Genomic DNA, 71,746 nt, shown 5'->3' with positions numbered 1-71,746 from the left:
ACATTATATTGAATTTTATACATATGGAATCAATCATGTTGTCTACCAATAAAGTTTGGCTTCTCTCCAAGCTGTATGTTCCACCCCTGCCCCCAAGACTTCAGGTTCTATGTTGCATAGAAATGGTGACAGTGGACATCCCTGTCATGGTTTCAATTTCACAGGGAAAACATTTATTAACTCACCATTAATTATAATACAAGATATAAGTTTTCTGAGATATACTTTAACCAGATCAAAGATGTTCCTTTCCATTCCTAGTTTGTTGAGAATTTTATCATTCTTCTATGTTCGATTTTATCAAGTTCTTTTTCTTCATCTATCAAAAATTTTTTTTCTCTCTATTCTGTCAATACATGAATTACATTGATTTTTGCAAAACTAAATCAAACTTACATTCCTGGAAGAAATTCATTTGGTCATGATGTTGTGTCTTTTAAAATGTCTTCTCTGGGTTCTATATGCTAAAATTTTCATTAGAAGTTTTTATCTTTTTATGAGAGATACTTCCCTATAACTGGTGTAATTATTATTAAAGCTCCCCACTTCACTCTCAATTAGATAAATTAAATGATCACCCTGATAAATACTACATCTTCCTTCATTTTACTGAAGTTGTAACCTTTCCGAAATGTTCTTCTGGTTCTACCATATACTGTTTAAATTTTTTTTTTTTCAACATTTATTTATTTTTGGGACAGAGAGAAACAGAGCATGAACGGGGGAGGGGCAGAGAGAGAGGGAGACACAGAATCGGAAACAGGCTCCAGGCTCTGAGCCATCAGCCCAGAGCCCGACGCGGGGCTCAAACTCACGGACCGCAAGATCGTGACCTGGCTGAAGTCGGACGCTTAACCGACTGTGCCACCCAGGCGCCCCTACCATATACTGTTTAAAAGAATCTTCAGAATTCTATTCCCTTTTCCTCATTCTGTAGGATTTTTTACATATGGCCAGTTTTCAGGTATAAATAGTAGGATTTGGTGTTTTTTTTCTCATCTTGAACTAAGCTGGTCATCAGTGAGTTGCCCTTGGCCACACGCTTAGTCTACTGCGTGATGAGTATCTCCTTTTCAGACCTGGAATACAAGCTGACATGCACAATGTTCATACCAAATTTCAGTTTTTAGCAGGCATGCACCAAGCCTGGCTCAGTTCTACTGAGGTAGCACATTCCCCCACCTCATTCTCTATTCCTCTGACCTAAGGAGTCACCTGCAAAACTGCAGTTGATAGCATAATAGCATATACTGGTATTAGTGATCTTCCTGTCCCCACCCTTGCCTGTAGTGTTGAACTTGTAAATATTGCACCTCCCAGGATATAATGCAAAATTGCTGGCTTTCTTTCCTCCCACCCCTCCCCCACATATATACACACTTCATGACCAGTTATTTCCTGGGAGGGGCTACCTCCCGATAGATGTAGGATCAGCATCCTCAAAAAGCACTTCCATGGCATATGAGTATCCACCTCATCTTCTACTTGGTACAGACCTTGGATCTCTGTACCTCTAACAAGAAGTACGGCAGCTAGCTTCCTATTGACTTCTGTTGCATGAGATCTTATGCGGATAGGTTTGTATCAATCCAACGTATCTCACTTTAGAATTAACGAAAATGCTCCCTAAATCTAGGTAAGCCATTGACTGGGTCGAAGTTTCTAGTATTCCTTTGAGTTCTTGTCTTTCTCTTTGTTTTCATAAGTATCACTGAAAAAAATTTGGGAGAGGCTCTCATACACTTACAACTAAATGGCATTTAAAGCCAGAAGTCATTTCTCTGTGGCTACCTATTTTTATATGTGTGTCATTAAGGACAGAGGCAAGTTGCCAGAAATCTGTGAAATAGGACCGTATGGTTTTGGTTGGGCAAGAATGGTGTAAAGAAATAGAGTCCAAGGGGCGCCTGGGTGGCTCAGTCGGTTAAGCGGCCGGCTTCGGCTCAGGTCATGATCTCGCGGTCCGTGAGTTCGAGCCCCGCGTCGGGCTCTGTGCTGACAGCTCAGAGCCTGGAAACTGTTTCAGATTCTGTGTCTCCCTCTCTCTGACCCTCCCCTGTTCATGCTCTGTCTCTCTCTGTGTCAAAAATAAATAAACGTTAAAAAAAAAAAAATTAAAAAAAAAAAAAAAAGAAAGAAATAGAGTCCAGGCCTCAGAGAATGCTATTATCTTGTCACTTAAAATAAGCTATTTATATAGGACCTGATTTTCTCTGTACACATCGGAGGTCACTCCACTGATTTCAGCACAAAGAGACCCCTTTTGCTGTCTCTCCTCCCCCAAGCCCCTCTTGACGAGACACTTTTCTAACCATTGGACCACTGCCTTTCCCATCAGCTGAAACTCCTGGAATGCAGACCTCCTGTCAGTACTTTCTCTGCAAAGTGAAAACTTCAGTGTCTGCTGCTTGCTTCTCAAGTCTCCCTTGGTTTATTCTCTTACAAACATTTGATCAGGTGGTTAAGGCTGGAAAAATACAAGAAGAGGAAGGGGTGGTCTGGCAGGACCCATCAGAGGTAGAGGGTGAGCCCTTGGTAAAGATACCTAATCCATAGGGACTGAGGCCCATTCTTAGCAAAAGTCTTTATTCTTCTTACCTTAAAAAAAAAATAATAATAACCCAAAAACCTTTTTTCAAAATTTGTGATTTCATACTTGCAGGGCTGATACAGATTTCTCAAAAACATGGATCATGGTAGTTTTATGATTTTGCTTTGGTAAAAGTTTCCAACAAGAGGGTTTGTTATTGTTGGAGGATCACAGAATTTTTTGAAGATTAATTCACATATCCATTGAATGAATATTTGTATCAATATTTGGATCAACGACATTGTAGCCTGTTCTAGGCATATAAGCTTCTAACAGGGGAAAGTAAAAGGAGGTTAGAGTGGGAGAGAGCCAAAGCATAAGAGACTCTTAAAAACTGAGAACAAACTGAGGGTTGATGGGGGGTGGGAGGGAGGGAGGGTGGGTGATGGGTATTGAGGAGGGCACCTTTTGGGATGAGCACTGGGTGTTGTATGGAAACCAATTTGACAATAAACTTCATATATTGAAAAAAAAAACTAACAGGGGAAAGTAGACATAAAACTGACAATTTTGGAAGTCCTTACGTAATTATAATTGTGGGATGAGTATAGTAGTTATGAATTTAGATAAAAGACCCTTTACTTTCCCTAAGACAAATTAAATATTGCCTGAGAATCTACTTGCCCAGGATGGTGAAGTTCTCGCTGGTGACTCCTGTTACCCTGGAGCTGATGCCGTCCAGGAAAACAGGGCAGGGCCCCATTGCTCAGGCTGGACGGCTCCCACCTTGGCTGACGTTTATCCTGACCCACATGTCCCTCAGTGGCAGGCGATTCTTCTAGAGGTTCTACCCTCTCCATCCAAGCTTGACCACGAAAGGGTCAAGGGTCAGAAGGGTCCATGTTGGCAGACTTAGTTCCTGGACTCCACAGGCCTTTTAGCACTGGTCTACCAGAGGTGTTGCCTCCAGAGAAGACGGTGTCATCTGTTCAGGCTCACAAAATCAGCAACTTTTCCAGCCCCAATCCCTCATGTTTCCAATGCCTACTTTGGCTCCCGCCCACACCCAGGAGGGCCATCGCCTCCACATCCTTCAGGGGATCCTTCTATTTAACACCCCAGAATACTTGTCAGCCCAGGAGAACCTAGTGAGGGCTGAGGTAGAACAGAAGAGCATCCATATCTGCATTTGGGGGCCAGATGAAATTCCCTGAGATGGGAACAAAAGAAATGCTAGGAGTGCCCTTGAGAAGCCTGCAGGGTACTGTCAGAGTTCATGGGTGGCCCTGAGCATGTCTGAGGAATCAGAGGAGGCTGCCTTGAGGAAGTGACATTTAGGCTGAGCCATGAAAGGGAGTTGGAGTTAACTAGGAAAGTTTTAGATTCAGTGGCATGGAAGGGTGTGTGTGTGTGTGTGTGTGTGTGTGTGTGTGTGTGTGAGAGAGAGAGAGAGAGAGAGAGAGAGAGAGAGGGAGAGAGAGGGTTCTGAGAATGTAGCAAGGGTGAGAAATTTGTTAATGACTTAGAAGGACGACATTTTGATTGTGATCATAGCTTGGTGAGTAGGGCCACTTCAACTAAATCTCATATTTAGATACTTCTAAATGACTTTTGGAGACATTCCCAAGGAAACAGGTATTGGTCCTTTCTTCCAGCTGAACTGTGCAAGAGTCAGGGAATTCCAAGATGTCTCCCCAATTTTAGGTTGCCTAGAGTGATCTACAAGGGATAAATCATTAAACACGTTCCAGACTCTTCTTTGTTCTGACTTCAATTTCTCTCAAACTGCTCACCACCACCATACATGTGAGAGCATGTTTGGTGCTGAGATCCCTTGTGTGTGACGATGCTCGCAGGTGGAGCCCCTCCCAGAGGAGGCATGCGTGTCATTCCTCACTCTCTTAGTCACCTGCCTCTCTATCAAACTTCTTTTGGCTGTTGAGTTTTAAAATGTTTTTTTTTAATTGTTCCTTTCTCTTTTGTCTTTTTCCCCCCAAGTTTTTAAAAATAAAAAATGGGCAAAGCCAGCTTTCTTTTTCAGAATCCAAATGAAAACAAAAAAAAAAAAAAAAAGGAAAAATTACAGTATTTAACCTCTCCCAGTTGGAGTTCCCACAAATAATGCAGCCAAGTCTTACATTTTCATCAGCCCTTCGACATATACTCCATCATCTCTAACTTGGTGCCAAGTTTTACCTTCACTCCCAATTTTGCCAGTTCCATTGTCATTTGAAAGGAAAAATCTTTCCCAGTTGCCCAGAAAACTCTAGAGAGGATGACGTGGAATGTGAGAGTCGAATGTGGTTCATGAGGGCCAGACTTAGTCCTCATGTGAAGCTGGTTGCTAACATTTCTATTAGATTGTGCCAATGATTCTCAACTGTTATTTCTGTGAAAAATGGGAAAATTCCTTTCTTCTTCATGCAGGTAGTGCATAAAACAGCAGTCTCATCAGGGGAGCCAGAAGGGAAAATCCAAGGAGGCCAAGAAAGTTTGGAGACCTAAATAATTAATATCACAGCAGGACCATGTTTTTAATTCTTCTTTGCTGCAGGTCCTGGTAATGGTAATGTCCCCTCCTGGAGAGGTGGCCCTCTAAGAGAGAAGCAGTGACTTTTGTTTAGCTTACAGAAGGTGTAATAGGACAGATCTTTACGGAGCCTACTCTGTGCCACGCCCTGGATTTGGAGTTCAGAGGCCAGTACTCAGATGCTTGCCCTGACACTTCCTTGCTGTGTAACCCTGGACAAATCACTTAGTCTCTCTGACTCTCAGTTCATACATCTATAAAACAGGGCTACACCCATAGCTTCACCACACATGATTGGTGGCAGGAGCAAATGAGATAAGAATTCAGAAGCTCTTTGTAAGCGGCACCATAAGAGAGAAAGGTTGGTTATCTTACTCGGTGTGATCCAACAGCAATACCATAGAACCTGTCCTTCCTAGGAGGTCCCGACCAGGGGAATTCCAAGGTCTCACCTAACTGGAGAAGCAGGTCACTTGGCAGATTCCTGTCTGGCATCAGGAAGCCTGTACTAGCCAGCAGGCCAGATCTTAGTGATACTTAAGTCAGGGATCGGGCAAGAGGTACCGTAGGCAGGTGTGTTTGCTCTTGGATTCGGGATGCGGTTTCAAGATGCAGGTAAAGGTGAGGTCACGGGCAGGAAACCAGTTGTGCTGAGCTGTTTACTACTATCTTTGCAAACATGTGCCGTTAGGTTTATATGAATGCTCGCAAGAAAAAATATTAAAAATCAGAGGTCCAGTTATATTAAGAGTAAGAAATAAAATAACTGCATAGAGTATCTTCCAGACCAGGATAGAGATCAGAGGGTTTTTATTGTTATTGTTGTTAACTGAGAATGACATACCCACTAAAAGGGGAAAAAGTGAAGTGAATCACATCTGGACAGAGGCCAACTAAATTTAGACTTTAAAAAAAAAAAAGATAAAATATTAACATACTCTCCTGAAACTAAGGACAAATTCTAAAACCTTACTTGTTTGAATGAAGTAAACAATCGTTGGACTGCTTAATTTCTTGTGTGGCTGGTAAACAGAGGGAGAAGGTGAGAGATGGCAGAATGAGAGGAAGAGGCAAAGAGGGAGAGGAGAGCAGGGCAGGGTAAGGGGCAGGGTTAGGCAGTAGGAGAGCAAGCTGACACAGAGTAGAGGGGAGGGAAAGGCGAACCAACAGAAGGTTCTGGAGTCAGTCTGGAGCCAAAGAAACTGCACTTGCCACTTGACACGTGGACTTCCAGATAACTTATTACTGACTTCTGCCTTCTGGTTATTTGTCCGAGCAATCGCTTCTGCTCTAGAAATAGCTCATCTACCCATTGTAGGAAGAAATGCTGGTTTCCACTGGAACTCTGAGAAGTGTGTGATAGAATGGCTTAACACTTAGGAATTTTCTTTGTGTGATCTTAGTTCTATCTTAAAATCCACTGGCTTACAAAGCATCAGAGACTCTTAAAAACTGAGAACAAACTGAGGGTTGATGGGGGGTGGGAGGGAGGGGAGGGTGGGTGATGGGTATTGAGGAGGGCACCTTTTGGGATGAGCACTGGGTGTTGTATGGAAACCAATTTGACAATAAATTTCATATATTGAAAAAAAAAATCCACTGGCTTACTTTTTTTTCTATGTTCCTGCTGGTGGCCAATAAAAACTCAGTGGCTAAAGAGAAGTGGGAATGCCCACCTCACCGGCTAGCTAGCTATTCTACTGCTTGGTGTCTCAGGGTCTCAACTCTAAATAACATCCCTAGAAGAACTGAATGAGGGACTCTCTGGATCTGGAATGTGACAAGCAAATGTCCCTTCAGGTATTTGCCTCTGGTGTTAGTGACTGGTGAGATTCGACAGCGCCGGGGATGATCACGTGGATGTAAACCAGTGTCTCACGTTTCCCCTTTCGATACCGTCCATTTGCACACCACACACCCCTGATGGGGACACCTCACCTCACAGGTGGCCCTTCTCAATCTCACACTGCTAGAAGAGCTCGTCAGACTCAGAGGGCAGGGTCAGATGTGCAGCACCAAAGCCCCTCCCCTAGGTGTCCACCCCCTTTGACCGTTACTGATGCTATGGTAGCTCCTCAAGAAGGAGCTGGTGTCAGGCAGAACACCACTGTCCATGCAAGCTGTGCTTTGCCAGGGCTACAAGCGCATCGGTTTGGCCCCATCGGCCCAAATTGGGCAAACACTGCGACTGCCTGTCCCATTTGAGGTGACAACAGCTACAGGTCACAGCAGTAACACGGCTGTGATCACACCCTTCACACACATCGCCTCATTTCAGCTTCATCCAGGACTCTCTGTGCTGGGTGTAATGATTATCCCCATGGTGCAGGTTAAAAAATGGACAATTAGAAAGGTTTAGAAAGTTGTCTTTGGCTCCTCAGTGCCAGAGCTAGGATCTGAACCCAGAAACTACACACCTGCATACAATTTGTGTCACCGTCACCTTCAAGAGCCTATTCCCAGTAGTCTCAGGCACAGTCTCTCGATGTAGAACCACCTTGACTTTTACGATGTAAAGAATCCTTTGCCTGATAAAACTCCGATCCTTTCGTGGGTCTCATTTCCTAAGAGATGGGGCTTTGAATGAGTATCTGAGAGGAAAAGACTATTCCGATGTGTGGGAGGTTAGACGGGAGGGAGGGAGGACAGGGCGTGGCCATGAATCTGTGGGTGCTTCCAGCCTGTAATGGGCTTGTTGCAAAAGGTCAAAAGTCACTTGTTCCAGCTGACCAAGGTACTGGGAATGCCCCATTTCCTGGGAAATGAATGGACAATTCAGGGGCCTAGTCAGTCACTGCTACTTCTTAGCTTTTATACCATAAACCTAAAAAAATAATAAAATAAAATAAACAAGGGAAGCTCTTGAAGACTCCCTCGGCAATCTAGTCTGATTGATTTTTATTCAGGGAAGATGCCAAAAAGTCCCCATTTCACAGTTTTTTTGGTAAGAAACTGAAAAGAAGGAAAATTCAAATGTTTTTGCTGTCCTTCATTTGAACGTTTCTAATCCAAAGTAAACAGGGGACCTCTGTCCTTTGTGCTGGACAGTGGCAGACACAGGGCCCTTGTTCGAGGAGCGCGGTATCGGCCCATCACAGGCCGGGCACACACTGAGGCCCTGTGTCTCGAGAGTGAGATGGGGCCCATTCCTGCCCCTGCTGGGGCAGCAGTGCAAACAGTTGGTGTTCAAACTTCATCTCTCCAGACCCACCCATGGTCACCTCTACCGTGAAAAGTGGCCCTTTCTCGGCAACCCTGAAATCCACCACACTGCCCCTCACTGCCTTTCTTTCTGAAAGAAATCAGTTTCTTCATTGTGGAATATTTAAATCAGGAGAAGTACAGAGAAGAATAGACAGAGAATCCCTCACTTTAACCACCCAGACACAAGGGTCAGACGTTTCGGTATCTCTATAGCCTTTATCTGTTTCTCTATGTGTGTTTGGATCATACTGTACATTTGTTAGGAATGTATTGTAAAGAATCCCTCGAAGCATGTCAATTGAATTTAAGAATTAAATGTAAAAGGTGGTGGAATAAGTATAAATGTATATTTCAGTTGCTGTTAACCTGGGGTCCATGCATAAGCTTCAGGGTCTGTAAATGCATATAATAATATGCACAATTTAGGGGCGCCTGGGTGGCGCAGTCGGTTAAGCGTCCGACTTCAGCCAGGTCACGATCTCGCGGTCTGTGAGTTCGAGCCCCGCGTCAGGCTCTGGGCTGATGGCTCGGAGCCTGGAGCCTGTTTCCGATTCTGTGTCTCCCTCTCTCTCTGCCCCTCCCCCGTTCATGCTGTGTCTCTCTCTGTCCCAAAAATAAATAAAACGTTGGAAAAAAAAAATTTTTTTTAAAAATAATATGCACAATTTGGTATATAAATGTAGATAGAAGCAGATAAGGATACAGATACAGATAGAGCTGTATGGGGATGGTAGGGAAGACACTTCATAGTTTTCATTAGATTCTCCAAGGTATATGTGACCCCCAAACCTATGATTTATATTATCTTGGCTTGGGGAAAAATACCTAATACAGGAAACTGCCTACCACACAGCTGGTTGGAGTGTTAATTTGTTAAACTTTTCTGTAGGACACTTTGGGTACCCTCGTGTGTGTGTGTGTGTGTGTGTGTGTGTGTGTGTGTGTGTGTGTGGTTTAAAATACACATAAGAACATATTATGAAGTTAAAATAATGCAAAACAGTGTAAATTAGGGGACAGAGATAGACAAATTAGTAATACGGAGTATAAAGCCTGGGATGGGCAGGACCAAGAACATAACAGATTTGGGGTATGGTGAAGGTATTATTGCAAATCAGTGCAGAAAGAATTGGGAAAGTTAACGAGTTCCAAAAACCTTAAAGTTCTTCACTACCAAATCAAATTGTATGCAGAATGTTAATTAGCATTCTTGTTTGCTTCCTGCCTGCTAATGGGAATGCTTCTAATGTTTTCAAATGAAGGATTTTATGCATGCTGATTTGACACAGGATTTCCTTATGTTAATGAAGTAGCCTATTTCTAGGTAACTAAGAACTTTTCCCACAACTATAGAGATAATTATATTTTATCTTTGATTTTAAAATGTGAAAAAGTGGAGGGTGCACTTGGGTGGTTCAGTCGGTTGGGTGTCCGACTTGGGCTCAGGTCATGATCTCACGGTTTGTGGGTTTGAGCCCCATTTAGGCTCTGTGCTGACAGCTCGGAGCCTGGAGCCTGCTTCAGATTCTGTGTCTCCCTCTCTCTGCCTCTCCCCTGATCGCGCTGTCTCTCTCTCTGTGTCTGTCTGTCTCTCTCAGAAATAAACATTAAAAAAAATTAAAATGTGAAAAAAGGGCACCTGGGTAGCTGAGTAGGTTAAACGTCTGACTCTTGATTTTGGCTCAGGTCATGATCTCACAGTTCGTGAATTTGAGCCCCACCCTGGGCTCTTTGATGACAGCACAGAGCCTTCCTGGGATTCTCTCTCCCTCTCTCTCTGCCCCTCCCCTGCTTGCGCGCACTCTCTCACTCTCTCTCTCAAAATAATAAATACATAAACATTTAGAAATAAATAAAATATGGAAAAAGTGTAATTACACGTGGGATGCATTTATCTAGACTTATGGTGATCATTTTGCAGTATATACAAATATTGAATTATTACGTTGTACAGGTAAGATTAATGTTATATGCTCATTACATCTCAACTTAAAATGTAATTATTTACGTTGATAAAATATTACCTGAATTACCAGAGCAAACTCTACTTAGTCATAGTAAATTGTTTTTTGTTTTTTTTTTAATTTTTTTTTTCAATGTTTTTTATTTATTTTTTGGGACAGAGAGAGACAGAGCATGAATGGGGGAGGGGCAGAGAGAGCGGGAGACACAGAATCGGAAACAGGCTCCAGGCTCTGAGCCATCAGCCCAGAGCCTGACGCGGGGCTCGAACTCACGGACCGCGAGATCGTGACCTGGCTGAAGTCGGACGCTTAACCGACTGGGCCACCCAGGTGCCCCAGTAAATTGTTTTAAATAACATTTTGGATTTGATTTGCTAAATTGTATTTTACTTTTTTTCATCTGTGCTTTTAAGTCAGATTGGTCTTTAGTTTGGGTTCCCCCCCCCCCTTTTTTGTTTATTTTTGCACTTTTGTTAGTTTGGGATATCAGGGTTATTTTAGTTTAAAAGACTGAATTGGGATACTTTTTATCCTCTTTTATGTTCTAGAACTTTTTAAATAGCAAGGACATTAAAGTCCTCGAGGGCTAAAAGAAATATACTTTATAACTGTGGAGAAGGCATCTTTTACAGAGTAACTGTTTAACAACTTTTCCATTTCTTCTCTGATTATTAGTCTTTTCAAATTTCTACTTCTTCTTAAGCCAATTTGGCAATTATATTTTCCTAGAAAAGTTAATAGTTTTAATGAGATTTTTCAAACTCATTGAGTCATACATACTATTTTCTTATAATTTAAAGATCTTTTCTACATATGTTCTATCCTACTTCTCATTCCCAATGCTGTAAAGTTTTCCTCTTTTTGCCATACTTTTACCATTCTTCTCAAAAATGCTCTCGCATTTATTCTCTGATTTTTTGCTTTTCCTAATTCATTAATTTGTGCCTTAATTGTGTGACCTCGTATTTCTGCTTTCCTTAGAGTTCTCTTTTTTTAATTTCTACTTCAGTTAAATTGGTACTTCATTGTCTATTATTTCTTTTTTATTTTATTTTTTTTTATTTATTTATTTTTTAAAGGTCTTTTTTTTTTTTTTTTTCCAACGTTTATTTATTTTTGGGACAGAGAGAGACAGAGCATGAACGGGGGAGGGACAGAGAGAGAGGGAGACACAGAATCGGAAACAGGCTCCAGGCTCTGAGCCATCAGCCCAGAGCCTGACGCGGGGCTCGAACTCACGGACCGCGAGATCGTGACCTGGCTGAAGTCGGACGCTTAACCGACTGCGCCACCCAGGCGCCCCAATTATTTCTTAATAATATAAGAAAATTTGTGGCTACAAATGTTTCTTTGCATAGCTGTGGCTGAATCCCCAAATGTTTTCATTACTTACTTCATTGCATAATTTTAATTTTTCTCTTAGATCCAAGAGTAATTTAGGAAGACAAAATTTTATTTCCAAGTGATAGTACATTTAAGTTGTCCTTTGTTATTAAGTTCTAATTTAATTGTATTGTAGTTAGTGACTGTAGCCTAAACAGTTTTTTTTCTTCTTAGAATTTTTTAAGGTTTCATTTGAGGGTCAGCATACAATCGTTTCTTAAACATCTTCTATGAATATTTGAAAGGAATGTGTTTATATTTGCAGAAGAGAACACCCTGATTTGTATATATGAAATTACTTGTATTAGATAAATTATTCAAATTCATCACAACTTTACTTAATTTTTACCCTTTTGAGGTGTCACAGATAGAAAGAAATGCTCAGATTTCAAAAAACATATCCATTATCTATTGCTACATAACAAACTATTATCTATTGCTACAAACAAACCCCAAATTTGTAGTTTAAAACAATGACATTTGATTATTTTTCATGACTCTGTGAGTTGGCTGGGTTCACTCTTCCAACTGAATTCAACTGGTGGACCAGACGGGGCTAAGTTAAGGAACGGTGGCTTCTTTCTGCACCATGTGGCTTCCCATCCTCTGGGAGACTAGATGGGGCTTCTACCCATGACGGCAGAAAGCAAGGTGTAATGCACAAAAGTGTTTTTAACTATTTGCTTGTACCATCCTTCTTGTTCACTGAAGTCCCACTGAACTAAGCAAGATACATGGCTCAACCCAGATTCAGTATGGAAGGGGACTATACAAAGCCATGGGTGGCAGGAAATATGCTTCACTGGGGGGCATTAACGTGACATTCTGCCACACATGGACTATAATTTGTCTCTTCAGTCCTTCTTATCTCCTTATATTTCTAATAGTTTTGACCAAAATGATCTGGTTTGTAATCTAATTCCTCTTTTTTTTATCCTACAAATTTTAGTTTTCTCATAATTATATTGCCTCATCAGATTTCTTTTGGTCTGCACTTACAGCGCAATTGTTTTAGCTTTTTTTTTTTTTAAGTTTATTTATTTATTTTGAGAGAGAGAAAGGGAGAGTGGGACAGGGGCAGAGAGAGAGGGAGAAGAATCCCAAGCAGGATCCACACTGTCAGCACAGAGCCTGGTGTGCAGCTCGAACCCATCAACCATGAGATCATGACCCTAGCCAAAGTTGGATGCTTAACCGACTAAGCCACCCAAGCACACGTTTTTGCTTTTTGTATCACTGTTGAGTATGTTTCTTAAAAGCTTCTAGTTAGATTTTGTCTTTTAAAAGGTCAGTTAAAATTATTAATGTTTAATGGGAATACAGATACATTTATGCTTGCTTAATACCATCTGATCACATATATGCTTTCTGGCTGTCACATTTCTTGCTAACTCCATCTCCCTCCCTCCGTCTCCCCCTCTCTCCCTCCACTCCCTTTTTCCTCTAGAAATTTGAATGTTACATGTTCGATTTTTGTTCTGTTACTGGTAACTTTTAAAAATGTTTAGTGATTTGATGTATCTATCAAACAAAAGAATTTTACAGCAGCTCTTCGAGGAAAAAGGACAAAGTAAGCACATTTTTGCTTTCCCTTCTCCTATGCCATCCTGTCCTCCAAGTGTCTATAATAACCTGGCCCTTTAGATTTAGATGATTATGATTACTTAACTCTAAATCCTAACCAACGCATATATGTGTTCTTTCAAGAATTATCTCCTATAACTTTATTAAATTTCCAACCATACCGTCAGCTTCACATATCAGACTACCTAACAGTGGCTTTGACATTAAGGGCATTTAATTACACCATACAGAAAGGAGGGTGGAGGGAGGCAGGTCCATGTTGGTTCAGTAGCTCTTAAATGTCAAGGTGCTATGTGGGCCTCTCTCAGATTCTCTTGGCCTTCTCCTCGTGGTCACAAGGTTGATGTCATACTCCAGATATTTCATCCCTAGACAACCATCTTCAAGGGAGGAAGAAAGGTCAGGCCACCTCACTACCCATCTATATCAGGAAGCAATTCTTTCCCCAGAAGCCTGACAGGAGACTTTCCCTGACATTTCATTGGTCAGAACTCAGTCACATACCCAGCCCTCGGCCAAACATCAACAATGAGCAATGAGTTGTCTTGCTTCACCCTCTGGGTCAGGGCATGTTGTGATCACACAAAATTGGGATTCTCTTAGTAGGAAGGGAAGGAAAATGTGCATCCTTCTGGCATCCACAGGAATGCCACAATGTATTCAAAATCAGGCATAAGGTTCATTCATTAAGTTCTATTGTTTCCATCGCTCACTGCCATTTCTTTTACACTATTTCTCTTGCATTGTTGAGTTTATTTGCTTTTCTGGAACACTTTTCTGTAGAGTCTTTTTTTTTTTTTTTTTTTTTCTCAGTTGGGTGGTATCTGAATAGTTTATGTTTTTTAGAGCTGCTTGTCTAAGATATCTTGATAAGAAACAAATTTGTGTCACAGTCCTCTCCCCTCAAAATTCCGTGCATATTGCTCTGTGGTCTTTGGCGTTTATGTAGCAAATGCAAAGATGATTTTTTTTTCTTTCTGAGGTAAGCTGAATTCTTTTGAGTGACTTCACAAAACAGAGAACACTCTACTTGTCCATTGTTGAATCCCTAGTGCCTAACTCAGTGCCTGGAACATAGCAGGCTTGTCATGAATGAATGGATGAAAGAAAACAATTAAGAGCCAGTTGTCTGTGGAGACTCTCAAAAGAGCAGTTTCACCTTCATATTAAAGAGTTCCTTTTCCCTGCATGTAACCACATCAAGCTAGCTCCTTGGCAATGTTCTCTCTGTGCCAGGCATCAAATGTGAGCCCCCAGTGGGACCCTTGTCCTGTGTGCACTCCCATACCTGGGCAATCCTGCATGCTTCAGGACGAAGGAGATTTGCCCCTCCTGACTTTTCTGGGATCAATTTTTGCCCACAGCCCTTGTCACCACCAACTCTGGGAGCATCACTGGGTCCTGGTGGGGGTCCCTCCCTGGAGAGGCGGTTCTTTTCTGTGAGGGGAATTGAAGGTTGTCAAACCCTTCTCTCAAACTGGTTTCATCTGCATTAAGTCTCACAGAAATTCCTTGAAATGTCTGGTATGTGGGTGTAATCCTTCTTCAGTTTTGAAGAATGACAGATTTTCCCCTATCATTATTTTCCTTTGGCTGTTTCAATGGGAGTTTGGAAGAAAGGCAGGATGAGAAGTTCAATGTGAGGGTTTAAACGTCTGTCACAGAGTGGAAGTCTGTCCTTGTACTTTTCATAGGCCCTTTAGACAAAGTCCCCTCCACCTTATAGACCTATGGGATGTATAACCCCTCCTGGCGTCACTGACTCCTCTGATGTAGGGTACAAGAACAGTTTCTCCTCTATCAGCTCTATGCTCCCTTTCTGGGCACGTTATGAAAAGATTTTTAATATCTTGGCTTTGTCTTTTCTCTGTCTCAACTTTTATCTCTCACAATTTCTTTTGTCCTTTTCCTCTGAGCTTAAGGAGAATTTCTTGAGTTTATCAGGCAGATTGAGCCATCACTGAAAATTAAATTACCCAGTCCTCTTTGTACTCTCTTTCTTTGATTTCTCCTTGCTCGGTTCTTTATGCTTCCTTTTCCCTGCCTCCCTGTTGCTTTTCCGGATCATCACTACCCTATTTCCATCAAAATTGTTAGTTTTGCTTGCCTAAGGATTTCTAGGTGTTTAATTTAGGACTTTTCCCTCCAACTCCTGAGAATTCTGGGGCCAGTCTTCTTCTCAGAAAGCTGTGGCTGTTGGGGGAAGGGCAGCAAAGACAGGATCGAGGGCATAGCTCTTCTGCCTCCAAGCGTGCAAGCTGGAATGGTTTGACATCAGCTGAGCTGCATCCTCTGGGTACCTCTACTGCATCCTGGTCAGCTAGGCAGTTCACAAACTATATGAGCAAATGAATGTCTTTAGTTGTAGCAGCCAGCTGGTAACTCTGTCTCAGAGACTCTGACCCATGCCTTAATGTCCTGGAGCTGCTTAGACCACGTGTAGAGCCATCAACCTCCAGACTTCATGACTGGGCATTAGAGCCACGCTGTGATATCCCTTGTGGAGGATGGAGTCAAGCTCAATATATAACTTCAGTGTGCATTCCGGAAGTAGGCTTGAGAGCTGGAGGGTGGAAGACATTAAGCAGAAGGTCAGATCAGTCTCTGGAGAACATTGGCCATGAAAATCACCCAGGTAGCTGAGGATGAAGCAAATGCCTCTCAGGGCTTCACACCCCGCCCATTATGCTGATGAAAAATGTAAAAATGATTCAGCACAAGGTTTCCTATTTTTCTTTTGGCTACAGGTAAGGAGGACACTGATAGCTGAGGCTGCAGAGGGGGCTGATACTTGGACAATACCTTACATTGGACTAGATTCCTGTTCCTAAATCCCTCCGCACAGTCAAATCTCCTGTCTAAACACAGTTCTCCAGAGTTCTTTATAAAACCTTTCTTTCTCTCTCTCTCCCTCTCTCTCATACACAGATGACATTTGACTTTTGCCATCCTATTGGGCCAGGCACCCCTTCCTGTTTTCCCTCAGAGCACCCCATCTGCGGCTGCCACCCGAAACCAACTCTGGTCATTGCTCTCTGAAGCTTGTCTGTAGGAATCGCAGTCCATCCAGTGCTGTGGCCCAGAGCCGTGCTTCCTCCCCAAGAGTGTCCAGGCCATTTACTCCCTAATATCTCGGGTAACTGCCGAGCTCAACGGCGAGCTTAGCTGGCTTGAATCATTCAGGGAAGACTCTGGTGCTTCTGGCCCCATAATCACTTCCCAGATGAATCAGGAAGGAGGGGGAGGCTGATTACAGTGAAGAAGGGGACTCTTTAAACCATACACTCTGTAATAAGTATGTAGAAGGAAGGGGAAAAGTGACAGTGGGATTTTACCAGCTTCTGAGTAGAACATAACATAGTTCTCTTGTTTGCACAGGGAGGAGAGGCTGTCACTGGCTTAGTACAGAAGGGACTGTCCTTGAGCTCAAGGCCAGCTGAAGCAAGGGTGTGCAAAGGCAGCCCAGGTGTATTCCTGGTGGGAAGGCCACGCAGTCACCAGGCCCCACAGGCACACAGAAACCAGGTGGCCTGGCGAGGGAGCTGCAGTGCCTGTAGGTGAAGGAACACACTCACATCTCCACAGAGCTTTAGGGGCCACAGCAAAAAAAACTTCATGCAGCTCAGACAGCAACATATTCCATACGGCTAAAACACAAAAAGAGCACACCACCCTTTAAAAAAAAATGATTTTTTGGCTCTAAACAGCATTCTGTAATCCCCCCCCCCCCTTTCCTCTTATACCACAGGCTGAGAAACTAAATCCATGGCTCCCAATGAGCCTATGAAACTATCCCCATAGGAAGGCACACACACACACATACACACACATGAACAGGCATGAGCAAAGGAACTGATACGGAAGTGATAAAGGTAATGGTAGGAAATTGAGAGAGGAGAAAATATGTCCACTGAGAGAGATTTTCTTTAAACAATAGCTATATTTTTTTGATAAATACTGTGCTACACATGCAAATAAATTCTTGCATCTAGTCTCCACATCAACCCAGTGAGTTCAGTATTATCCTTATTAAAAATGTGGTAACTGAGGCAGCAAAGCATAGAAGCCAACATATCAGCCTTGAACCAGCTCGTTTTGCTTTCAAAATCAGGCTCTCGCAGGCTTTGGAACTCTGGTTATTTTCTAAGTTCTCTGGGTCTCAATTATTTTCAAATAAAAGGAAGATGGACTCTACCTCATAAGGGTTGCTATGAGGATTCAATGAGATGTGGAAGACACCAAAGGCAGAATGTTCACATTTTAGGATATCAGGTTTCCTCCTACTTCTATAAATAAGTGTTCAAAAACTACCTCAACTCAGTTTACCAAGAAATGCTACAGATGTTTTTTTAAGAAAATGTTGATTATCTGTTTGACTTGAATGAGTTGGAAGGTTTATAAAACTGCACATGTGGGCTGGCTCCTGAACATGTTGGTGGAGAATTAATGATTCCAAAGCATTCGATGTACTTTGATTTGAGTCCTCTTTAGTTTACAAGATATCAAATTATCTCTTGATTAAAAAGATTTTACAGACCTGAAGGGGATAAGCTCATTGGTTTGATTCTGCTGCTACTTCCCCCCACCTACGACTTTGTGTGTGGGCAGGAGAAAGAGAAGGGGAGACTGCTCAACCCACTCTTGCCAGCCTGGACAGCTAGCTCTCGGCCACAGTGAACTTGATGTGTGCATTCTAGCAGGAAACGGGGCAATGGGTCCATTCTCCAGTCCTAGCTGGGGGTCCTGGAGAACAGGAGAAGGCCATTGAAAATGGATTTCTTCCCTCCTGTAACCAAGGCAGGCCAGTCTAGGAAGGAGATGGAAAAGCCATCAAAATAGGTTAACACCAGCCTAAAGAGGTGAACACTGAATCAGGGAGTCAGGAACCACTTACTAAAGAGAGAGTCTGTGTGCATTCACCCTGTACAAGCATGGTATGGATACAGGAAAAGGTGCACTCCAGGACTTAGCACACAACCCTCACTGCAGATTATTAAAGGTTGAGAGAACAGCAAGGTATCCTCTGACAAATGTATTGAAAGGAATGGCTTCTCAAAGTAAATTCACACTGTTTTCAAAATCCCTTTCTACACTGGTATTTCCTGCCAAATGTCAAGGCCAATGGCCTGATGCTTCCTTTTCAGAATTAGGCCCCTCAGCTCATATGAAACAAACTTAACAGAAGTCAAACCTGAGAGTCTGAGTTTTAGGCCAAGAAAACATCAAGAGACTCCCCCCATCCCCATCCTCCAAGGAAAGTGGGTGTATCTCCTCCTAGTCTGGTGGGGCCAGGAGAAGAGTGTCCCTCAGCTTGGGGCATCTGGTATAGGATGGGTCACTGCCTCTTGGGAACATACTGTCCCCTATGGACGGTCCTAAGGGAACTTATGGATGGCCCCCAAGAAACCTATGGGTCGTCCATTCTCTACCCAGAATGTCTTCCCTCTGTCCCCTCTCCACTTCCCCAAATTCCAGCACTGGGGGCGAGCTCCAGGCCACAAATCCTGAAAGGGACACCCAGGTGGCTCCAGCCCATACATCCCTCTCTTTGGGCCCACCAGGCTGCATGCTAGCTACCCTGTTCTTGGCCCCGGCTGCCTGTGGCGGGGTCGGGGTGGGGGGTGGCCTGAATGGTAGTAATAATGGTGGATAACCAGGTGCCCCTTCGAGACCCATCTTCATTATTAATCCCAGGCCAGATGTGCGGAAGCTCGCTGATCTCAACAACGCCGCCTGACAACTTGGGGTGGCTGTGCCCTGGCCGGCCTCCCTAGAATCGAGAATTCTCAGCTGGGATAGGGGTGCAGGTTGGAAACCTGGTTTAACAAATTCTTTGCTGGATACTGGGGAGCCCTTTCCTCCGGCCAAGTCTTTGGCAGGCGGCGGGCGAGGCTCTCAGGTCCCGTTCCGGGGCGCGTCTGCAGTCCCAGCGGGGAGAGCCCCCCGCAGCGGCCGTCCGCGCAGGTGCCGGACGCCCGGGCGGCTCCGCTCCCCTGCGCAGAGCCTGGAAGCGACCACCGCGCCCGGACGCTCGAGCCCCGCCGCGGCCGCACTGCGCTGCTAGTCTGAGGGTGGTGTCTGAAGTCGGGCGCTTCCTGCCTTTCCCTCCGCCTGGGTGCCCGGCTAGCGCGGCGGGGTTCCGAGATTCCCCGCTCGCCCCGCCCCGCCCGCCGCCCGCGCCCTGCACTGTGCGCGCGGCGTCCCCGCCCCCAGCCCCAAACCCCCACCCGCTGTGGCCGTAGGGGGGCACCCCTATCGGGGAGGGAGGGTGGTCCGCAGTGGCCCGGTCCCCGAGTGGCGGAGAGGTGACGGTAACCGCCTTCCCATTTCCGCCCGGCCGGCCGCGCGTCAGGGTGAGTGCAGCAGAGAGCGTTCGGTCCTGCCTCCGCCCGCCCGCGCCGGGGGCTGGCCTTGCCTCGCCGGCGCCTTTTTCCCCCGCAGCGCGGCGCCGCTTCGCCACTCGGGCACCGCAGGTAGGGCAGGAGGCTGGAGCGCCTGCTGCCCGCCGCCCGTAAGATGGTCCCCTCGGCTGGACAGCTCGCCTTGCTCGCGCTGGGTACGTACGCTGCCTGCTGCGCGCCCTGAGCCACCTGCCCTCGGCGACACCCCGCTTTCCGCTGGCCCCTCCATTTCTTTTTCCTGGGGGGTTTCTGCGCCCGCCTAGGAGAGTCGAGGGAGGTTCATGCTTTTCAAGGGTTGGAGGCTGGGGGTGGGGGGCAGTGGAAGTCACGAGGGCTTACTAGGGTTTTGGAGGAGCCCATTCCAAAGAGGGGGACCGTCGAGCGCCCAGGCTTTCCCCGGGGAGTGGCCGCCTGGGCCGTGCGTGAGAACGCCGGCCGGGGAAGGGGAAGCGGTGTGCGAACGGGCTTGAACTTTAATCCGCCGCGGCTCGGTGTTCGTACACTTGCCCACACCTACCTGCATACCTGGCTGTCTCCAACCAAGCCCGTCCTCACTGGTGGCGGTAAGCATAGACGCGGAGAAGGTGGCTGGCGTCAGACCCTATGCCTCTTCCCTGTCGTATCCCCTGCCTACCCCTGAGACCCAGTGACGGCCAGAAGGTCACAATCAGCAGAGGAGCCCTCAATCTTCTAACTTCAGGAGCTCTTGAGCTTTGGGGTATGTTTTGGATTTTTGTGCGGATTAATTGTGCTTTTAATTAACTTCCCTGGGAGAAGTGGTTTAAGTGTCAGCCGAGGGCAGGAGTGAAACCCTAGACGGAGCGTTGCCAATTTCCTTTGCGTTTGTTCTTGGAAGGGAACGCGAGTTGGGGGAAGGGAGGGAAAGTTAAACTCGGCAAACCTGGGTCTCATCTGTGGAGCCCGTGAGTTTTTCCGCGGTGAAGTTCACAGGACTGTATGTAAGGGGTAAGGGGTGCAGTGCAGTGCGCTGCCTGGCGGGCTCTCGCCCCTCTCCGTGCCGGGCCTCTCTGCTATTGAGATAGCTGGTTAACAGCCCAGGTGTCCAGGTTTATTGGTGCAGCTTCCGTAAAATGAATTGCTCAGTCGACATCCCCTGAGCTTAACCCTATAAAGCAAGTTGCTCCTACCTGGATAATTTATTGTAGCCTGAGAAAAGCTGTGGAGCCCTTCCCCTCAAAAAATGCCCAGAGCCGCAGCCTCACCCAGTTCCTGTACAGTTTCAGAGGGCTCACGGACCCGCCTGTAATTCTGCCCATGAAACGCTGGTTAAGAACCGCAGCAGGAGGGGAGGCATCGTTTTAGAGGGAAACGGAGCAGTGGTGGAACCCAGGCTCAGAGATGTAGCTTACCCTGAAACTCACCAACAGGTGGCATGATTATGGATGGCTTTTCCTCCCCGTTTACAAAACCTTTTTAATTTTTTGTATTGACGGTTCTGATTTTAGATGGTTTTTAAAGCAACAAAACATTACCGGTACATCAGAAGCCTCCTGTCTGCAGGTGCCTTTGTAGTGTTTTTTGTTTGTTTGCAAATTCTGGTAGTAATAATAGCTTATGCCATTTGAACACTTACTCTGTGCCAGGCACTGTTCTAAGTGCTTTTCATTTAATTAATAAGTGCTATTCATTTAATTTTCCCACCACCTGATGAAGAAGGTATTATCGTCCCTGTTTTACAGAGGAGGAAGGTGAAGTACCCAAAGCCCACAGTGAGTAAGTACTTGGGCCAGGATTGTTAGAGTGTGGGAGAATCAAGTGTTTGAAAGGTCACTTAACTGTGGTTGGTCACTAGAGTCCCATCTCCCAGTTTGGGGACTTTTCCTGAAGGTGAGATTATATGGAATACCCTAGAACTTGCTGTTAAATTGGGTTTTCTGTTGGACTCCTAGGATCTGAAGGTGGTCTTAGGTTATTCAGTGAAAATTAGAGGCAGGAAAAGATGGTGAACTCTCACATTGAGAGTTGCCCTGCCCTTGCCCATGAAGATTGCATGCATTCGTCATGTTATTTTTCCTTTTTGCCTAGGAGTTCAACCTGATCTTTGTTTCTTAAAAAAAGAATGTATAAACTTAAAAAGATTGATCAGTATGTAAAAGCTGGCTCATACAGTTCCAAAATATGAGCAGTTGGAAAGAAAAAAAAAAAAGGAAAAAGAAGGCAGGAATACTTTACACGAGTTTTTTATTTATATTTCTTTTTTCTTAAGCCTTTAGTTCTGATCATTGACTATAACTTCTGCCTCCCACCTCACTTTCCGCTAGATTACTGAATAGCACTCATCAGTGCCACATGCATCTTTAATTTGCACATTTCCTCCAGAGCTGCTTTCCTCTCTAATTTCTCTTAAATTGGTTGAAGGCAGTTCCAGGCAAATCGGCAAATCTAGAAAGCCGAGATCTCTCCCCTCCTCCCCAATCTTCGTGGAGACAGTCTGAAAAGAAACTGGTTGTTTGGAGTCTCAGCTGATGCTCCTGATTACTTGGAACCTGAGCGATGATTGATGTTTTGGCTGGAAGAGTGTGGAGACTGTTGCTTAAATGGCAACATTGGAAATGTGATCTGGGTTCCTGTGGTGGCTGCCTCCATGTCAGATTTCCATCACTGACCAGCCACACCTCATAGGAGCTTGGCACCTTCAGTCCCACATCCTCCTCTGTGAGCAGGGAACAAGATGGTGTGATCCTGGGCAAGTTACTTAGCTTTTCTGTGTCTTGTTTTGCTCATCTGTGAAATTAACAGGATTGTTGGATATATTTAACGTACATAGAATGGTGCCTGTGACGTAGTAAGAATTGAATTAATCTTAGTGCCATCATCACCATTGTTGTTATAACTTTGAACCCCATAGAATTCCAGATGTTACAGCAGATTGTGTCCATTCTGTAGCTGGAAAGTTTGACTGTCTTATCTTCTAGCTCCCCACCTTTCCTAAACCAGAAAATACCACCCAACCTAAAAATCCACTTAATGATTTAGTGAGGGTCATTTGGCAGATGCCAATTCAAGCAAGTTTGGGATATTTTTTTTTTTTTTGGACGTCATGAATTCTTTAATTTTTGATGCAAAACATTTGTATTTCCTCAGTGTTCGGTGGTCAGTTTATTGAAGTCAGCACTAAGTTCCAGTTTTCTTACCTGTAAAGTGGGAATAATAAAACTGCACCCACCTCACAGGCTGTTAGGAGAATCAAATGAGATGGTAAATATAGAAGCTATTTATAAACTATACTTATAAAGGACTGACAAAATGAAATTGATTTTATAATACAGAAATGGATTTTATAATCCAGAAATAACCATTATGTTTATGGCAGTTCCCAGAAGTAGGACTGGTTGTAACCTAAAGAAGGGTCCTAGGACCCCAGGTGTCATTAAGGATGGGTAGAGATGAAGCAGGTCAGTTTCCCTGTGGATTTGGGACTGAGGGACCAGTAGAGGGCATGAAGTAAGACAGCCCTCTTCTCCATTACATGGAAATGATGTCTTTCAGAGTAGACAGTGGAGGTTTGCCCAGGACACATGTTTTCCTTATTGGGCAGCCATAATTAGGGAAAGTTCACTTAGAACATGGGCTGTAAAGGTGTATATGGAAGGCTTAGAGGCTGAGTTTCCCATATTTGCTTTTCCAAAATTTGGTTTCCTAGGATAAAGAGATCTTTCTGTAAATATTCAGTGTCCCCTGCAAAGGGGACCTTTCTTACAGGAGTAAATGATGCTTCCTGTTACTATGGTAACATAGGAAAAATAGCTGACTTTTCCATTAGACCTATCTCTAAGGGCCTTTTGAAAGTGTGTTTGAACAAAGTCCTACTCTGTGGGCTGCCCGCTGAAAGGGATGGGCATTGGGAAGTGGAGGTTGGGTCAGCCAAAATGGGATTAGCGTGGCACACTGAATTGGGTATCTTGTGCCTGGTTTCACACGTAAAACCTCTGTAGGACCTTCCGCAGCGTGCCTCAAATCACAGCCACCTGGAGGGCTTGGTAAACCAGGTTGCCTGGTAGGAGGTAGGAGTTTGCATGTCTGACAAGTGTCCAGGTGTAGCTTAAGCTGCTGGTGGGGAGGAGAGGAGAGGGGCCCTTGGAGAACCACTGCTCTTCAGCCGGTACCTGTTAGGGAAGCTTCTGGCTTACCCAGTTGCGTTTTATCTAAAGTACGTGCTGATGTTTATGAATGCTGCTGTGGATTTACGAGCCATTATTAAAGGTGCTTCTGTGGCCTGTCTTGCTGACCAGAGCAGAGTTAGAACTCTTGCTGAGATCTCTTAATTGTCATAAGTGTCCTTGACCTTTACCTCTGGAAAATGTGACCATCTTCTCTCATTAGACTTAAGCTGACCAATGCTGAGCATCTCCCGCTTTCTTTTTTGGGGGGTTGCCAAAAATTGACCGTTGTTTGGCTGTCATTTCAACTATTTTTAATCACCTCATTTTAAAGTACGAATTTAATTTTATGCTGAAGGCTAATACATTTAAGATTGCATCTAGATGGAGAATTCGAGCACTTTTACAGTGACTTCTGGTTTTGTTTTGCCTTTTTTCCCCCCTTGTGAAATGTCAAATATAAAAAATCTTTCATAGAATCAGGAAAGCCTAAAATCTAGGCTACCAGAACCATCTCTTTGGAGCTCTTCAAGTACAAGGCACATTCTCTTTAGACCAACTCCAAAAATCTGGGTAGTCTTTTGAAACATTATGAATTGGTTGTACTGGGGTGCCTGGGTGGCTTAGTCAATTCTTGGTTTCAGCTCAGGTCATGATCTCACGGTTTGTGAGTTCGAGCCTCACATTGGTGCTGGCAGCCCGGAGCCTGCTTAGGATTCTGTTTCTCTCTCTCTCTCTCTCTCTCTCTCTCTCTCTCTCTCTCACACACACACACACACACAATAAATAAATAAACTGAAAAAAATGAATTGGTTGTATTGAATATGACGTAAATAGTTGTTACCTGGGCTTGGAAAAAGAAGTTTGTTGAAATGGAATTTTATATTTGCTAGTGCCTTTTTCCCCCCTCAAGTCATAGGAAACACAATTTCACGTGGAGTCTCTCCCCTAGTCAAGTGAATTCTATGCTCAGCACTTTTGCTTTTAATTTTTTGTTGTCTGCTTCCTTACCTTGAAAAGCATTCAGTTTCCCCCACTCTAGTGTTTGCATTTCTCAAGTACTTGTAGAGAAATGGTTAGGACTTCCTCAAGAAGGGATGTATGGGTAACTCCTTTGTGTAACAAGCTTGTATAACTTACAGAACACCAGCCAGCTATTGTCTTACGTTTTTTGGTTTTATCTTTGAATGTGTTAACTTTTCTGTCTGGGAACCTCAGCAGCAGCGCTCTGCTCCCTCCATGTCCTGCCTTGGATTAACATTGGTTGGTGCTTGTCCTCTCTAGCAGTTGGGGATTCTTTAGAGGCAGAGATCCTGGGTCTTCATCTCTGCCCTTGGCCCATCTAGAGCACAAGTGGAACCTCAGAGGAGACCACTACGCACTTGAGGACCCTCTGGGGTAGTGTAGACTCTGTTGGCAAACACTTGGCCACATAGTTAACATTTATCCTAAACTATGAAGGGTGGTTGCATATAAATTCTACCAATGCTGATACAGTTAGTCTTCAGAATAATTGTTTTATTGTTATTTTTCAAAAATAGATTAGGATTTAATGTTTTTAATGATTGCAGAAAAACATTTTTCCCCTCTTCTAGACCATTTGCAAATTCTGGAAAGCATAAGAGAAAAAAGTGTTTCAGTGACCTGTGGTTCTAACACCCAAAGATAACCATGATTAACATTTTGTTATACAGCCTATGGATGAATATATAGGTAGATATTCTTTGAAAGCATATCTGAATTTTGATGGATTCACACTGTTTAACTTACTTGTTTTTGCAATTTAACAACCTTCATAATAAACACTTTTTAAGTCATTCATTTTTTAAGTCATTAAACATTCACCCATTACATCATTCCTAGTGGCTGGGAAATAACCTCTTGACTAGATTTAATATAATTTAACCAATTCTGAAACACTTTTGTCCATATACATTTTTCCCATTTCTCACTGTGAAGAATCTGCACACTATTGGGGAATATAAGTTGGTACAACTCTTTTGGAAGGTAGTGTGGCAATAGCTATCAATTTTAGGCGGGCATAACTTGGGTTATCAGTTCCACTTTTTGATATATATCCTATTAAATAGTTGCCTAAATATGCAAATAAAAATGTGAAGGATGGTGATTATTGATTAGTTTATAACAAGTTGCCAGTACCCACTGTTATAACTATTTAAGGAAATTCCTTAAACAAGTTATCTTTATATAACAGTACAATGATTTGCTATGTAGCTATTTGAAAGAATAAAGGTTTCATGATCTATTAAATTTAGAAAGGCATAGAACTGTATATATAGGACAGTGCCTTGGTTTCAACTGGTTAATTTTTTTATAACAAGCCTATATTAATTAAAATGCCTGAAATCAAGGAAGATAAATGATACAACAGACATTTGTATACATAAATGTTTGGCACATCTTTAGAAAAATTCCTAGCAATTGGTCTTTTCTCCCACCAGCAGTGTATGAACACCATTTTCTTGAATCTTCCATAACTCTAGAAGTTAGTTTTAACATTTGCCAAGTTGATTGGAGACCTCAGTCCAGTCTTCATATTTAATATTTGCTGAGATGACTAAATTATTTTTGTTGGCCATGTCATCTTTGCAACTTAATCTTTTCAATTTTTTTCATATTGATTGAGTATCCTTAGAGCTTTATAATAACAATTTATATAAAAAGGATATTAATATTTTGCAGGTGTTTCCCCCATTTATTGTATATCTTTTTTGGTTATGGTATTTTTGACATACCAAAGGTTTTTATGTAGCAGAAACCAAAAAAAATATATCTTTCCCCTTTAAGCTCTCTACCATCGCTTACACAGTTAGGAGAACCTTCCTAAGGCAAGGAAAATCTTGCCTAAGATAAGGCAAATATTTACTTATTTTTTTTTCTCCTAAGTCTCATATATTATGTTCAACTATTCTATCTAGAATCTATTCTTGTATATGGTATGAAGTACAACTCACATTTTTTTTTAATAGTCAACCAGTTAATGGTCTCAATTGCTATTTGTGGAATAATCTATCCTGTCTACTATGGTTTTGATATTCCATTTTTATCCCATGCTAAATTCCTATCAGTACTTGAATCTGTATTTAATTTGGTTCTATTATTTTGTATTTTTGCACTTATTGTGAATTTGTTCATTCATGTATTCTGCAAATGTTTATTAAGCACCTATTCTGTGCCAAGACAGCTTCTAGATGCTAGGGAATCAGCCAAAAATAAGACCTAGAGCTTGTGTTTTAGCGAGTTAGACATTTCCTCCTGCTCTCTATTATAACCGGTTGTTGCTAGTATTTAAAAATATATATTTCTTTTGTAATGGGTTTTGTTAATTCTAATAGTCCTTCAGTTTATTCTCTTTGGTTTGCCGGTACATGATCACGTAATCTTGAATAGCGATAGCTTTTCCTCCTTCCATTCCATATTTTTAGCCCTTACTACTTTTTCTTATAGCTGGCTAGAATTTGAAGAACATTTTTTATTTTTTTTAATTTATTTATTTTTTAAATATTTATTTATTTTTGAGAGGAGAGAGAATGAGTGGGGAAGGGGCAAAGAGAAAGGGAGACATAGAATCGGAAGCAGGCTTCAGGCTCTGAGCTGTCAGCCCAGGGTCCCATGCGGGGCTCGAACTCCAGAACTGTGAGATCATGACCTGAGCCGAAGTGGGACGCTTAACTGACTGAGCCAGTCAGGCAACCCAAAGAACATTTTTTAAAAGGCAATAGATATCCTTTCATTTTTCTTGACTTACTGATAATATTTGTAGCATAAACAGTTAAGGATGACTTTGTGATTATGTATATGTGAGGACATATTATATATACATAGGTGTGAAAATGTATATATAGTAAAACCGTGGATTGTGAGCATAATTTGTCCCAGAAACATGCTTGTAATCCAAAGCACTTGTATATCAAAGCGAATTTCAAGAACCGTTTGGCTCAGTTGTGATCACGTGACATTTACCGTCACGTATTACTCACATTGCAAGACGTCACTCATTTATCAAGTTAAAATATATTGGAAGTGTTTGCTCATCTTGCAGAACACTTGCAGAACAAGTTACTCGCAATCCAAGGTTTTACTGTATGTGTATATATACAAATAAACTTTATCATGTTAATAAAATGAACTTTATAACCTAAGAGATTTGGCATTTAGCTTTGTTTTTTAAAGCAGAGGAGATAATACGAGTTGTGGGTCTTGCTTCTTTCAAATGTTTTGAGGACTTTTATTGACCTGATTATGTTAAAGCCATCCTTCACTTCCCCGGAATGAACCCTCCTTGGCTCTGTGGGATTATTCTCTGTACATACTGCTGGATTTGATCCATTCTGAAGTTTGGGGGCCTTGTTTTCTTTTTTAGTGTTCTGTTTTGTGTTTTGTTTTTTGTTTTTTTATTTAAGAGAGTGTGAGCAAGGGAGAGGGGCAGAGAGGGAGAGAGAAAGAATCTTAAGCAGGCTCCACGCTCAGCAATGAGCCCAACGCAGGCTGTGTCCTATGATTATGACCTGAGATCATGACCTGAGCCGAAATCAAGAGTCAGACGCTCAACCGACTGAGCCACCCAGGTGCCCCTCTTTTTTAGGTTTTGATAATCAGCATTATGTCAGCTTTATAAAATACATTTTAAAACATTCTGTCTGTTATATACTCTTAAGTAGTTGAGATATGGAAGCAAATGGCTCTGTGAAGGCTTGAAAGAAATTGCTAGTGGTCAGTTTAAATTTTCCACCTCTTGAGTCATTTTTGGTAATTATTTTCCTCACCATCTATTCAATTCAGATTTCTAAATTTTTAGCATAGATTTGTAAACAATCTCATTTTAACTTAAAGTTTTCTTTTGCATCTGTGGTCCCAGCTAATGTGACTTTACCAAATATGAAAATAAGTAAGTACCTAGGCCCCCAAAACAAAATACATTTTTAAGTTTTTTTTTCTTAATAATAACTTTGGAGGGGGAGACCCAAAACCTCTTTTATTTATTTATTTATTTATTTATTTATTTATTTATTTATTTATTTATTTATTTTTGAGACAGGGAAAGACAGAGCATGAACAGGGGAGGGGCAGAGAGAGAGGGAGACACAGAATCTGAAACGGGCTCCAGACTCTGAGCTGTCAGCACAGAACCCGATGCGGGGCTCGAACTCACAAACCGCGAGATCGTGACCTGAGCCGAAGTCGGACGCTTAACCGACTGAGCCACCCAGGCGCCCCTTCTTTTTAATCTTAAACCAAATTCAAGCGAAGGCTTCATTTTAATAGTGTTCCCAGGAGCCCAGGGAAATAACCAGTTTATTTGCATAACTGCAGGTGCCAAAGTTGTTATAGTACTGCCATTTCTGATTTGGATGATGCGTGGCATTGTAATTTCTAGCAAAGGCTACTAACTAGCTTCCTGTTGGCTCAAGCTTTAAAAAGTTTCAAAACCTCCAAATACACTACTGTGTCCATGAGATGCCACTAGAGTGTTTGAAGCAAGACAGCCAGTGCTGGTGTGGGAGATTTTTGCCGTTTGCTCATTTGCTTTTTGGTTCTTTTTTGTTTTTACAATCAGAACTTCTCAGTAAAAAAAAAAATATTGGATTCTTACAAAGAGACCATATCTTCAGCTTGAGTTCTTTAGGGCCTTTGATCTGAGTTTGAATGAGGTCAGTAAACAATTCTCCTGGGCACTTAAAGGACAGATGCACCTTTACTGCTGTTTCGTCATCTCTTGCCAGGTCAGAGGCATTCTCTGGGTAATTACTTCCAAGAGGTGCAGGAGATTAACTGGCTAAATGGTACACGTAATGCGGTGACACAAAAGTGGCTGAAGCAGATAAATGAGAGGTTTGCAATTACACACTCTGCTCCCCTCCCTCTGCTGGGCCTTGGGAACCAATACAGCGAACACAAACATAAGATACTTTTCTTGGTTGAAAGAGAAAGCGTAAGACCTATAACTTTGACCATGGCAGTGGCTCTGAGGAGCTGGCATGTGAACTATGGAGGGACATAACCTGTTCATCTTCTATGTCACTGAGCTCAGTTGGAAACTCTGGGCTTGAACACTTCTCACCTTGGAACAGTTTCTGGGTTATTATTTTTGCTTTGGAGGAGCGTATCATCAGGCCTGTTTGCATGCTGTACACATTCCCTGCCAGCAAATTTAAACAATGACAGATGTTTTTTGCACATAGCAGACCTTGGGTGTTATAATTAGGGTTTCAGGGGATGAATCATAGGCCCCTGAACTGGAATGAAAGCAAGCTTGGAGCCTGAGCATTATTTAGAGAGGTGAGGTAAACTCATAGATCACACAGATGGGGAATCTTTCTGGATCTGGACTGTCTCTAAATCTCATCGGCCCCTCCCTTGCCACACAAAGAAAACCCCAAAACGGGCGCCTGGGTGGCTCAGTCGGTTGAGCGTCCAGCTTCGGCTCAGGTCATGTTCTCAGGGCTCCTGGGTTCAAGCCCCACATGGAGCTTTGTGCTGACAGCAGGGAGCCTCCTTCGGATTCTCTGACTCCCCCTCTCTCTGCCCCTCGCCTGCACTCGCTTGCTCTCTCACCCTCTCAAAAAAACAGTAAAAAGAAAACCCCAAAACAAACAGGCTTCTTAGTGTCCACAGAGCACGTCCACCCTCTGGTCACCACCTCCCCACGTGGGTCATTCGGGGTACACACCTTCTCTGCTGGCCTCGGTTAAATCCCCCTCACTCTTTTTCCGAAATGAAGTTCAAATCAGAATCTATAAACAGAAGAATCAAAAAAGCACCCCCCAAATTTGACATCACTTTACTAGGTTTAACTGGCAAGTATTCTACCAGATCTCTTTCTCTGTATGGATACAGATATTTGTAAACTCACTTCTTCCTTCAAACAAAAAAAAGCATTTGGTATTTTTAAATCTGCTTTTCACTTACAGTATGTAGGGAAGATATTTCTGTAGCAAAAATGCCAAAAAAAAAATCTATCAACCTATCCTTTTTATGATGTCTATAACACATTCCATTGTACAACTCTGTCATTGTTTATTTATCCATCCTTTATGGGTAGAGATATAGGTTGTCTCAAGCTCGGATATTCAAACCTGAAATGAAAATTCTTGCAGCTAAATCATTACTAGTATCTTCTAATTATCTTCTATGACCAAATCCCCAGAAATGCACTACTAGGTCAAAAGGTACACACTTTTTCACCTCTTAATATGTTTTGACAATCTGCCCTCCAGAAAAGCTGTACAGATTTATATGTCGACCACCTACGTGTGAATGCCTATTTGTTGGCAAACTTGCCTATGATTAGTATTTTAATTTTCTAGATTCTGTTAATTGTGTTAGAAAAATGGTGTCTCATTGTTTTAATTTGTATTTCTTTGGTTAAAACCAAAGTTTGATAACATTGAATGCTTTTTTTCATGTTTGAGTGTTTGAATTTTCTTGTGAATTAGACCATGTTTCAGGTAGATTATTTTCTTATTGATTTGTAAGCAGTTTTTTAAAAGATCTATTGAAAATATTTCCTTCATTGTCCTGGGTACATTTATATGTGTTGTGTTTGGGTTTACAGAAGTATCATTTTGTTTTTGTTTTTAACTTTTAAGGATTTAAAATCTGTTCATTTTTCCTTTAGGATTTCTACTTGGGATAGGAAGGAATCTGCTGTGACTCTTTGTCTCATTTCCCCTTCTACTTTAAAAAGTTTTATTAATGTTTATTTGTCATTGAGAGACAGAGCATGAGCAGGGGAGGGGCAGAGAGAGGAGGGGACACAGATTCCGAAGCAGGCTCCAGGCTCCCAGCTGTCAGCGGGGCTCGAACTCACAAACCGCAAGATCATGACCTGAGCCGAAGTCGACCGGACCGCTCAACCGACTGAGCCACCCAGGCGCCCCTCCCCTCCTACTTTTATGTTGTTACTTTTGGGATTTAAATTTCAATTCTTGGGGCACGTGGGTGGATCAGTTGATTGAGCGTCAGACTCTTGATTTTGGCTCAGGTCATGATCCCGGGGTCGTGAGATCAAGCCCTGTGTCAGGCTCAGCGATGAGCATGGAACCGGCTTGAGATTGTCTCTCTCTCTCTCCCTCTGTCCCTCTCCCCTGCTCGCTCGCTCGCTCTCACTCTCGCTCTCAAATAACAAATAAATCAATTTCAATTCTTTGGGAATATATTTCGGTGTAACATGTGGGATAGGAATCTAACTTGCCTTTTTGCCAAATACTGATCCAAGTTACTCTATGCCATTTGTTGAATAATTTATTCTCTAATCACTGATTCCAAATCCTACTTTTGTCACTTGAGACAGTTTAGGAGTATTTGAGTCTATTTGTGGAGTTTTCATTCTGTTCCATTAATTTGAGGCTCATCCTATAGTGAAACATTGTTTTGAGTTGGGAATGCGTCGTTTGCCCCAGGAGGTGGCGGCAGAAAATATTGAAAACTGGGAAAGTAGACAGTGTAGTACAGTAGATAGCACTTCACATTCTTGGCTCCCTTTCATGACAAGACTTCTACTTCTGTCCCACCTAGAGCCTGTTGGAGGAAGAAACACTTGTGGTGGTGGAGAGAAGGATTACTTACCATGTTTGAATCCCTGGGGAGAAAGGATGACTGACCTCATTCCTTAGCTTGGCTGAAGACTGATGGGCACTCGGTCTCACTGTTCTGAAAGGCATGGTGAACCTGCTTGTATGTTCTTATTGTTTCTGGAACTTTGTGCTTTGCAGGAACTGGGGGCATGAGGCAGGCCTGCAGTCCTCCATGTGATGTTCTGGTTAACGGAGACTGTGTATTTTCACGTCCCCTTTTCAGAGGGCAGTACTGTGGAGTAAGTATGCCATGGCATTCTCAGAGCCACAGACCGAATCTGGTGTGCCTCCCAGGAATAGAGAATAATTAAAGAATCAAAGAAGAATTTAGCCAAAAAACTCAGGGGCACCGGGGTTGCTCAGTCAGTTAAGCATCCGATATTGGCTCAAGTCATGATCTCGTGTTTTGTGGGTTCTGGCCCCGCATTGGGCTCTGTGCTGATAGCTCAGAGCCTGGAGCCTACTTCGGATTCTGTGTCTTTCTCTCTCTCTCTCTGCCCCTCCCCCGCCAAAATAAATAAACATTAAAAAAATAAAATAAACCCTTGGCTGTATTAGTTAATAGAATGCAAGATTGAAATACCAAAATTAATTTTTAGGATATAGGACTTCAGATAAATTTCTATTCTTTTTTTCCCTTTGGAATGTTTGAGGGTGTGCCCCCAGACTCTTGAGGAATAGGTATGAGTTCCTTCTCTTTGCCATTTAGGGGGGTTTAGTGGCAAAGTTTGAGGAGTACTGTCTCACGTGGATGACTGATTTTCAGATATTTAAAGTAGTAAAAACAGTAACTAAACCTATTATTCTAGCTTCGTTATTCTTCTGCTTGTTTTAGATTTAATTTGCTTTTCTAAGTTTTCCCAAGATGAAAACTTAGACTACTGATTTTAGATTTTTCTTCTTTTCTAATATATTCATTCAGTAATGTAAATTTCCCTCTAAGCACTGCTTTTGCTGCATCCCACAAATTTTGATGAGTTGTGTTTCCATTTTTATTTAGTTCAAAATATTTTTTTAACTCCTCTTGAGATCTCTTCCTTGACCCAGGTGTTTTTTAGATATATTTTGTTTAGTGTCCAGTATTTGGGGGGTTTTCCAGTTATATTCCTCTTACTGACTTCAGGTGTAACTCCATTCCGGTCTAAGAGCAGACACTGTATGATTTCTAGTATTTTAAATGTGTTAAAGTGTCTTTTATAGTCCAGAATATGGTGTATCTTGGTGAAGTTCACGTGAGGTTCTGAAGACCGTGTATTCTGTTGTTGAATGTAGTAGTCTGCGAATGTCCTATCCAGTTGGTTGATGGCGTGTCCTTACTGATTTTCTGCCTGATGAGTCCATCCGTTTCTGATAGGGGGTTATTGAAGTCTCTGAATATAATAGCGGATTCATCCATTTCTCCTTGTAGTTCCATTAATTTTTTCCTTCGGTATTCTGACATTCTGTTAGGCACATACACATTAAGATTAAGCCACTTCATTCTTCAATGATTTAGAAGCTGTTTCAGCATTTCTCAGTGACTTCAGTGCCTGAAGGTCATCACTAGTAAACTCTTTAGCCCCACATGGTACCCGTAGTTGATGCAAAACTTCCCATGTTATCTGTAAATGAGAAGTCAAGTCTTCTGACTTGAATAGCAGAACTCTGCTCTGTTTTAACCTACGGAGAGAAAAAAATATAAAAGTAATTACTCCCAAGTTTCTGACTAGTGCTCTATTAGGGTCAAGAGAGTGGGATCTTCTTTGATAGAGATCATTTCAAGTACATTCTTATTTTGAATCCTATCCTCTGTAGGTTGTAGAAGATTTCCAAATGGACTGGGTATGCCCCGGTGAACCACTTGAAAGTTAGAGATTTACATTTAGGAAAACAACACCAACTCACTATGTAATGTGAGCTTATTGTCTTGTGAAGTGCCTCTTTTCCTTACTGTGGAAGAGAGGGAAAAATAAACAAAACAGACCTTTAAACTAAATGGGACTTTTTGGATTTTCAGATAAAAGGCAGGCCATTTTTCTTTTAACAGTAATAACAGAGGCATTTGGAGTATCTCTGCTATCATCCCGTTTGGAATATATCCAAGGGATCCAACAGTAGTTGTGATCTTTGTGAACCAAGCCTAGTGTAACTTTTGGTTCTTAATTCTCCCAAACTAGCTACTTTATTCATTTAATGCTGTGCTATAGAGCCAAAGGGATGAATAACCAAAATGAGATCTATCAGCTTGAAATGAGGGGTGCTATTTGTTCGCTTTAGGTCATTTGTTTTCTACATAGAATTGTTCACTGCAGCAAACATTTAATGTATATCAGATCATCTGCTGGGTTTGGTGATATTAATGCAAAGAGGGTCATGCCCTAGCCTTTGCCCTCAAGCCCTGAATTCTTGGTAGATTGTGGCAGAAGCAGACATAGTTTTTTACAATATGACGTGAGGTACACAGCAAGCACCTTGCACTCAAGAGGAAGGTTAGGGGTATGACAGGACAAGGCACAATCTGAACAGATAATGGCCATCACTTACATCAACACCTGCTAAGTGGTCATTTCTTTAGAGTCTTACCTGTTGCACAAACTCCTTTAACCCATCTAGCAACCCTTGGACATATGGTGATTATCCCCATTGTACAGATGAGGAAGCTGAAGCATTTACTTGCCCAGTATCCCACAGCAAGCAAGTGGCAGAACAAGAATTTGAACCTGGGACCCTTGACTGCTGGCCTAGTAATCCTGCTGCTCTGTGTCCATCACAGAAGGCTGTGGATGCTGAGATGCCTAGACCTGTGCATGTATGAAAATGCCATTTTGTAGCAGACATTAAGCTAAATGTAATCAGACTTAAACAGCTGCTCTCTTAAGTTTTTTCTGTCATAGTGACAGTAAGTGTCATGCAAGTAATTGCCATGCTGGCTCACAAGAAATATTGCCACTTCCCAATGCTGTGAAATATAAACAAATGTGGTCTGGTCCTTTCTTCTCTCCTTCAGGTCAAGACTTAGCTGTTCGGAAGACAGATAGTCACATGAGGCATGCTACTTAACATGTTGTGTTGTGACCAGGGAACCTCTAAAATGAATTCATTAATGGAGGCTGCTATGCATTTCTACCATACAGTTCAGAAAAAATTTTTACTATTTTATTTTTGAGAGAGAGAGAGAGTGCGTGCATGGAGAGGGAGGGGCAGAGACAGAGGGGGACAGAGGATCTGAAGAGAGCTCTGTACTGACCGCAATGAGCCTGATGCAGGGCTCAAACTCACTAACTGAAAGATCAGGACTTGAGCTGAAGTCGGACTCTCAGCCAACTGAACCACCCAGGCACCGCCCCTCCACCGTACATTTCTTAAAAGGTTTTTGTTATAAAGGGTGATTTCTTCGATTTATGCAGGCAGCCTGTCCTCCCATGCGTGATATCCCTGAAAGTCACAGTGTGTGTGTGCGCTCTAGCCTGTAAGACCTCTGCTGGAGTTCAGGCTTCACCTCCTCCTCACCCTACCTCCGTGTCTCTCCAGTTGACATTTCCCCCAAATAATAGTGGGAGATGGCAAAGTCTTTACTGCTTTTACATTAACACCTTTAGTTCTTCACAGCCCAGCTAAAGATAGAATCTGTGTTAGCACATTTGCTAATAGCTGGCTTACGTTCAGACTGTTCACCCTTAACTTTAGCCGTGACGTGTACCCACAAGAGAACACAGGCACTTATATTGACTTGATAGGACGGTAGATCAGGAAGGAAAGAACACTTAGAATTTCACTTGTATCTGGGAACTTCCTTTATTTGGCCGGCAGCACTTTTTGATGGCCTTTGCACCTCCGAGTAGATAATTTAATATCTGGATCCTCGGGTGATGGAGCAGTGCTGTAGTGTGGACATTTTACAAATGTGTATTAAAAGTGCGGGTTTCCCCTTTAGGTAAAGAGGTAAGACCCTTTGTCAAGTCGTCTGCGGGTACCCCCTCCCTGTGTGCATTAGGCCACTTCACTTTTACAAAAGGCCTACATTAGTACCTCTTTTCACGAACCAAAAAGAAATCAAAGGAGAAATTGTAAAAGTTAAAATAGCTTCTGGCATTTGTTTTGAGCTTTTATAGAGGCAGCATGTGCCCCAAGCAGCAAGAACGGCCATGCCAAGCTTGTTCCCCAAACTATGCTCAGCATCTAGCCGCCATATTTTTGCACTGTGTCTGTGAGCATCTGTGTTTTATCTCTATTTATTTTGTGCATCTGTTAGCAAGATGTGTCCTATAGTATCAGAAAAGCCCATGAGGTTATTTTTGGGGTCTAGGAATGCTCAAAAATGTTTCCATATAAATTAGCGGTGATTGCTTCTTCACTTCACGCCACTGTGGCTTACAGAAGATTTCATGAGAATACCCTTCTTTCAGATAGCGGCAGAAACCTGTGTGTATTGCTAACACAAAACAGCCAGCGGGATGGACTACTTCTGCAATGACACACCTCTTTCTGGAAAAAAAAAAAAAATGTGGCTTTAAAAATCACTGTCTAGGGGCAAGTGGGTGGCTCAGTTGGTTGAGCATTCGACTTCGGCTCAGGTCATGATCTCCTGGTTCGTGGGTTCGAGCCCTGTGTTGGGCTCTGTGCTGACAGCTCAGAGCCTGGAGCCTGCTTCAGATTCAGTGTCTCCCTCTCTCACTGCACCACTGCTTGTACTCTGTCTCTCAAAAATGAATAAATGTTAAAAAAAAAATTAAAAAATTTTTTAAATCACTGTCTTATTTAAAGGACTTTTCTAGAACATTCTCTCCTTTGCTTGTAAGTCCGAATCATTCATATCTCTAGTTTGCTTGGATTGCCTCCGCTGTAGTACCTTCCCAACCCCTCTAGAAAAGTTGACCAGTTGGTAATTCTGTAAAAGCCCATCCTGCTGGCCCATGGGGGAGGAAAAGTTGATGTTTTAGGCAGCCAGGAAACTAAACTATCTCCTGAGATTTAAACACCCAGATAGCACCTCCTCATAAAAATTCCATTGTTCTCCGAGCAGAAGGCCTGCTTGTATTTTCCATGGGGCTTTTCCTCACTGCCCTGTAGGCTCCCTTGATCTATATTTGTGTCACCTCATCTCCAGCAACCCACTATCTAACATTTCTTCCTCTGATTGATGCTCTTCAGTTGTGACATTCATCAGGAGAAAAAGAAAGAAAGGTTTAACCTTTTGGAACGGAGCAGTCCCTTTGGGTCCAAATGCCCTCATCCTTTCAACTTGCACCTCAGACCCCGATGAACCCAAATTGCACGGAGCTAGTGAGTGGTAACAAGGACAAGATGTTGGTGGAATAACCCCACCGTTTTCCAGCAGTAAAGAAAATAAATGCGCTTAATCATTCGTAGATGTGCTTCACCTACTAATCAGGGCACAACCCTCTCCAGCTGTTTTCTCTTCCCCTGTGGGAGGCGCCGCCTACAGTGGGGAGAGGGCTCTGCTCCAGTGGGTGACTGTTCCCGGCCAAGGATGGAGCCGCTGTGTCTGAGAGCGCCAGCTCTTGCAAGCCTGCCCTGCGGACAGTTGATCTGAGCGCTCAGCCTTGAGAAGTGAACCAGGGAGGTTGCAGGGGCGGGGGGATTATCCTAGAAAATAGGATACGATATGTGTCTTCCCTTGAATATGCCTCATTAAATGAGGCAGGTACCTGTGGCCCTTGCAAATGGAGAAGGTTGGACTGCAAGGTAGAAGCCCTTCCTCCGCCTGTGGTCTTCATCCCTGAGGGCACCATGGCCCCCAGGCTGGTCCTGGCTCAGCCAAGAATGCCCTCTGGGGGCCGTGATGTCATCTGACTCCACTGCTGGCCGTGCAGAAGTAGGCAAATGGCCTCACTGTTTGGTCTTAAAGATAAAGTCATTAACTTTGTATAAAAACATGTTTAGGCGCCCAATGAGGTCATTAGAAAGCATTGAAGAAGTCTGGATTGTTCTAAACCACTACCCGTGCACTGTTCTTGGTTTTCCCCCACTTTAGCTTCTTCAGAAAGGGCCTTGTTGTTTTTACCTGGGCTGTTTATCACTTGATAAGCTATTTTAGAGGCTCCAAAGGCAGAAATTTTCTGAAAATCTAGAACTTTGTTTATAGAAAAACCTTTCGCTTTGAGGATGGAGATAAATTGGTATGAATAGCTATTGGTATTTTTAGGTACTGCCTCCCTTATACTGGGGGGAAAGAATCCACTTTCATTTTGTCATACCAGTGAGTGTCTGCAGGTGACCTCTTGCTCCGTTGACAGTAATCGTGTGATGTGCGTCTCATCTAGAGATTTCTGTTCCTACTTCTTGGCATTTTCTTTCACCTTCCCTCTTGCCCTTATTCTCAACTTCTGCAGTGCCTTGCATAATACCTAACATTTAATGGTTGACTGATACACTTTTATTGATGACGAATAATTTACTTCGAGTCTCTTTCCTCTTCTCTTTCCTCTTCCTTTCCCTTCTTATCCTTACTCCCAAAATAGCATCGACATAGCAGCAGATAGGAACACTGACTTCTACCTTCCTTGGGGGAAAGGACTCCTTTCCCAAGGCTATGTGGCCTGTCCTAGCATTCCAGCCCCACACGCATCTCACCATCATGACACCCGCATTAGTGGGGGTGACCATCTCTGTTTCTCTCCCACAGCCACTGTAGGGGAGTATGAAGGACAATTGAAAGCTGGGCTATGCTCGTACAGGGCATAAAAGGTTGCTACAGAGGCAGGACGTTTACAGCAGAAAAACCCAGAGCAGAGAATAGTCTCCTGGTCTGTACATTTGCAGCTTGTGTGTCCTCTGGTCACAAGTGAGTGCAAAGCCTGTTTGCTTTGCTCCTTGTGGGCCCTTCTCTCTTGATCCTGGGATGCTTTAGTCCAGCCTGCAGGTGGTAGTGGAAAGGATATGTGGTAAGTAGGGTTAGATACCGCGTAAGCTTCCAGAAAGCCTTGAACACAGCTACCGTCACCCAGAGACTGACTTATCCTGGATGTTGTATGTGTGTCACACAGATGAGCCTGTGATTAACTTGGACAGAGATTCCTTGGACATGCCTGGGGATGACCAGGGGAGGAAACTTTATTCCAGTTTGTAGCATTCTGGGGGGATCCGAGGGATCCTGAGAAGACTCTGGAAGGGAACTGTCAGTAAAAGCTCTTTAGAGAAGTTTGAGAACATCAATCAGGACCAAGATAAACTGACTTGTGTGGCTTTGACTCTTGTGGGTATTGAGCCTCTAGGCCTGTGTTCTTGTTTGTTCAGTCATTTTTTTTGCTTTTTAATTTTTTGAGGGAGATGAGGTCCTCCATCTGAGGGGGTCAGGAAAGATATTTGAAGACGTTGGTGTTTGAACTGGGCCTTGAAGGTTGACCATGGCCTAGGAAGGTGAAGAGAAAGCAGAGGAATAGCAGAGACAGAGACAAGGTGAAGAGAGGAGGGCCCCCAAAACACAGCCCCCAAAATAGTCTTGTCAGCTCTGTATCTATTCTGTTCCATACCTGACCACCTCTTATGTCCTCCCCCGCCACCCCTCTCACCTTTCACCTGGACTTCTGCAGTGGTCTCAGCCCCATTCTTCCAGTTTCCACTGTTGCCTCCATAAGGTTTCTTCCCTTCGCAGCATCCCAAGCAATTCTTCTAATACCTACATCGGGTGCCCTTGTCCCTCTGCCCAAAACCTGCCAGTGGCTGCCCATCTGGGAAGGAAATCCAGACTCTCAGCTCTCTCTATGAGAGACATCTGCCCTGGCATCTCTCCAGCCTTGTTTCTCACCACTCTCCTGCTCCAGCCTTCTTGCTCTTCCTTGAACAGGCTGAATTTACTCTTACCCCAGTGCCTTTGCACTTGTTGTTTCTTCAGCTTTGGTTGCTCTTCACCCAGATATTTGCAGTCCTTTTTCCCTCATTCAAGTTGCCATTAGATGTCACCAGTTCAGAACACGATGACTCTATTTATCTGTCCACACACACACCCGTGATGAAGAAGATGCTCCAATGTCTGAGTTATTTCTTGAAGACCTGTCACCACAGAAGAGTTCTACTGGCGTCTTCTTCCAGAATGAAGAACCTAGATTTTATAACGTCCTTTTAAAGCGTTCCTGCTCAAATAGGAATTCAAGTGTTGGCTTTTGTGGTTCACACACCCTGGCCATCCCTGGAACTGTCTGACAGGTTTGGCTTAAAAAGGAACTGAATTCATTCAGGAAGTATTGTTGAGAGCTATCTATGTGTCAGGTACTGTTCTCGGCACTGAGAATACAGCCAACCGAAAAATTCCATCTCCCCCGCCCTGACTTGATCCCAAGGAGACAGAAAATAAACAAATAAGCATATGATAAATTGTCAGGTTATGACCATGCTGGGGATGGGGAGTAAGCCACTTGCTTCATTACCTTGCTGGTTAGGTCTTCACAGAAGGGTGATGTTGGACAATGAAAAAGCTCCCTGCAATGTCTTGTTCCTTTCCTGCCTAAATTACAAAAAGGACAGGAAAAGGGCGATGGAAGAGTTCTCTGTAACTGTAGCTTCATCTTGATGTGATAAAGGCTGTGCTTGACCCCCACTGGGAGTCCACTCTTCCATGTAGCTAGGGGGTCACGAAATTGGATTAAACCACCCTTCTAGCAACTCTTACGTTCTGTGTCCTTGGTCTCAGAGCTGACAGCTGGTTGACAACAGACTGAAAATTGTATTCATGACTTGTCCTCAGCTGAGAGATAGCATGTCTACAATATGTCATCTATTTTATATTAGAAACCATCAAAGCAAGGCCAGTTTCCCTGAAACCAAGATGCTGGATTTCCTTGGTTGTTTCAAAGGCCTCAGATTCCTGATTGTACCTCCAGCCTCTCGTTGGAAGAAGACCCCTCGCTTTCCCTCCCGTCCTCTCTCTCTGGCCTATTTCTATAGGGAACATGATTCTCCTCTGCTTCCTCTCATCTGACAGGCTCTCGGTTTGAGAGTGAGGCTCGGGGTAGTGGCAGCCCAGACCAGTCACCGACCCAAGCTGCTCATTGCCTCTCCCTGGGAGCCGCTGTCAGTAAAGGTTTATTGAGCACACTCATACAACACACTTCAAGACGTAAGAGAGCTGATTGTGCTTCCTGCCCTCTGAGCTTTCAGGCGGCTGGAATTCATAGTGATGGCAGAGCCTGGCCAGGGAGCGGGCTTTGTCCTCTGAACTTACCCCCCACCAAGATGGTGGGCAGGGGGTGGTGCCGAGAGCTGCGGGGCTCCGTAGAAGGCTGAGCAGCATCTTGTCTGCATTTCCAGAAAAGCCCAATTCGAGCTGCTTATGCCATGGACTTCCTAGGAGAAGGACATTTTACTTGAACTTAGGGAAGCAGTATGACTGGACAATTTAGAATGTGGAGTAAAATAATTCAGCCTCATCGTGGTATCATTGTTATCAGCTATTTTTTTTAATACATTTTTTTTTTAGAAGTAGTTTCAGGGTTCTAGAAAAATTGAGTGTAAAGCACAGAGAATTCCCATATACTTCCTTACCCCACCCCACAAAATCTCCCCTACTGTTAACATCTTGCTTGAGTGTGATATGTTTGCTACAGTTGACGAGCCAATATTAGTCCATTACTATTAACTAAAATGAATGTTTTTTTAACAAAATGAATGAGTAAGCAAACAGCAGAATCAGACCTATAAGAGAGAACAAACTGATGGTTGCCAGAGGGAGAGGGGGGATGGGCGAAATGGGTGAAGGGAAGTGGGAGACCTAGGCTTCCAGTGGTGAAATGAATGTCACGGTAATAGAAGGCACTGCACAGGGAATACAGTCAATGATATTGTCATAGTGATATATGGTGACAGATGGCATCTATCCTTGTGGTGAGCACAGCATAACCTACAGAGAAGTTGAATCACTGTGTCGCATGCTTGAAATTAATGTAACGTTGTATATGGACTCTACTCAAAAACATAATAAATGGGAGGATAGCATAAACAGTAGCTATAAGCTCAAAGGTATCAACCACACTGTTATTACAGATCATAAATATGGTGGCCAACAGTAGAGAAAATGCTGAAGAAAGTATGGTAGAGCTGCAGGGCCAACCATTAAGTTCCAGGGCATAGAAAATGGCAATTCTGAAAACTGGGCAGTGCACGAACAGTGCTTGTGGGAAAAAATCAAGATCTAAACCTGCAGGAAAAATATTCAGAAGGTGAAACAGTCAACTGCTAATTAAAGTGGTATCCCCCCCCCCAAAAAAAAAGTTAATGCTTTTTTGAACTAAATTTAAACTAAAGTCCTGGTTTAGACAAGAGCTTATTCTTTGTGTTGTGCATTCTATGAGTTTTACAAACGGATAGTGACCTGTATCCCCGCATCGTAGTATCCTACAGAGTAGTTGCTCTGTCCAGAAGCCCTCTGTGCTTCCCCTACTGCTCGCTCCCTCCCTCCCTCCCTCCCTCCCTCCTTCTAAACCCCTGGCAGCCACTGATCTTTTTACAGTCTCCACGGTTGTACCATTTCCAGAATGTTGTATAACAGGGCTCACACAGTCACAGTTTGGAGCTTCATCTGATTGGCTTATTTCACTTAATAGCACACATTTAATGTTTTCCCCGGGGTCTCCTTGTGCTTGATAGCTAGCTCATTTCTTTTTAGTGCTGAATAATATTCCATCATCTGGATGTACCACTGTTTATCCACTCATCTACTGAAGGACCTCTTGTTTACTTAAAAGTTTTGGCAATTATGAATAAAGCCACTACAGACATGTGTGTGCAGGTTTTTCTGTGGACTTCAGTTTTGAGTCATTTGGGTAAATACCAAGGAGCTCTATTGCTGGACCGTATGGTGACGTGATGTTTTGTTTTGCCACAAACCACCCAACTGTCCTCCAAAGTAGCTGCACCATCTCATTAGCTGGGTTTGGTTACTACACCGCTTTCATTTAGAGGGGTCTGATTTTTCTAGGCAATGCTTCAGAAATACCCTCAATATTAATCAAGACCCTCTTCTCTCTGCCCTCCTCCCTGGGACTTACGTGTGCAAGGTTGCCACCCATGTTGTTCTGTCATTCTCCTATTCTTGCCTGAGCTAAACCATCCTGGTGGAAAATGCCCTCTTTTCCCTGCTCCCTCTTCCCTTTTGCTTCTCATCTCTACCCTTGTCTCCCTCCAAAAATTCAAAAAAGTAAGTAGAGAAAGGGGCGAGAGCAGGACTGGCAGGGGAGACCCCATTCCCGTTTCCCCGTAGGAGAGCTATCACGTCCTCCCCAGGCTCTTGGTCTTCCCTTAAAATGCTTTAAGTTGACACCACTAAGAGGTACGTGATGGTCTCCACCCCCAAGCTGCGGGGACAGGCCTGCCCTCTTCCTTACTGATGTGTCTCCTGGCAGCAGACGAGACTTCTTCCATGTGACTAAGGGCTTTGGGGGCATTCACTGAGCAGCTGCGCTGCTTGTGACCAGAAGAACACGTTAGCCAGAGAAATTGATCAGGGGCCTGAAAATGAGGCAGTGGGCCAAGAGATGGAAGGATGCATCCCTACTCCTATCAGTTCCTTCCCCTTAGGGCTTCTGGGAGTCTCTCTGGAACCCCGTGACTATAAAACACTGGGAGTGGGTTCTGTTTGTGCTTTGTCAGTCTCGTTCCTTTATAGGTAGGCTTCGTATTGTGCAACCCAAATGCTTCAGGTTAATACAGAGAGACAGATGAACATAAGAATAGAGGGAATCACTGAAGGGGGAGGGGAGCATCCCAGTTAAAGGAGAGCAAGCAGTTGAGCAGAAATGCTTTGTGAACTTCCCAAAGACCATTCACAAGGCTCTAATGAGTGACACTGTCCCTTCATGTGACTTCTGCTAGCTTGTTCCATTTCCCCTGAGTTTTTGGTGCTTCTGCCCATGTGCATTTGAAGGCTGAATGCCTTGTGGCTGAAGGGACCATCCCTGTGGGGGTGCAGAATTTCTCAACAGGGTGCTCTCTGAGCAGGATAAAATCCTGTGCATTATAGCAATTTAGCAGCCCTGTTCTGGCTGCCTAAATACCAGGAGTGCCCCCCAGTCATTGTGACAGTCAAAAACTACCCCCACAGGTTTCCAGAGGCATGCTAGGGAGCACCACCAGCGATGAGAACCCCTGGGGTAGAGGTGGCCTGCTCAGGGTCTCCCAGTGCAAGGAGGTCAATCCAGTACCTCCTGCCCACTCCTTGCCCGGGTCCTTTCCAGCTGCTGGCACCTGCACTTGTCACCCAGGGCCCTTTCTCACCCATTCTTCCCTCTTCCTCTCCTACCCCTCACTTCCAGAGCCCAAGGAAAAGCACTTAGATATTTTCCCAGTCAGCAATGTGATGTGGGTTGAGAAATGTAGGGTTACAAGAACTTCAGGGTGTTTTCCCCTTAACTCTTAAAAATCCGTAGTTCCGGGAATCTGTTTCCTCTGTTTGCACCTCAGTGGCCCTCATCTGATCAAGAGAGTTCTCCTAAAGGGTGTTTTGTGGCCAGCCTTGAGAACACAGAACACAGTGGAAAGCTGACAGTGGTGATTGGCATTGGGGCATCGCTGACCCCTCTGTCCACCACCCCCTTCCTGGGATGATGTTGCATTGATCTGAAATTCTTCCAACTCATACTGGTATTTATCTTGGCCCAAGCATCCCAATGCCTTTTTCAGGGTGGTTCTGGGGGTGTCCTGAGTGAAACAGTGGGAAGGGATGAGTTTGTCACCACCAAGCTATTCACATGGAGGAAATGGGGCAGGGTTCAAGGATTGCTTATTTTTTATCTCCTCCCAGCACATAGCCTGCTTCTAAGCCACTAGCTGTGAGTGCTGTGTACATATCGCTGAGGGATTGGCCTGGCTTTGTTGGGACTTCTGAGAGGCTACCTCTGCTGGTCTGAGGTCCAGGTGGAGCTACTGCTGACCCTTGGCCTGGAGGATGGCAATTCTGGGGCCACAAGGCCCGGGGAAACTAAGACGTGGCCATGGGCCTCTGTGGAGGGGAAGGGAGATTATAACATCCAGCAGACTCTTCCAGAGCTGGCATTTGATTTCTGGGTTTTCTGGCAGCGAGGTCTTGGCCCATCTGGTCCTGGTACTGGGGGGACTGAGCCCTGCGGATAAAGCCAGCACCTCTGCCGCTTCACCCTGGCCTGGTCTCTAGCCCAGTCCTCCACTCCTTCCATCCTCTGGGACTCTGGCAAAGTCAAGCATGGCCTTTTCCACAGACACTTTGATGCCTCGTATCAGCTGGCACAGGTTTCTGAGCGCCTCAGCTTGGCACAGTTTCTTGCGACCTTAGAGCTCAGCCCTGGTCGAGCCTGTTGGTGATTCAGCAGCCGGGGATCTCCAGCCGGCTCGGGAGGGCTCCGGGATCCTCGCCCTGCTGCCCTGCAGTCCCTGGACAGGGCCCTCGGCCAGCCAGCATGGGAGCTGGCCTGCCAGAAGAGGAAGTCTGACTCAGTACCCGGGTCTTTGCTAAGGCTTTAACTCTCCCCGAGAATGACTGCTTCCTCCCAACAAAAAAAGGACGTGGCATCGATCTGTGTGGGTGGGAGTGGGCACAGGGCCTTTCCCAGCCAGAGGAGGTGCTTGGTGCATCCTGGTTAACTGACTTTTTGATAAAGATATTTATGCTGTTCCCTTCGGCAGAGCGGGTCCTCTTAACCACCGAATCAGTGGCCGCATTGTGCTATGAGACTTTGGAGTGGGTAGGGGTGTTGGAAAAGGAAGATGTCCGCAGGGCGGTGTGAGGTGCGACATCACCTACCAGACCTTACAAACAAAGGTACCTCAACAAGCAGCCTCTGCATCCTCCTGTGAGGGTCTCTGTGGCTTTTTTTATTTGGTCCTTTTTTTTTTTTTTTTTTTTTTTTTTGCATGCCTTTCCAGAAGTCGGGAAGAGCATCCATCACCCTTTGTAGCTGCCCTGCTTCTCTGATGCCTGTGCACGCAGTGTCACTCCTGGGCGTTAATCAAGTTCTTGACTAGAAAGAACTCAAAGCACTTTGCAAATATTTGCATTTGCCCCTTGATGTAGGGAAAGAAAGACTAGATCAGAGGTGGTGGGAAATGAGGCCTGGGCTGAGAGAGGGAGAGTGAGGGAGACGGCCCATGTGAGTGACTGCTCTGGGCCCCACACCCACCCAGTGCTGAAGGGACTGACGGTGTCAGGGGGTGGAAGGAGAGGGTGTGCCTGCGGGAGAGGTCTGGAGGGCGCTCTGGAGGATGTTGGGGTCTAGCGGGCCCAGAAGGCTGGGCGGAAGAGGCCAGGGCAGCAGGAAAGAACGAGTGTATTTAGGAGACCTGAACCAGGTAGATACATTTGGGTGGAATAAAGGGCTTGAATGGGGAGCATGAGAGATACTTGCAGGACATGGGTGAGTGTGTTTGCTTCACTTGAGTCTCCTCCTCCAGACTGCAAAGTCCCTGTGGCAAGTCCTGCCTTTGCCCAAAGAGCCCCTGGGCGTGTAGTGCTCAGCAAATGCTGGGGCTGGCCATCCTGCTGCACCAAGCCATTCTCTAGGCTCTGTACCCCTTCTGACACTGTGCCTTCCTCCTTGGGGTCACCAGGTGCAGGTCTTCCTGTTTTCTCATCAAGTTTTCAGGAAAAGCCTACAAAATGAGTTAAGGATGTGAAAATGGAGGTTTCTGGGGTCACGTCATCAAGTGACCAAGCAAGTCAGGGTCATCTTGGCGTGCAGGTTCAGGAGACTCGCTCCCGGCTCAGGGGAAGGACGGCACTCCCCGCTTTTCCTCTGCTGAGGCTAGTTCACTCTGTTATTGAAATAGAAGACACACTTTAACTCCCCTCCCACCACAATTGATGGTGCGGTCAGACATTTATAATGTAGTTCAGTGTGAATGGTTGCCAAGAATTGGAAGGATTATTTCTCACAGGAAGGATATATTGCAGACACTGTAAGAAAAGAGACTTTTAGTCCTTTTCTTTGTCTGCAGCACTCGGAATGGTGTCTGCCCTGTACTGGTGCTCAGCAAATACTTCTTGAATGAATGCATGCACGCATGCCAGGTTTCAAGAGTTCTTCATCGTCGCTGAAATCTGAATAAGAACCAAGACTGAGAGCTGTAGCTCTGGAGGGTCCCACATAGAAGGGAGGAAGGAATTGTGAGGATCAGCTGGTTTTCCCATTCCCCCTCCGCACACTCTCAACACTCACCTCCCCCCCCCCGCCCCCCGACTCTGTTTTCAAGCTGGTGACCTCTTAGAGAAATTCAGTTCAACCCACATGTGTCAAAAACCTAACTCGGTGTGGGGCGCCTGGGTGGCTCAGTCTGTTAAGCCTCTGACTTCGGCTCAGGTCGTGATCTCACAGTTCGTGAGTTCGAGCCCCACATTGAGCTCTATGCGGACAGCTCAGAGCCTGCAGCCTGCTTCAGATTCTGTGTCTCCCTCTCTCTCTGCCCTCCCCCACTCATGCTCTGTCTCTCTCTCAAAAATAAATAAACGTGAAACAAAAAACCTAACTAGGTGCAAGGCATGGTGCCTACTGTGACGGCAGAGATGAGCGCTGCATGGTTCCTGACCGCACCAGATGGGGAGATGAAGATGTGAAAAAACTTCCAAACTACAAGGCAGAATCCGATAAGGACTGCTCTAAAAACGAAATGATTATTTCTGACATTTGGGTGGGGATTTGACAGGCGAATTTGACTTCCATGGGTGGAAGAAGGGGCATGCCAACTTGAGAGATTAGAATATTCATGGCATCTCTCAATGACAGCTACCGGGTGTTGTGTGTTTATTATGTGCCACTCAGTACACTCCACGTTTTCCATGTGTCCCCTCCCCCGTTTAATCTTCACAACCCTGTGCAGGAGAGGGATATCTTTATCTCTTTCTACAGCAAAGAAAACTAAGGCTCAGACAACTAAGCAAATATCACAGAGCCACAAGGATTGGAGTCCGGGCCCTGGTAGCCTGAGCCCGTGGCACTGAGCTGAGTGAGGGCAGGTTGTGCACAGGGAAACGGGGGGAGTGACAGGCAGCTGGAGTCCATGTGTCCAAAGAGAGTAGGCAGGAGGAAGCAGATGAAAATGGGGTTTGGGACCAGGTTCTGTACCTTACATCTCTGCTCAGGACTTCAGACTGAATTCTCTGAGCGGGGAGCCTGCGGGAAGTTTAGAGGAAAGAAGTGCTATGGCCCAGCAAGTGTTTCAGGAAGCTCACTCTGGCAGCAGGAGCAAAGGTAAAAAAAAAAAAAAAAAAAAAAAAAAGGCTGTTGGCAGGCAAACCAGTTAGGCAACTATTATGATAGCTCAGGAGGGATGATGAGGCCTGAATTGGGGCATTGGCAGTAGGGACATGGGGTGGGGGTGGGGGGTGATGGATGAGATGGATAGTGTGGGGGTGATCTGTGTAGGAGGCCTTGGCTTGAATATGGAGTAAAGGGGAGGGAGGGGTAGACGATGTCTTTCGGGTCCTCGGCCCCACCCAGAAGCCAGGTGGAGGTGGAACAGGTCAGGGATGAGACAGAGTTTATTTTTGAACACATGGTTTGAGGTGCAGTCTTCTGGAGAGTGGTCAGGGTGCTTAGGGCATGGGAGCAGGGGAAGTGTCTATGGAGACATGTGATCTCCATGGGTGCCTTTGGCAGCCCATAGTCCTCTTCCTTTGCTTTAGTATGGAAGGTTCTATTTTTTTCTGATTTCGTATACTCCATTTTATTTTATTTAATCCTTGCAGTGGCCATGTGAGGAGTTATCCTTATTCATGAATGAGGATATGCCAAGGCTCAGCAAAGTTAGATAACACACCTTGAGGTGTCACAGGTAAGGAGTGGTAGATCTAGGATTTGCACCCAGTTCTGACAGCAAGGCTCCTTTCTGCTCTGCCATAACAGGCCCTGAGTCAGAATTAGAAAAGGGTGGAGGGCTGCAGTCTAGGCACCCATCTGCTCGTCTCTTCCTCCCTAATCCTGAAGGTTCATTCTGAATACATTGTTTTTTTTTTCCATCTGCAGATATATTGAGATGGTTATGGAAAATACCTATGAGCATGCGGGTAACACTGGCTTATCTTCCGTGATGTCATACTCATGAGGTATTGCCTTAGCCTCATCACGGTGGACTTTGCCACTTATGGCCACCCCAGGGGTCATCAGGAAGGGCACCCTGGTCCCAAGCGCACTGACCTGAGTGCATTGCATTCCCCTGTGGATGGCAAGCCTGTAGTATATTTTTTTTTCAACGTTTATTTATTTTTGGGACAGAGAGAGACAGAGCATGAACGGGGGAGGGGCAGAGAGAGAGGGAGACACAGAATCGGAAACAGGCTCCAGGTTCTGAGCCATCAGCCCAGAGCCCGACGCGGGGCTCGAACTCACGGACTGTGAGATCGTGACCTGGCTGAAGTCGGACGCTTAACCGACTGTGCCACCCAGGCGCCCCTAGTATATTATTAAGACTGTGTTGAAAACGTAGAGATGGAAAGTGCTTGTTTAGGATTAGATTTAGGGTCTCCTCCATCTTCTGATATTTGATGTAAATGCCATGCTAAATTGAAGGACAAAATTACCATAAACCAAGTTCACTCACTGAGACAAGAACACAAAGCCTTTACTTTGTCTGATCCTCCTTCAGGGCAGGGATCTACCTACAAAGTGTTGGAATAAAGCCAGTGGGCCCCTTGTCCCCCAGCTAGATGGTTGAGGAAGATGGACAGCCTTGTATCTTCATAGATGCCTGGAATTTATGGACTGGGCAGATATTCTGGCCCAAGTCTGCCATTTAAAGACAAAGAGCCTAAGATTGAGAGAGAAGTGACTTGCTAAAGGTGACCACATTCATATTCATAGTTCACCCTAGTCTCTGGACTCCCTGTTAGCCTGTGTTCCCTAGGTCACAATGGATACCTGGCTTCTAGGCAGGACAAAAAAAAGGAGGAGGAGGTGGTCTTCTCTAGCATGTCTGTGTTCTTTGTACTTCACAAGACAAGCAAAAGCAAAGTGGAGGCCAACTGGACCTTGTGATATGACCTTGCAACGTCTGTCACTAATAAGCTAGGTGACCTTGGGCAGGTTATTTAATCTCCTCTACCTCTACTTTCTTACCTCCAGAATAGGAGCCTAATAGGACCTACTTCCTAGGACTTGCTCTGAGTACTGAATGAAACTATGCAGGGCATGTAGTAAGTGCTCATGGAAATGTTCCTGCTTATTACTATTACTAACGCCATCAGCCGGAATGGTAATCGTGACTGAATCATGTGAGGAGGGAGCTTGGGAGACCAATCAGACTCCAGTGATTTTCCCTCTGCCACCTGCCACTGGCATAGAAACATCTTCCTGATTAACTTGTCATGTCATGACTGTGTTTGGACAAAGGGGCCAGGACCTCACCTGTATGGGTTTGTAACTAAAAGCTGCCCCCTCCCTTGCATAGTTGGTTTTCTTTCATGAGCACCAGGACCTGCCACCTGAGACACAACACTAACTTTTTCAGATAATTTCTCTGTAAGGCTCTCTCCTTGGGTAGCAGGGTCCAGCTTGTGTTTTAAAAGCAGTGTTCCAGATGCTGGGATGGTAAAAGAAAGAGCCCTCTGTCCCATAAGCCCGTCTGCCCATGGTGATTCATTCCCATGTCACATATTTCTACACTCTCCCTGCTATCCCCAGAGTATTCCTAATCCTGTCTGGCCAGTTCTTCCACAAATTCCTCTGCAGTTTTTCCTGACATCCTCTGAAGCCAGTGTCACTGGTGTATCCATAAGCAGGGGCAAATATGAATTGTCGCCCCTTCCTTGGAGAGAAACCATGGACTCTCTGAGGGCCATCCTCCCCACACCCGGACGATGGAGGATGCCATGTGGCTGCTTTCTGCTATGACCTGTATGGATATCCTCTCCGGGGGCAGACTCTTTGTCTCCTGGTCCCGCCAGCTTTCTGCCTTGTCCCTACCTGCAGTGTGTTCTTTTCTTTTTTTTCCTTCCTAATCAGTTCTTATCCTGAAGCCAGCATCTTCACCTAGATCAAAACCTTTTGCATTTAAAAATACTGATAAAGTCATACAATATTGCAGTTTTTGCTATGCAGTTAAAACCCTGCCACGTTTGCAGGGAAGATTTAAATGTTGGGATGTAATTCATAGTATTTTTTTAATGTATATTATGTTTGAGAGAGAGAGACAGAGTGCGAGTAGGGGAGGAGCAAAGAGAGGGAGACACAGAATCTGAAGCAGGCTCCAGGCTCTGAGCTGTCAGCACAGAGCCCAAGGCGGGGCTCGAACCCACGGACCACGAGATCATGACCTGAGCTGAAGTTGGCTTAACCAACTGAGCCACCCAGACTCAGAATTGGGATGTAATTCATAAAGGAAGAGGCCTTAGAAGCTGTACCGGAGGCCCTGGGTACAATGTGACCCATTTACACAGTTTTGTGCCCACATGATTGCCCCATGCATGTCCCTGTAGACCTCATGCTGAAGTGCAGGATGCTCGCTCTAGGTACCACCCACCACTTCCTTAGTTCCTGGCTGTGTCCCTTATGACCTTCCAATCCCGAGTATGGTAGGAGAGGAAGGGGAGATCTTGGCTCACCCCCACCAGCACCCACCCTCCCTGCTGCCTCTCTCTCCCGCCTGCATTGTTTCTTACCCATAAGCCTTTTCTCAGAGCCTCCTTTAAATCCAGGGTACACTTTATCCAAAAGGACCTCCTGCAGCCTCTCTCCATCTTCTCCACATCTCCCTGACACCACCACCTCGCCTTCACCCCTTCACTCGGGCAGCCTGACTTAGGGGATCTGAAACTGGATGGCATATGGAACTCTTGACTTTTGGGGGGGGGCGGCGGGGGGAGGGGAGGGAGAGGAACAACTGATCCAACCAGTGGAGTAGGTCAGAGCCTGGAAGCAAATACTGGCTGTCACAGAGGCCAGAGCCTGAGGCTGCTTCTCCTCTATCTGGGCACTAGAGCTGAGTATCCACAGAGGGAGGTGGCCACAAGGCTGGTAGGTGGGATAGGATAGAGAATGTCCCATGCTAAAGGCCCAGCCTGGGGCCCAGTCCCATACATGAGTTAGAGGCTGTGTTGAGGGGCTGGGGAAGGAGGTGCTCCTCTGTGGCCCAGGGAAGATAGGGACCCAGCACCTCTCAAAGCATTTTCCATTGGTACATCAGTGGATGGGTTTCATGGTGGCTTCAGTCTGTGAACTCATGAGATAAAAATGCTAACCTCTTTTATGGCATTCTTGCTATTGTAAACTTTTATTTACTCTCCAAACAGCTGAATTATAAGCACTGTAACCCTTGTCCCCCCTTGAGGGCAGGCCTGGGTTTCTACTCTACTTTGGGTGGGGGATCAGCTTTCATAGGTTTTTTCTTCCCTCCCTTCCTCCCCTTATTTTTTTTTCTTTTTTGGAATCCACACAATCCAGGGATTCCCCTGTTTGGAGCTGTTTAAGCAGAAATATGCTGGCAAGAGCAGCCTGGTAGGGATTCTTGCCCCCGAGGGAGGCCGCTGGGGGATCCCTGCAGCCTCCAAGCTTCTGCCTGAACTCAGTGTTGTCTTCCTGGAGCCACTGCATGTGGCAGCTGTACTGTCCCCACACAGGTGCCCCAGACTGTACTGTTCTGATGAGCCTCAGAGCCTTCCAGGGCCACGTGTTTCTGGAAGACCTTCACACAGCCCGACTTTTCCAAGCATAGCCACGGGGCTGGCAGTCCAGGCACCTGGGCTTACACAGACTAGGCAGCAGGGGGTCTGGGTGTTCACACCCTCGCTCCTCAGATCTTGCTCAGAGCGGGGTGCGGGGGGGATTTGGGGTCTGCTTTCAGAATACAGAGATCAAGCTTAACTGCGGGGCCTGCCGAATCTGTTGTGCATTTGGGGGTTGTAGCTGGTGAGTACACACCCACCAGTATTTTGTGACAGACTATGATTAGAGGACTTCTGAGTGGTGTGGTGATAAAACACTGTCTCGGGCATGGGCATGGGACAGACTTGAACTTGACTGCAAGAGCTTGGGCAAATTCCTAACCTCTGTAAGCCTTCGTTTCCTCACCTGTTAAACCGTGTGTTTCCAGAGGCTGGACCAGAAGGCAGGGAGGCTGGGAGGTGCCTAGATTGTGGGTAATCATGATGATGAAATAAGATAGCACATAAGTGGTACCCGCCCCCACTCGGGGGCTGAAGGAGGTCTGACCCCTGTCCTCTGGTCTGGGCCCCTCCGGAAAGCAGAGGCCTCACCTCTCATCACCAGAAGCTGTGCTGAACAGAGATTGCAGAGAGATGCTCGGGCATTAACCTATTTACCAGGGGACTTGGAGGGTATAGAGAGCAACTGTTCTATTCCGTGTTGCTCAAATTATGAATAAAAACCCAGTCGTCTCTCATCTGTGGAACATGGTGGTTTTTGCAAACTCTGATTAGTTCCCAGAACGCCTTTGTGAGTTTGGCAGCTGGTAGCTTATGGGTGAGGGACCGAGCGGATGGAGTAGCTTGCCCCACAGTTGGGGTAGTGGCCCCCCATGTATTCCAGAGAGTCAGTGTCCATCCCTGCTCCGTCCTGGCTGCATTTGTACAGTATTTGCTTTCCTGTCTTGGTTTTGCTCTAGCAGAGATCGATATGGAGACCAGAAACGGTGCTGGCTCTGCTCTCGATGACTGACCGGATATGGGGCCAGGGAGGGAGGCTGCAAGGTAAGTTCAGGGACAGTTTGCGACAGGCCAGCAGTGCCTCCTCAGAGATATGCAAAGAATTCCTGTGTTCTTTATGTTACTCTGGGTCACTGGCTGACTTTGGCCCAGAGTGGTTTGTGGCAGTACCAGCGAAGTCAGGTCGTGACAGGTTCCCAGCTGGCAGTGTGGAACCTCTAAAACCTTTCCTGGCCTTGGCAGGAATGCTTCACTTTGACGCTTGGTGTGTGGATTGCAGACTCGACTGTTTAAATATATCCAGAGGAACCCTAAGAGCCATGCTTCCGAAATGAGCAGCAAGAAAGAATTGCACGGGAAAGGCATTTGATTTCACTCCCGTTCTCTCCTTGCCCCCCACCCCTACTCTAGCCCAATATCTGGTTCCAGGAAGGTGTAGCAGTACTTGGGAAATCCCTGCCAGGCCTCCAGGAAAAGGAGTCTGAAGTTTTTATGATGTTTCTTGTTTCAAAGGCCTAAAGAAAAGTCATGAGCGTGATTACTTTACCTGTTGCGAGTATCTTTTTTGCCTGAGAGTCCAGGCCTTCTATGTCTCTACCCTGAGTGAAAAGGGGAGGGGAGTCCTGGCAACATGCATAGCAGAGGTTTGGATTAGTCCTGTGCAGCAGGCGGTGACAGCACAGAACCTTGCTTGTTTTCTGTTCTGCCTTGATTCAGCTGCCTTCCAGGCTAACCCACAGGTGGCCCAGCCTGTGCGGGGCCACCATGGCATCTTTTTGCCTTTCAGTTCTAGGAAGTCAGTCTAACTTAGTTCATGCTGATTGCATAACTCCCAAGAGGTTCCTTCTTCATTAGAACTTTGCTGCTGTTTCTGGAAACTTTTGGTACTTTAACGTGAGGTCACATAAGGTCATCTATTAGCAGAGGCAGCTTCATGGGTGTGCGACCTGTGTAGTCTCACAGAGTCCCATGTTCAGATGCCCTGAGCTTGGGGTTTTAGTGCTATGCAGCGGTAGTCTTGAAATTCTTAGTGATTTTATCTTTGAATTTATAGTTTGTAAGTGAACTCCAATGGGACAATGGAGTGTGTCCTGGGAACTTGGAGCCTTGGCCCAAGTTGATCGTATCAACTACCGTCTATCAGTGGGTTCTCGCCCCTGCCACACTCTGCCCCTGTTAGGGCCTGGACACAAGAAAAGTTGGTGTTAGGTGCGTGTACCCCATGGCATCTCAGGGCAGGGCATGGTGGCAGCTGTCCCCACACTGGGCTGCTAGCTCCACGGCCTGTTCCGTGGGTGACTAGACAGGGGCAAGGCTCTCCTCCACCCCTGATTGAGGTACCTCATGATGCTTTCTGACCACGGAGGCTCTAATACCCTCGGGGGGTCAGCTGTCTGCCTCAGTTGGGGTCCCTGAGAAGAAGAAATACCTGTATGGATTGCCCTGCCCCATCTGGGTCACAGCACATCTGTCCAGCTTCTGGCAGGAAGGAAACCCAGCGGTGGGTGGTCGCCCATGTATTCACTCACTTGTCACGAGGGCCCCCACGTGCTCAGCCTGCAAGAATCCTCAAGCCTCAAAGAGAGAGATCATGACATGCACAACAACGTGAATGGACTCAATGCCACTGAACTGTATACTTGAAAGTGGTTAAAACAGTAAATTTTATGTATGTTTCACCACCACAAAAAAATTACATGGTATTTAAAAAACACCAGAACAGGTGGAGAGAGACCGTGGAAGGAAGGAAGGAAAAAACTTTATAGTTTTTTCCTGATTTGTGAATAGGGGACCCACATTTTCATTTTGCACTGAGCCCCCTCCCCCCCCCCCAAGCTATGTAGCCAGGCCTGCCTTTTGGCCACTTTGTAAAGTTGCCTGGTGTTTACCTTTCAAGCAGCCTCCCCTCGAGTCCTGAAAGTGTTTTGCTGAGCAGATGCTTACCTTTCCTCTCTTCTCCCCACACAGGTCTTCTGTTGGCTGTGTGCCAGGCCCTGGAGAACAGCACGTCTGCCCTGAGTGGTGAGTCCTGTCCCCTCCATGGGAGATGGTGTGGGAATACAGGAAGGGGGCAGGCCTTGGCTATTTTGTGGAGCCTGCTCTCTGAACTTCCTCTGGGGCTCCTGTCCTCTATGCTCACACGGGGCTGTCCCCTGAGCCCTTGCTGCCCTCCACCCCAGGGCCCGATTGCATTCCTGGGCGGTCTCCACTGCGGGAGCAGGAGGGCTGGTCCCCCTCCCTCAAGGTTCGCCATCTCCCATCTCTGCTCTGACAGTCTGTGTGGGCAAGCGTCGTGGACAGCAGAGCCTGCAGGACCCGAGATCTCAGAACCATCCTCAGTTTCCCCGCTCATGTAATCATGCATCTAAAGTGGAACCCAGATTCCTAAACCCTTTTGTCTGCTTCTGCCTGGTGATCTTTGTTTCGTTATTTTATGGCTTATCTTTGACATTTCTAGTAGTATTTCCCTTATTTCATTTTAAAGATCCTAGATCAACATATTGGAAGGTTTGGGAAATGTAGGAGGCAGACCTCCCCTGGTCAGAATACCACAGAAACATCCACTATTGCATTGTGCATTGCTTTAGCCTTTGTCCAGGTGCGCTCATGTTTTTATACAGTTAGTCATGGTGAGAGAACTATTCTGATTCCTGCTTTTTAAATGCAAGTTTTGGAGTTGTGCATTTTTCCATGTCGCTGGAAGGTCTTGAAATGTATCCTTTTAAAATGTCATGATGTTCCATCAAGATGGATAGATGTGATTCAATTAAGCATTCCCCATTGGATATTTATGCTACCCCCACTTTAAATTATGGTGCTACCTGTTCATGCCTAGAAGCTTTTTCTTCTTAGGTTTCTTTCCTCAGGATATATCTCTGGGAGCAAGAACAGATTTATTTATGACCCTTGTAACAAATCGCCAGATAGCTTTCTGAGGGAATTAAGCTAACTTTAATGTCAGCAGTGCACGAATCTTCCAGGCTCACTATTCCCTTGGTGACGTGGCGTATGCTGTCATCTGTCACTGCAGTGGACACCTGCTGTATCTCCCTAGTTATTTCAGGGAGGTATATGTGGTGGTTGGCAGGGGTGGGGGGGTTGTTCTTATATATTCATAAATTCTCTCACCAACCACACAGTGTCCCTGGTACTTTGCTCTTCTCTTCCAGACCTTTCCCTCCAAACACACTGGAGGTATGACTCCCACTGGGTACCACTGATTCTGTAGCCCCACAGACTGCCCCTTGGATGCAATTGAACTCTTAAGGTGTCCTTGATGCAATTGAACTCTTAAGGTGTCCAAACCACTTGGTGGCCCGTGATGCTACAGAAGAAAATGCCTTACTTTCTCTATATTCTATATTTCTGGGGCTGGGGTGGAAGGGTGTGTCCATCCCAAAGCAGTACTTCCCAAAGTTCAGGATCTATCAGAGTTTCTACTTTTTAATGACCTCCCCCATCACAAAGGGCTCAGATGTGAATATATTGGGGGTAAAGGAGGGGCATTGGTTTATGACTCCACCATGCTGGTCTCAGAATTGTCCTATCTCCCTTCCTAGGATCCATTTACCCCCAGATGCATCCTCAGCCTCTCCTGGTCCTCACTGTAGGACCTGGTAGGTTAGAGCCAGGTCGTCTACTGAGTCACTCAGTAAGTGATGTAGGCGGTAAGTTGCAGTGATGGCAAATACTGATGCTACCATCCATGGGGAGAGGGGGCTCCTCCTCCCAGTCTCCAGCCATTCATACAGACTACAGACAAGAAAGGCCTGGGGGATGTTGTACCTGAGCCCTATTCTCTCAGCTGTGGCTCCTGCCAAGATCCTTTGGAGTTTCCCCTGTCTCTCCTGGGCAGACATGAGGAGACCTGCTATATTCATCCCAAAATTACTGTCCTTGGTGCACTAGTGACCAGCTTCTGTTCCATCTTCTGGACTTGCTTCTGTGAGAATGCCTCTGATATCAACAAGTACTTGAGGTTTAGTCTTCCTCATTGTGTATCTTCAAAGAACTAGTCACACCCTACTGTGTTGCACATTACCCTATAACTGGCTGAGGGCCACTCTGTGACCCAATGTGGTGGGTGAGAGCAGGGGCAATGCCACAACTTCTAGTGTCCAAGGGACCTGAGGATTCCAGTGCTGGTGGACAGTCTATGGAGAAGGGAAGTGCGCTGCCTGCCTGGCCTCTGCATTACTCTCTGTTTGATGGGTCAGTTAGCCATGGGACTTGTGCCCCAGAGAGGTTGATGGAATAGCTCTATCCATTTTTACTTACTCTCCACCCTGCCTCTTTGGACCCAGACATGAGTCCAGAGAGAGCTGGGCTGGGAGACAAGTCCAAATGTCAGTGATGGTATCATAGCCACCTCTTCAAGGACTAGGGCTTTGTGACTGAATCAGGCTTGTTTGCTTAACTTCCTCTTCCTTTAGAGTGACCTTCCTTCTCCCCAAAGACTCCTCAGGCCCTGGGAGGCCTTGAGCACTCCCATCCCACCCCCACTCTGACCTTACCAGACATAACTGAAATCCTGTTGTGGGTGCAGTGCAAATGGGGGACCACCCCACCAGCCATATTCACCACCCCAACATCGAAGTGTGTGTATTGAACTCTAGGCTAATTCAATAAGTAAAACTATTTGTTACTGTTAACTATGGAAATCTTCATACCCAGAAGTAATAATGAAATCAGTCCCCACATACCTGTCACCCAGCTTCAGCAGTTACCATCTCTCTGCCATTTTTCTTTCATCTGTTCTCACGCCATTTTGGTTTTTTCCCTTTGCTGGGATATTTCAAAGCAAAGCCCATTTCTCTTGTGAATGTTACTTCTATCTCACAGATAAGGACCTTAAAAAACAAACCGATAGTCCCGTTACACCAGTAAAAACAACAACAATCCCTTTTTGTTCGATCCTTAAATATGGAGGGTAGATGATGCTGCATTCAGTTTTTCAAGCTGTACTTTCAAGCTATATTTAATTTGCATTTCCTTTAATGTTTTCATTTTTTGCTTTCTATTTAATTTCCTTTCTGGTGAACACTGTTTTTGTAAAGTGTGCTCATTTGTATACTGGATGACTGACTCACATCTGAGTCCCTCCTAACCCGTTATCATCTGGATGTTGGCAGGCTCACTTACCACTTACTGAGTCTCAGAGCTGTGCATTGAGGTGTAAAGATGGGTTGTTGTAGGACAAGAGCTACGAGGCTTTACCCATGATGTGAATATTCAGGTCTCTTCACTCAAGCGTTGACAGGAATGAGAAACAATATTGGTTATAAGAAGGCTTTGATACATTCTGTGCTGGAGCATAGACGTACTCAGGATTCAGCTCTCACTTCTTGATGGAGCAGCATAGAGAGAAAATTACAAACTCTGTATGCCAATCAAGGGTGGTGTGTGCACTTGAGGGAACATGGGACTGATCCCATGTGGCTTTCTTGTGCTTTTTGGGGGAAAAAAAGTTCCATGCACTTATTACTTAACAGTTACCCTTGGCCTTCTTGTTGAAGTTTCATTGGTTTCTTCCAATCTTCCTCTCTCTTAGACCCCCAAATGTGAAGGGTAAATTATGCCAGAGGCAGAGGAAGCTGGCATCGTTGTCGTCAGTAAATGCTTTTCAGACTCCCATTTTGAGTGGGACACTGGAGCGATACATGCCTTAGGCTGGAGGTCAGGAATGCTGTGCATTGGGGCCCAACTGGTCTCAGTTTTGCCAAGACCCTGGGCAAGTTGTGCATCTGGTTCCTGTTTGGATCTGAGTTTCCTCATCTATTGGACTTGAATCAGGAATAGCCTATAAGGTTTTTCATACAACCACTCTGATAAATTGGTAGAGACTGCTTGGAAAGCTTTGTTCAGAAGGATTATAACTCTGCCTTGAGGCTGTTAGGAAATATGGTCACGATCAATTATTGGTGATGCCTGCCATGGACCCAAGGTGGAGAAGCAATGGTGTGACTGCCATATATTTAATTCTCTTGGAACCAGATTCTCTTTTACATTTCGGTTCTAACATTCTAGTTGAAGAAGCAGACCTTCTTCATCCTTGTCCTCAAGGAGCCCACCACACAGGTGACAAGAGAGCGTGGGAATCCGTAATGAGAGCCTCTTTATGACCTGAGGCCACCTCAGCTGACTGCTTCGTGGGTGATTTAGACAATAATTGCTGTGGGAGTGAAGTCAATAGTCTGGGGGTTAGGACAGAAAATTTGTAACTGGTTGGTTGTTAATTTGTCAAGCTCACAGAGAAACATAGCTGGAGGCAGAATGAGGGTGACAGAACCTACAGCTTAGAACATCCATCACACCCTCCCAAGGAAGGAGTTACGACCCATCTTCAAAAGGCACCTTTTAATGCCCCTTGAAAGGGACAGAATGCACCCGGTTAAGTTGTTGTGTGGCTCCTTGCTTAACCCTCCAAAATGTTGTGCATTTCCCAGGCTGCCCATCTGGTTCTCATGTTTTCATGAGACTCTAATGACTGAGGGGTGTGGTAAGGGCCTTGTTCAGACACCTGGCAGCGGGCTCCGGGCTTCGCTCTGCTATCTGCCTTGCTTGATCTGCGTGCCTCTTTACCTCTGAACTTCTCCTTCCTCTAGCCGTGTCTGACACCACCTAGCTGGAATCAGGAAGCCTTTGAAGGCCCGCTTGAGTTAGCATCTGGGACTTTTCAGAGGTGGTGGTGAAAGAAGATGGTGAAGATGTTCTTTGGGGGTGTCGTTCGTGGGGAAGGTCACCATGATCGCTGGCTTGGGGAGGTGGTGGCCGGATTTGGGTGAGGACATCGGGCTCAACGATACAGAGAAGGTGAGCTCAGGCTGAGGGCACACAGAGGGAGGGAAATCAGATCATATGGAAAAGCCTTTGAAGGCGTTACTTGTTTGAGAAACAGGTAGAATGTGGATCGGCCAGCAAGCAAGAGATCTATTGATTGCTCATCTCCCCTAACAAAAGCTTTTCAGAACTGCAAACTGCTTCCCCGTTCCATTGTCTGGAGTTTTCCCATGTGGAGCTGGAGTCATTCTAAAATTAGAAGGCTCACGTGCTCTACCCAGGTACACAGTTCGCCGTTCCAAGTAAGTGTCTGTAGCACAAGACACGTGGTGTGCTTTAGTTCGGGGGAAAAGCACATACAACTGAGTGTGGCAGGACTTGCCTGCCGCAGAGAATGTTTGGAGGAAAGTGGGGCCTCAGGAGAGAATCAGGGATTCTTTCCTTGCCTCTCTAGGATTTATCCGTGTCATCCAATTCTTCATTTGAACTTCTATTTTTTGCAAAGGAGACTATGCCAGGGGAGAGGGAAGGTAGCTCAGGGTAGTAGACAGGCCAGAGGATGTGGAATCAAGGATTATAATTCTGACTCACTAGCTGCGTAGCCTTAGTAGATCTCTTCAGTCCCCCTGAACCATCAACAAAGTTAAGGAGGGGGATTAGGCAGTATCTTTTCAAACCCTGAGTCACAAAATCACTTTAGTGGATCACAGCCAGCAGTTTCAAAAATGAAATTAAATAGCTTAGAATAGACAATTTTAGAGTGAAGGAAGGTCAGGGAATGATTCATGAGAGTCCTGTTTTAGTTATGAATGGGCACATACTGACTGGCATTCTGCATCATTTACTTGTATAAACTATACCTCTATTGTACCCTCCATAATCTCCAGATTTATTTCTTTAGTATGAGAACTTGGACACTTAAAGTGCTATAAATCTCTCTAAACCTGTATATTACCCTCCCCATCATATACCTATTTTTTTATAGCTGACTTGTTCACCTCTAATTTAAAGCAGTTCTTTTAATCTATTCACCTTTATCAAGTCTTTCCAAAACAGTGAACTTACAATAGAAACAACCACTTATACACAGACAATTCATTAGTTTATGTAATGTATAATTAAGTTACGTAAATACAGTGAGTATAACCAACATAAACAGGTTTGGGAACAAAACACAAATGTCCTGTGGGTAAACAGTTGGCTTACCTGGTAAAAACAGAAATGGGCTGGTAAACCAGACTAGCTAACTCACTATGTTTTTGCACGCTGATCTAGATGATTTTAGGAGAGAATGGGGCTATGTAAATCAGGGGCTTGATTTAAGCCGAGCTCAGGTAAGAGACCATCTGCCATCTTCGAAAGAAACAAGGCAAGCGACGCAACTTGTGGATTTTCAAAAACATCAGGGCCCATAGAAGGCTTCCTGTTCTCCCACTTCTTAGCTGTGGGCATTTGTTAGCACACATTGATTGAGTACTACCTCCTCCTGGACATGGGGCTAGGCCCTGGGGATACGTGTGAGAAGTAAATGAGCCCTGCCATCAGGGGGCATAGGGTAGGTAGATTAAAGTGGATGATTTTTACATCTCAGAGAAGAGCATCAACAGAGACAATCTACCAAAATGGATTTCTTTGAAGAAAACACCTGCTTTTGTTATATTCAGACTTACCTTAAAAAAAATGTTTTTTTTAATTTTTTGATGTTTATTTATTTTTGAGAGAGAGACAGAGTGTGAGTAGGGGAGGGGCAGAGAGAAAGGGAGACACAGAATCCAAAGCAGGCTCCAGGCTCTGAGCTGTCAGCACAGAGCCCAATGCAGGGCTCAAACCCAAGGACCGCGAGATCATGACCTAAGCCAAAGTCGGACACTTAATCGACTGAGCCACCCAGGAGCCCCTCAGACTTCCCAGTTTTAATCAAAGTGCCACCTTCTACTTTTTATTCTTTGTTAAATTGTGTCTTGCTCCTTTTTTCTTTTTTTCCTGCATCTACTGTGAGCACGAAGACCTTGTCAGCCATCACTCCAGAAAACATCAACATCTCTCTGAAGGGCCCCGCTGTTATTGTGAAGGGCCCCAGAGGAGCCTGTGGAAGGACTTCAGTCACATCAGTGTAGAACTCAGTCTTCTCTGAAGGAAAAAAGAAAAGGCTCCGGGTTGACAAACAGTGGAGAAATAAAAGGGAATCGGCTACCGTTCACACTGTCTGTAGTCATGTACAGAACATGATCAAGTGTTACACTGGGCTTCCATTACAAGATGAGGTCTGTGTATGCCCACTTCCCCATCAACGTCGTTAGTCAGGAGAATAGTTCTTTTGTAGAAATCCAAAATTTCTTGGGCAAAAAATACATCCATGGGGTTTAGACAGGGCCAAGAGTTGCTCATTTAGTATCTCAAGCCCGGAAAGATGAGTTAATTCTTGAAGGAAACAATGCTGAACTTGTATCAAATTCAGCTGCTTTGATTCAGCAAGCCACAATGGTTAAAAACAAAGCAGAAAATGTTTGGATGGTGTCTATGTTTCTGAAAAAGGAACAGTTCAGCAGTCCAATAAATAAGATCTAGGTTGTCCAGCTACAGAGACAGCAAAATCCTGGCTGATTCCTCAGCATTTTGATATTTTAAATGTGGAATAAAAGCTGTATATTGATTTGAAGGGGGAAAAAAATTGCATCTTGCTCAGCGTGGCCCGTGGTACTGAGCTGGCTTTCCCTGTGATTGGTCATTCTCCTGACTCTGTCAGGCACCTTGTGTTGCAAGAACAGAACCTGACTACACATCAGTGTAGGTAAAAGGGGCTTGATTTTTAAGGGATCAGCCCTCACAGAATCACTGGAAATGCTGCACAGCCTGGCCCAAGGAATGCAGGAGCCAGGAGATCCTCAGCTATAGCCGTTTGTACACCCTGTACCTACTGCAGAGATCATTCTGTACCAACTCCTCCCATCTCTGTGCCTCTTAACTCAGAGTCTCCAGAGAGAGAATCAGGTTTGTCTTGTCTTCCTTGGTCAAGCGGTCACCCAGCTGCTGTGGTCAGGCTGGGAGAGGAATTACCTCTGGCTAATGGGAATATAGGTGATTTTAATTTCCTTTGTACTTTCCTATTTTTCTATCATGTCAGCAATGGGCATATTTTAATACCATAATCAGGAAAGGGGTTGGCTAGATTTTTTAAAGGACAGAAAAGGCAGTAGCTCCTGTCTGTTTGCAGGTCTGTGGGTCAGCATGGATTGAGCGCAGACACGTCTGTCTTGCCCGGCGCCTGCTGCTATCACTAAGTCCCAAGTGGTGTTGCTGTTTCTGGAGCATGGGGACCTGCCCTCCCGGCCTGCTTGAGGGCTGCCTGCTCCCTGCAGCTTGAAGCCTACACCTTGCTCCTCGGCACAGCAGGCCCTGCAGAGACCTTGCTGTTTGGAGAGATGGGCCCTGATAGGACAATCACCAGTTCACCTCCCAGTTCTGGGGGTGCTTCTCCAAACTCTTCTCCAGTAGCCCTTTGGCTCCTAGATCTTGATCTACTTTGCAGAGATGCTAAGTACCTGATACCTCTGAGTTTCAACAGAGAAGGGGGGTCTTTCTGGGCTCCTGGCCTTGGGGTCAGTCTCTAGAATGTGAGACTCTAGAACTAGACAGGCTAAGTTCAAATTCTACCTCTGCCCCTTACTAGCCGTGAGACCTTAACTACTTAACCTGTCTATACCTCAGCTTCTCTATCTATAACATAGGAATGGTCGTAGCACCTGCTCGTAGGGTTCTTCTGACGATGAAGAGCTTACACGGCAAGCACTTGAAGCTATGTGGGCATACAGTAGGTGCTCGAAGTGTGAACTGCTGTTGCTTCTGTACTCAGTATATGATTGGTGATGCGCATATTGTGAAGCAAGACCTGTATCCTCACACTGCTTTTACCCCCTGGAGTGGCATCCTCAGGCAGTGGTTCTCATTTCTGCGTGTGAAAGAGTCCTCCCGGTGACTGCTGAAGCTCCAGTTCCGGGGCCCCGCCCCAGTGTGGTCCAGAAATCTGCACTTTTAGTCCTCAGCCATATGGTGCTAAGGCCCAGTGGGAAGAAGCCAATGGTACATGGCCTCGTAGGCTACGGTGCGTTCTCCTGAGGGCAACGGCACTTCCCTTCCCTGCAACTCTCGCTCTTCCTCAGCTGGACAGTGCTGGTTCTGGGAGTCCACAACAGACTTTCTAGCATTCACTGGAGAGCTTGGTAAAGAGAATCAAACACCTCAGAACTCAGCCCATCACCTCAAAAGATCCTCTTTCTCATTATCTTTGCCTCTAGTGAAATGATGAACATGATAGCTTGGGATAAGGGATCAGCTTTATTTTCTGAGAGCCCAGGCACAAGCCTCCAACTTCTGAGTTTGGGAACAGCCTGGAGGGTCCAGTTATTTACTAATGAAGGGACCTTTAGCTAATCCAGCCAGGCTCAGATGTCCTCCTTAGCAGGCTCAGCAGCTGTTTGATTTGCTGACTCCTTCCAAATCTTTCTTCTTAATTTCCTGACTTGAAAGTTATGGCCTTACTCTTTTATCAGGATGTGTAATGGGAGGTAATTTCTATATCTGGACATTTTTTTCAACAGGTTGCATTGACTAAAATGTTTCTTGAACGCCAAAGCATGCTAGCGCTGTTTTAAACGAGGGGAAAAACAGATAAGCTGAAATAGAATAGAGGTCTGTCTTAATTCTGCTCACATGTTGGTTCCATGTAGCCTGGGGTTCAGAAGGGGAAACTTTTTCTTCCCAACTGTCATTTGGCAGCCGGACTAAGAATCTCTTTTTCTGGGCCTTTTTGCATCCTGTCTTTGGGGACTTGGGATATAATGAACACCTCTCCTTGCCTTACACAGTACGTCTCAGAAAGGCATTTTTAGAATCTTGAAAGGGGAAGGTGTTAGATCTTGCTATGAAGTCTGTCACAGTGACTCTTCCTGGTGTTCTGAGGCAGGACAAATGGCAATAGAATCAGGAATCACACAACACTCAAGGGGAGACTTGATAAAATTCTGGGGCTAGCAGGCTTTCCACCTGATACCCTGTTAAAGAAACACAGCCCAGCACAGTGAAAGGCTCTAGAAACCCAGACGCTCATCCAACCAAATGACATCCATATTGCAGTTGTCATTACACACAGTTTCCCAAGGTTAGTACTCCCCAACCTTTTCCAGAATAAAGACCCAATCTGAACATCAAAAGTGTGTGACACACCACAGTGAGGTACCATTTCATACCCGTCAGAGTGGCTGCTATCAAAAGGCAAGAAATAACAAGTGTTGGTGAGGATGTGGAAAAAAGAACCTACTGGTGGGAATGTAAATTGTTGCAGCCACTGTGGAACACAGTATGGATGTTCCTCAAAAAATTAAAAATAGGGGGTGCCTGGATAGCTCAGTCAGTTGAGTGTCTGACTTTGGTTCAGGTCATGATCTTGCAGCTTGTGAGTTCGGGCCCCACGTCGGGTTCCGTGCGGTCAGTGGAGAGCCTGCTTTGGATCATCTGTCTCTCTCTCTCTCTCTCTCTCTCTCTCTCTCTCTCTCTCAAAAGTAAAGAAACATTTTAAAAATTCAAAAAATAGAAAAAATAAAAATAGAACGACCCTACGATCCAACAGTTCTACTTGAGTATTTATCGGAAATGAAAACACTAATTCGAAAAGATATATGCACCTCTGTGTTCATTGCAACATTCTTTACAATAGCTAAGATATGGAAACAGCCAAAGTATCCACTGATGGAAGAATGGATAAAGAAGAGGTGTGTGTGTGTGTGTGTGCGTGTGTGTGTGTGTATGCACACACACACACACACACACACATACACACACACACACACACACACAGTGAAATACTACTCAGCCATAAAAAAGAAGGAATTCTCTCCATTTGCAACAACATGGATGGACCTTGAGGATATTATGCTAAGTGAGCTAAGCCAGAGAGTGAAAATGCTATATGATTTCACTTGTATTTGGAATTTTAAAAAACAAAACAAATGAACAAATAAACTCATAGATGCAGAGAACCAGATTGGTGGTTGCCCCAGAGGAGGGCACTGGCAAAATGGAAGAAGGGAGTCAAAAGGTACAAACTTCAAGTGTTAAATAAGTCATAGGGATATAATGGATGGCATGGGGAATCCAGTCCATAACATTGTATTTCATATTATGTGACTTTATATGGTGACAAGGGCTACTAGACTTACTGTAGTGCATGTTTCACAGTGTATACAAATACTTAGTCACAGATAGGTGTCTCTTAAAAGAATCTTTTTCATAGATTTCTCTAAAACAACAGTGTTATTAGGCATATGAAACACAGGGGAATAAACCTGTAGGACCCCAAGCTCACACAGCCCATAGGGATGAAAACACAGTCTTCTCAGGCTATGTGCAGTGCCCCCACTTGCTAGCTGCCTGGGCTGTGTATCCAGGGGGGGTGGTTGCTAGGTTAGAAATTCTCACATTGTTCAGAGCTTATGCTTTCCTTGATTTCAGCTTCTCATTAGCAGGTGAGGGAATCATGCCTTTTTTCATCTATTTAAGTTCGGCTTGATGGCAGGGTGCTTAAAATAAAAATCCTATGAATCTGATAGCACAGTGGTTGCAGTATAGGCTAGAGCCAAACAGCCGTGGTTTGAGCCTTAACCGTGCCCCTTGAGGACTGTGACCTTGGGGGAGCTCCTTAACCGCTCTGTGCCTCAGTTTCCCCATCTGTAAAGTGGAGACAACAACTGAGCCTACCTCATAGGGCCATTATGAGGATTAAATGAGATGACCTATGTAAAGCATTTGAACAGTGCCAGGTGCATAGGAAGTTCTGTGTATCTGTTACATGAATCTTTTTGTTTAGATTTACAAAGACCGAGTGAGAAAGCAGTAACGTTTGTGTGAGAAATGGTATCTGAAATACCAAGATGACCTGAGCCACTTGGTGGCAGGGATGTGATTAGAGTCTGAAGGCGGACCAGTCCGAGGCAGGGTCAGCCTCACAACTCAGTGCTCAGGAGCGTGCCCTTGATGCACAGTGCAGGTCAGGGGAAGCCCCATTTTGCCACTGGGAAGTGATGTTCTAGAACCTGCCCCTCCAGTAGATGCTGAAAAGTGCAGCTTTGCTTTCAGAATTACAGCACCCAATGCAGAGGAAACGGTCTGCCCCTTTGGTGACAGGGGAAGCGTGGGATGGTGTGCTCTCTTTCTGAGCGGTGAGATTTAGGAGGAACAGAAGGAAATTGGAGAGCCACCATGTGGAAATGCTGGAGGTCAGCCAAGGCACCAGAGGGTAGAGAAGGTTGAGAACTTCTTGGCTTCCTGTGTCAGGTGCCTGACACGTGTCACAGGACCCCAGAAGGGAAAATGGTGTGGTCACTTGCCTGAGGATCTCACATTCTCTCTTGCTTCACGGAAGCCCTTGGACACCGTTGTTTGAAGTCTGAACAGGCTGCTGTCACATCATGGGCAGGGTTCAGGGAGAAGATGATGATCACATGTAGGGACTATTTATAGTGATTTATATGAGAACAGTGCGCTCCTAATTCCCCTTTTGATTGTAATGATTTAAGAATCTAAGTGGGAGCACAGGTTAGAAATGCATAAAGATGGGAAAATAATTAGACAGTTAAGCCGAGAGTATACCTAATTGAGGAGCTGAAGGTTGGGATTCAGTGGCTCTTGGGATTAACCATCCAGGTGACAACGTGGAAGAAAATCCTATCTTTTCAAAAAAAGAAAAACTAGTTCTTTGGTACCCTTGAGAAAGGGGATATTATACTGGAGGGATCTTTGGCCCAATTTGAGTTGAATGTATCTATCTAACTTCTTTCCTTTCTTTCTCTTTCTCTCTCTCTTTCTTTCTTTCTCCCTTTTTCTCTTTGTTTCAGGATTCTTATGTTAAGAATATTTTAAGATTCTTATGATTGAATGTGAGGACTTACTGTGGAGGGCTGTGCTGGGCACCAAAGACAGACAACGGACAGCCCCTGCCCTCGGGGCCTTTAAGTGGTGGGGGTGAGGGATAGAACTGCAAAGGGTAACCTGAATTAGATGACTGTCCACTAGAATTATAAATCGAGCAGTGGCAGGAAGGGCCCACCACAGGCTACCCTGCCTGAGGGGACTGAAGAAGGGCGCTGCAAGGCTGAATCTTTCATCTGTGCTCTGCTGAAGGGAAGGTCTTCCTGGTTTGGAAATCACTTCAGCCATGATGGAGGGCTTGAGGATGTGTGTTGAGAGGATCCTTGATGGATTCAGAATCCAGGATCTCTTGTCTGTGAACCATGGAAAGGAGTACAGCCTCCAGACCGTTTTTTAACAAGTTAAGTTTAATGTTTGTTAAGGATTCTGAAACACAGTGAAACATCTAGGCCTCCTGTTACCCATATGCACGATGGCATGTCTTGTGCCGGTTATGCCCACAGTTGGCTTCTCTAAAAGGACGAAGGGCACTTCTGATTAGGAGAGAGCGGAGGAGGCCCCCGACAGCCTGTTTTTACTGCGCTTGAGGGAAGGAGCTCAGCTGAACAGGTCTTCCCCCGCTGCTCGTCCCTCTTCAAGTTAAAATTCTCAACCTTGGCTAAAGAGTGTTGATACTACTGAGCTATCCAAATAGTGTACTCTTGTAAAAAAGTCTTAAAAGGTGTGCTTTTGCCATTAATACTGCAAATTGACTTATTTTCTTAAAGTTGGCTTAAGTACTATAATTTGTGAGTAAATATAATCTCCTGAACCAAGATGTTGTTTGGGGAGAGGGCTTTGACAATGATAATATTTTTAAATATCCCTGTATTTTTATTGGTGTTCAAAGGCTTATATAGTTAAAAATATGACACATGGAGGGTACTGAGTTTTGTTTTTAAGTGAACGAGTGCCCAGTGCTCAGTGTATCCTCCTTGAAGAAAGTACATTTTTTTTTTTAAAGTAAGCTCTACACCCAGCGTGGGGCTTGAACTCACAACCCCGAGATCAAGAGTCGCATGTCCCAATGACTGAGCCAGGCAGATGCCCTAGAAAAGTGTGTCTGGGGGCGCCTGGGTGGCGCAGTCGGTTAAGCGTCCGACTTCAGCCAGGTCACGATCTCGCGGTCCGTGAGTTCGAGCCCCGCGTCGGGCTCTGGGCTGATGGCTCAGAGCCTGGAGCCTGTTTCCGATTCTGTGTCTCCCTCTCTCTCTGCCCCTCCCCCGTTCATGCTCTGTCTCTCTCTGTCCTAAAAATAAATAAACGTTGAAAAAATAAAGAAAGAAAGAAAGAAAGAAAGAAAGAAAGAAAGAAAGAAAGAAAGAAAGAAAGAAAGAAAGAAAGAAAGAAAGAAAGAAAGAAAAGAAAAGAAAAGTGTGTCTTTAGAAGCCTCTGGCAGCTGTCAAGAGCTGAACGGTTCAGCACTGCAGCCACAAGTGGCCACGGAGCGCTTACCATGTGGCTAGTCCAAATTGAGGTGTGTTAAAAATACACAATGTACACTGGATGTTGAAGACTGTTTCTTCATGCTTCTTTTTATGCACTCTTACTAATGTTTATATTGGTGGCTTATTGAAATGACACTATGTTGACTATGCTGGGTTAAATATTCAAATCCATCTCACTCTTTTCTTCCCCCTAAAGGTGGCTTCTAGAAAGTGTGAAATCACCTAGGTGGCTCACATTTGTTTCTACTGGACAGCAGGGCTCTAGAACCTTGCATTACCTTTGTTCCCTCTCACTTCCCTCCATCCCTGAATGCCAGCCCCTTGGGCCATCTCTCCTCAAGCTCATCCCGTTGTTTTGCGCCAACTTAGCTGTCTAATGCTTTCTTGCATAGCTGTACCCATGAACATCCTCTGCTTAGGCTGTGTTGACTTGTCCTTTAAGATCTAGGTCCTATACCTCCCCTTTCACAAAGCTGCTCTGTCTATCTTCAGGCAAAATTAATGTATCCCTCTTCTGTCCCATCCCCTTGTTTTTTTAAATATTTAGTATTTCCCCCCTGCTGCCTTTTCTCTTCTGGTCTGCTCCTAGAGGACAGGGGTGCCTGCCTTATTCATCTGTTTCTAAGGTGAACACTTAAATCAGTGCCCGACATGGGTGAGTGCACAGTAAAAGTTTAACAAATCAGTGAATCCTCTCTCCCTGAGCTCAACCAATTTCTGTATAAAGACCTGAAACGCACACGCAAAGACGTGAAACACAGGAGGTTAACCCAGCATTGGGCTTACTTCTAAAAGTGGAGGCCACAGGCTGCTAGCATAAGAATCACCCCGATGTTTATAAAAAGTAATATTACCAGACTTCAGACCAACAGGTTCTGTCAGGAAATGTTAGGTTGTGCCGCAGTGACACACGTCATTACCTTCATAGCAAAAGTTTAATTCAGAGTGTACTGTGGGCCCTGGGTCACTCTCCAGGGAAACTGATGATTCAGGTTAGACCTTCATATCAGCAAGAGGGATGTAAGATCTAGTGACAGTGGTTGACACTCTCACCCAGATATGTGTCACTTTTTTTTTTTTAGTTTTATTTTTCATATTTGTGAGAGAGATAGAGACAGAGCACGAGCAGGGGAGGGGCAGAGAGATGGAGACAGAATCTGAAGCAGGCTCCAGGCTCTGAGCTGTCAGCACAGAGCCCGACGCAGGGCTCAAACCCACGAGCAGCGAGATCATGACCCGAGCTGAAGTCGGACGCCCCAGCGACTGAGCCACCCAGGCGCCCCAATATGTGTCGCTTTTTAGTGTTCACCTTTCATTGCCTGAAGCACTTATGTGGCTATTCCAAACTTCCAGAGGTTGAGGAAGACCAACACTTCTGCATGCCTAGAAGTAGAGAAACGTGTATATTGCTACACAAGCCTAATATGAATCTCGAAGTGAGGTCCAGGAATCTACATTTTTAATTCCCTTGGTGACCCACATTCACACTAAAGTTTGAGGGCCATTGGGTAGGCCAGGAGTTCTCATCCTTAGCTGCTCATTATAGTTGCCTGGGGAATTTTACAACGTTTATTTATTTTTGGGGCAGAGAGAGACAGAGCATGAACGGGGGAGGGGCAGAGAGAGAGGGAGACACAGAATCGGAAACAGGCTCCAGGCTCTGAGCCATCAGCCCAGAGCCTGACGCGG

At 45.0% G+C, this 71,746-nt stretch overlaps 2 long non-coding RNA genes and 1 pseudogene across 2 annotated transcripts; 1 reads left to right on the top strand and 2 right to left on the bottom strand.

Annotated features, from left to right (window-relative positions):
- Positions 1 to 13,973: 13,973 nt before the first annotated feature.
- Positions 13,974 to 22,726, bottom strand: LOC123580925. Its single transcript, XR_006703536.1, has 2 exons — positions 20,114 to 22,726; positions 13,974 to 15,758 (listed from the first exon to the last, which is right to left on the bottom strand). It is a non-coding gene; the product is annotated as an uncharacterized LOC123580925 (long non-coding RNA).
- Positions 22,727 to 37,028: 14,302 nt separating this feature from the next.
- Positions 37,029 to 40,779, bottom strand: LOC123580924. The gene is made up of 2 exons (XR_006703535.1): positions 40,118 to 40,779; positions 37,029 to 39,665 (listed from the first exon to the last, which is right to left on the bottom strand). It is a non-coding gene; the product is annotated as an uncharacterized LOC123580924 (long non-coding RNA).
- A 21,742-nt stretch (positions 40,780 to 62,521) lies between these two features.
- Positions 62,522 to 64,351, top strand: LOC123579713 (annotated as a pseudogene).
- The last annotated feature ends 7,395 nt before the right edge of the window (positions 64,352 to 71,746 follow it).

This window comes from Leopardus geoffroyi, chromosome A3, assembly GCF_018350155.1.
Source record: "Leopardus geoffroyi isolate Oge1 chromosome A3, O.geoffroyi_Oge1_pat1.0, whole genome shotgun sequence".
Lineage (NCBI taxonomy): Eukaryota > Metazoa > Chordata > Mammalia > Carnivora > Felidae > Leopardus > Leopardus geoffroyi.
This window is presented reverse-complemented; position numbering and strand designations above follow the sequence as displayed.